At 43.7% G+C, this 72089-nt stretch overlaps 1 long non-coding RNA gene across 1 annotated transcript; it reads right to left on the bottom strand.

Annotated features, from left to right (window-relative positions):
• Positions 1-28020: 28020 nt before the first annotated feature.
• Positions 28021-58281, bottom strand: LOC117518910. The gene is made up of 5 exons (XR_004563115.1): positions 58157-58281; positions 32915-33102; positions 31572-31672; positions 30197-30201; positions 28021-28032 (listed from the first exon to the last, which is right to left on the bottom strand). It is a non-coding gene; the product is annotated as an uncharacterized LOC117518910 (long non-coding RNA).
• Positions 58282-72089: the final 13808 nt, after the last annotated feature.

Below are 72089 nucleotides of genomic sequence, written 5' to 3'. Positions count from 1 at the left end.
GGGAACTCTTGGCCGTGAAGGAAGCACTGGAGGAGCGGAGACACTGGTTGGAAGGTATGTCAATCCCTTTTGTTGTACGGACTGATCATAAAAACCTAGCCTATATTCAAAGTGCTAAGAGACTCAACTCCAGACAGGCCAGGTGGTCTTTGTTTTTTGGTCGATTCAACTTCACTCTCACTTACAGACCTGGTTCCAAAAACGTTAAATCCGATGCCCTGTCTCGCCAGTTTGCTCCTGAGGACTACTCCCCTTCTCCGGACTGCATCCTCCCCAGGCACATGATCTTAGGTGCCCTCACTTGGGACATTGAGCGAGTCATCTGGGAAGCTCAAAAGACTCATCCCGACCCTGGAGGAGGACCTCCCGGCCGCCTTTTTGTGCCTCCCTCAGCCAGATCAGATGTCCTGCAGTTTGTTCACTCTTCCAAATTCTCTTGTCATCCCGGCATTCGTAGGACCATACACTTAGTTCAGCAGCATTTCTGGTGGCCCTCACTCCAAGCAGACACCCGGGAGTTTGTCAATGCCTGCACGATCTGCGCTAGAAATAAATCATCCCACCAACAGCCATCTGGTCTTCTTCATCCACTTCCCACACCTGGCCGACCATGGTCCCACATCTGCCTAGATTTTGTCACCGGATTGCCTCCCTCAAGCGGAAACAGGGTCATACTCACCATTCTGGACCGGTTTTCTAAGGCAGCACACTTTTTGGCCCTGCCCAAGTTACATTCATCATTGGAAACTGCAAACCTCCTGGTCCACCATGTGTTCCGGCTGCATGGCATTCCCCTGGACATCGTGTCAGACCGAGGACCCCAGTTTACGTCACAAGTCTGGAAGGCCTTCTATGCTGCTTTGGGGGCTTCGGTCAGTCTTTCGTCCGGGTTTCATCCCCAGACCAACGGGCAGGCAGAGCGGGCCAACCAGGAATTAGAATCCGCCCTTCGCTGTGTCGCTTTCTCTCATCCTTCTTCCTGGAGTGCTCACCTGCCATGGATTGAATATGCACATAATTCTCAGGTGAGCTCAGCCACCAGCTTCTCACCCCTTTGAGTGCTCTGTGGGTTACCAACCACCTCTGTTTCCTGCTCAGGAATTGACTCTCTTTATGCCTTCAGTCCAGGCCCATTTGCAGCGGTGCCGCAGAGTTTGGTGGACTTCCCGCTCTGCCCTTCTCCGGACGAGAGAGAGGACTGCTCGCCATGCAGACCGGCATCGTGCCCCAGCCCCCCCACTACCGGCCTGGGCAAGAAGTATGGTTGTCTGCCAAGGATATGCCTCTTAAGGCAGCAGCCAAGAAGCTGGCTCCTCGTTATCTGGGTCCATTCGTTGTGGATAAAGTTGTCAACCCTGTTGCTGTTAAGCTAAAATTGCCTCATTCCCTCAGGATCCATTCAGTCTTTCATGTGTCTCGTCTCAAACCAGTTTGTTCCAGCACCTTGTGCCCACTGGCCGTTCCCCCACCTCCCGCCCGGACTGTGGGCCACATCCTTGACGTGCGTCGATGGGGCCGGGGCTTCCAGTATCTGGTGGACTGGGAGGGGTATGGTCCGGAGGAGCGTTCCTGGGTCTCACAGGGCCTTATTTTGGATCCCTCCCTCATCTCTGCCTTCTATTGGACTCATCCCGGCAGGCCTGGTAGGTCGCCTAGAGGCTCCCATTGGGGGGGGGGGTTCCTGTTGTGCTGCCTTGGGTTGCTGCTGTTTCTGCCTCACTCCCCCTCCCTTCCTGTGTCTGCTGGAGCCACTTGTGGAGCTGACTGGATTCACCTGCTCACACTCACTAACCACCTGTACAAATACCTCATCTCTCCATGCTCTCAGACGCCGGAAACTCAAAAAAAAAAAAAAAAAAAAAGATTACAAATTTGGCCAAACAAATTGGGGAAAATGTCTCAGTCAGCCTTAACACTATGCACCAGTCTAGTACCAACCAGACTCAGTCTCCTACTAGAAGTCAGTCATCCAGTGATGCTGGTCTGTCACAGTTGAAAGTTGTTGTGCAGTCAGATGTTAAAGCTCCACCTTACTTCAGGGGTGATCATACTGATGTGTTCTCTGTTCATGAATGGGAGGACATGATGAGATGTTACCTGAATAGGCTGAAATGTGACACTCATGCTGAAATGTTTGACATGATAATGTCGAGACTTACAGGCAAAGCTAGGGATGTGGTGAAGGTGTCGCTCCACAGCCGTCCTGAACTGAGTTCAGCTGAGTTCAGTGTTTGATATATTGAAATCTAACTTCAGTGAGCTGTCATGCTCTAACTTGTCCATGAAAGATTTTTGCAGCACTGTTCCCCCTGCTGGTGAGAGTGTTATGGACTATTGGATCCGCCTTAACAAGTCCATTGATGCTGCTGATGAGTGTCTCTGGAGGCGAGGTAAATCTGTGGAGGACCCCAGTGCTGAGGTGGTCTTGATGTTCATTAATCATTGTCCTGATCCCAGGCTTGCCATGTCATTCCAACTGAAGGCATCTGAGCAGTGGGCTGCAGCTGAGGTTCAGGAGCGTCTGGATGCTCACATGAGAAATATGAGAAAGTCAGCAGCCCTGTAACCCACAGGTTTCTGAGCCCTTTGCATGCAAGGTCTGTGGCTCCAGGGACCACTCTACCCATGCACACTGTAGGCTTTACAGATTGTGCCTCAACTGTTTCAGTCCTGGTCACGTAAGAAGTCAGTGCCCATGGGTCTCTCTTTCCCCAGCCATGCCACCACCTTCTCCCGCCAATGCTGATTTAAACTAACCTGCCTGTGTAGTGAGAGGGGTAACATGGGCGGTGCTGGTGACACCCTCACTGTGGATAATGACTTGCATTCGATCTGTGTGAACAGTTGTAGTAAATTTCCTGATGACAAAACAGTTATTGTTGTGGGTTCACATAAAGTAGAAGGAGCTAGTGACTGGTTTTATGCTCCAGTGTCTGTTGGGGGTCAGTCTAGTTTGAGAGGGATACTTGATTCAGGGAGCATGTCATGCACTCTCAGTGTAGAGGCAGAGTCCAAGCTTAGAGCAGCTGGTGCTCTTCCTGGTCCTCAGCCTGTGCCTGACATGGTGGTCCTTGTTGGCTGCGGTGGCCTAACAACACAACCCAGTTGTATCTGTGACCTGGAAATTGAGGTTTATGGGTCCAAATTCACTGTACCGACTTTGCTTTTCCAGAGAGACGAGTTCATCATTGGCAGCAATGTCATTAGGCTGATAATACAGAGGATGAAGTCTGATGATAAATACTGGGAGCTTATCCACTCCAACACTTCAGACCCTGAGTGTGAGCAATACCTTCAGTTGCTCAGCTGCATTACTCGTTGGTCTGGTCCAGAACTGCCTCACAAAGTTGGTATTGTCAAGCTGCAGCAGGCAGTCACTCTTGCACCACAGATGGAGTATCTGGTGTGGGGAAAGTTACCCAGTAGTGCTCCTGTGTCACCTGGGAGCACTATCATTGTGGAGCCTACCTGTTCCCATTCAGCTCCTAAAAACATAATTGTTGGCAGGGTTGTAGCACCCATGTGGAGAGATCGTTGGGTCCCGATGAAGGTCCTTAACCAAACAATGAGACCCGTAACACTGCGCCGCAATGCAAAAGTGGCAGATGTGTTTGCTTGTGTGGCGGTGGAGGACCTCCCCCTTTCCCAGGGTATGAGTAGGCCACAGACCTGTCAGTCAACGGACCCTAACCCCAAATCAGATGCCACCTCTATCCCCTTTCAGCAGCTTAAGGACTGTGGATTGGCAGACATCAACCTTGAGGGCTGTGAGGTGTCAGATGAATGGAAAGAGCGGATAGCTGAACTTGTGCTTACTTACCAGGATGTCTTTTCTAAAGACAAGCTGGACTGCGGGGAAGCAAAGAAGTTTGTCCACCGAATTCACCTCATTGATGAGCGCCCCTTCAGGCTGCCCTATCGCCGTGTCCCTCCAGCACACAATCAGAAACTAAGAGAGGTGCTGTCTGAGATGGAGTTGAAGGGCATTATCAGTAAGTCAGTCAGTGAATATGCTTCTCCACTGGTCCTTGTCTGGAAGAAGTCAGGAGAATTGAGGATCCGCACTGACTTTCGCTGGCTTAATGCCAAGACCATCAAGGATGCCCATCCACTGCCTCACCAGGCCGACTGTCTTGCTGCCCTTGGTGGTAATGCCTTTTTCAGCACCATGGATCTCACATCGGGGTTCTACAACATCCCCCTCTCTGAGTCTGACAGGCGGTACATGGCCTTTATGACACCCTTAGGCCTGTACGAGTACAACAGACTTCCCCAGGGCTTATGCAACAGTCCCGCATCATTCATGCGAATGATGATCAGTGTGTTCGGTGACTTGAACGTCTTCAGCCTCCTCTGTTATCTGGACCACCTACTCATCATTGCTCCATCTGAGGAGGAAGCCCTGAAACGGCTGGAGGTGGTCTTCTTGTGTCTCAGAGCCAACAACCTGAAGCTGGCACAGAATAAGTGCTACTTCTTATGCCGATCTGTGAGGTTTCTTGTCCACACGGTGGACAGTAGTGGTGTCTCAGTTGACGAGGAGAAAGTGAAGGCCATCTCTGCTTTCAGGAGGGAGGACCTCATGAATGATGATGACCGCACCCCATCTCAGTGGAGAGTCAAGTCCTTCCTTGGGATGGTGCTGTATTATCAGCACTTCATTCCTGGCTGTTCTTCCATCACAAAGCCACTCTACACCTTGACTGCAGGGCAGAAGAGGCGGGCCAAAGACTCCTTTGGTCAAAGGCGGGCTAGCACCTTCCGAGAACTGACTCCTCAAGATTGGACTCCCGCCTTTGAGAAAGCATTTGAAGATTTGAAAAGCGCAATCCTGAACAGTGTGGTGTTGGCACACCCAGACTTTGATAGGCCTTTCATTCTCTCCACCGATGCTTCCCTTGATGGTCTGGGTGCTGCTTTGTCACAGGTGCCTGCTGGTGAGGAGAAGGCAAGATCTATCGCTTTTGCAAGTACAACTCTCAGTCGCAGTCAAGCCAACTATCCTGCTCACAGACTGGAATTTTTGGCTCTGAAGTGGGCGGTTTGCGATATGTTTAGCCACTGGCTCAAGGGTCACAGGTTCACTGTTTGGTCTGACAACAATCTCCTCACATACATCTTAAAGCCAAAACTTGACACTTGTGAGCAGCGGTGGATCTCCAAGCTGGCTCCATATTCCTTTGAGATCAAACACATTCCTGGCAGGCTGAATGTGGTGGCAGATGCCCTCAGCAGAGACCCATTTGTGAAGCCTTTGAGGCAGCGGCTGCTGAGCGAACCTTACTCTGAGCTGCTAGACCAGGTGTGTGATGTCAGTGATGGGTGTGTGCAGGATGCCTTCCGCCTCACCTGCCAGCCACAGTCACTGATGGGTCCCTCTCACTCTTCTGCTCCCAGGCAACGTGCGGCCTCCATGGCTGACCACCTTACCACCCTGAGACTTCCTGGCCAAGACATGCTGCCCTCCTTGCTGAGCTTCAGTCACACCAACAGCAGGACCCAGTTATTTCAAGAGTCACTCACTATGTTGACAGGAAACAGAGACCTTCCAGGCATGAACGCTGCAATGAGACTCCGCCAACTCTGAGATTGCTGAAGCAATGAGATAAGTTAACACTGCTGAACGGCATCCTGTATAGGGCCACAAAGGATCCCTTGACCAAACAGGCGAGGTTCCAGTTTGTTGTGCCTGGTTCCCTGAAGGCAGATGCATTGTCAGGTGTTCACGACAATGCCGGTCATCAAGGCCAGCCCCGCACACTTTCTCTGGCCCACCAGCATTTCTACTGGTATGACATGGAAAAAGATGTCCGCAATCATGTGAATCACTGCCACAGATGTATTCTCAGCAAGATTCCAGAGCCTTCTGCAAGAGCTCCACTGGAGAGCATTACGATCTCTGCACCTCTTGAGCTCGTGTGCATTGACTTTTGGTCAGCTGAGGACAACTGCAACAAGCCTGTGGATGTCCTTGTGATCACTGATCACTTCACAAAGATGACACATGCTTTTCCCTGCCAGGACCAAACTGCCAAGAGGGTGGCCAAGAGACTGTGGGACAAGTTCTTCTGCATTCATGGCTTCCCTCAGCGCCTCCATTCTGATCAGGGAGCAAAATATGAGAGTGAATTGATTTCTGAGCTCTTAAAGTTGTCAGGAGTTGAGAAGTCCCACACCTCACCTTACCATCCTATGGGGAACGGCGGCACGGAGAGGTTTAACTGCACCTTGGGCAACATGTTGAGATCACTTTCCCTTCGTTCCAAACAGAAGTGGCCACAAATGATCCAGACCATGACCTTTGTATACAATTGCACGGTTCATGAGACCACCGGGTTCACGCCCTTCTACTTGATGTTTGGCAGAGTCCCTAGGTTGCCAGTTGACCTTCTCTTCAAAAACGTACTCCATGATGTGACTGTATGTGACTATGATGCCTATGTGAAATCACATTTGGAGGACCTGCACTGTGCCATGGCACTGGCTCACAAAAACTGCATAGCTGAACAGAGACATCAGTGTGAGCAGTACAACAAACAGGTCAAAGGTCAGCCTCTGTCTCTTGGTGACCAGGTGCTGCTGGCAAACAAGGGCTTCAAGGGAAAACGTAAGCTCTCTGAAAAGTGGCTGCCTGTTGTACATACTGTGGTTGCCTCCAAACCTGCCTTGTATATCTATCGGAACAGGGATCCAGAGGGAAATGAACGGGTAGTTCACAGGAACCTGCTGCTTCAGGTCAACTTCCTTCCGCTGGAAGAAGCCTTGGATGATGGTGCTCCCATGTCTGTGCCCACCCCCAGCATGACCAATGCCCCCCCTGAATCTGACTGGCATGAGACAGATGTGTCTGGTTTAGACACTGCAGCTGCAATGGCTGAGCCATCGCTTGCTGATACGCTTTCAGAAGTTGATGACTGGGATGATGGCTGCACTGCTTCATGGGTCCGTAAGCAGTCCTCCATTAATGAGCCTCCTACTTCTGGCTGTCTGACTCCTCCCTCTGTAGCAGCCTCACCTGCTTTTGGTACCCCTGGCATTGCCCTGGACCCCCCCAATGGCTTTTCCAGCTCTCCTGCCGCAACCACCGCCTGCCGATCCACCGCAAGCACCCGATGCAGATGGTCAATGTATCACGTGGTTGGGCAGAGTCATTAGACCGGTGTACCTTTTAATTGACTCCATGGCACAACTTGAGTCCATTCTAGGGTTCCAGCCGGGCCCCTGTCATGTTCTTCATGTGTGAGACGTGTGAATCAGGGTGGCATGTTATGTAAAACTGCTCTTTGTTATTGTGGTTACATGTTGCTATACTGTGCCCTTTTCTTTCTTTACTCACCCACCTCATCGGCCTGTGTGTGTGGTGTATACGGCACCTCATCTTGTCTGTAGAGTACTGTGAGTTCTTGCTAGGCGCCAAGCAATTCTCACGTTCTCTTATCCTTTCAATAGGAAGCTCATATTGCTGGTTCATGTCATTTGGTTATTTTCTTGATGGCCAGGTTGCTTATGTGGATTGTTATGTTACCCAGAATGTGTGTAATTCTAGGAGGGGTGAGAGTAACAGGGTCAATTATACAGCAGCAATGTGTGTATGTAAAATGTTTTACATTAGTTATTGGTATAATTACACAAAATCTGTGTAACCTTTATTTTATTTTTATTCATGTATTTTAGTTAATACCTGACAGGTTGGGCCTCCAGGTCAGTATGTGGAACTTTAGTATGCACCTGTCCCCTTACGTTCACATTTTAATGTGACACCGCCCTCTATAAGTAGCGTTTTTGCGCCTTTCCTCTCTCCTTTTGTTACTGATGTCCGAGGGAGAGGTAAGTCATCTAGCAGTCGGGAGGGAATTTCTGTTTTAGCCTTGGTTAATTGCATTTTTTAAAGTTTATTGGCTAGTTTAGGTTTGTTATAAAGTACCTACGATATGCTGAAACATATATCTGTGTCATTTAATTTGTGTAGGGGCTGAGGATTTTTATTTTTTATTTCACTGTTTGTCAGAAATTAAATGGAGACGACCTCCAAAGATACCCACGTCTGAGACTCTTCTTCAAACACAACACAGAGTCAGTCACAACCGGTCACATACATACGCATATACATAGACAAGATTGGGAGCATGCACAGATGTTACACTTTGCTTCACCCACAACACCATGGAACTGCCCTGGGTCCTGGATGGAAACCCCCCAGGCAGACTGCCAGTCCATCCCCATATCGCTAAAATAACCATCTACCCACTGCAGCCAGGTGAAACGTGGGCATGTCCTTGGTCTTCTCCAGCTATTGGAGTCCTTGATAGATATAGTGTAGAATCATTTCTAATTTTGCGGGGGTTTTTATTCGTTTTTTTTGTTTTTTTTTGGTAAAAGAAAAAACTCACTTGATTTTGAAAGAAGATATAATAACCTTTAAAAAAATTAAGGTGCGAAGGGTCCAAAATCTAAGATGGTGTCCAAAATGGTCTCCGTTAAGCAATAATGCAATATCTTTGCTAATACACAAGATATAATTACAAAGTATCTAAATATAGGTTTTCTGACACAAGGAAACCAATGGGATCAAATTATGTAATTATATCACAATTAACAGGATATAAAAGGGTTGAGTTCTTCTAAAAACTGTTGAGGTCTAAGGTTCTAAAAACATTCTGGACTCACACACCATTCCAACTCATTACAGAAACTGCATTTACCACCCTTGAAAAATGACAGCTCACTATTTTATAAACATGACCCAATCTAGAGCCCGTGGCTCTGTAAGAAGCATTTCAAGGTCCTGGAGCAACCTAGCCATTTTCCAGACCTGAATTCCATAGGAAATCTTTGGAGGGAGCTGAAACTCCAAACCTGAAAGATCTGGAGAAGATTTGTATGGAGGAGTGGACCAACATAACTGCTGCAGTGTGCAAACTTGGTCGAGAACTACAGGAAATGTCTGACCTCTGGAACTGTAAACAAAGCTCGGGACTCCGGCGAGGGCGGTCACATCTCCTCCTCTCTCCTCTAGCTCTGCTCCAACCTTCAAAGTCCCTACTTCGCCAGACTGTGAATTCTTCAAGCTATATTGGATTAACCATGGAACTGATCAGCTGGTCTCAGCATGCTATTGACATCATTTTTTCAACAAGGAAATCAGGGCTGGGGGACCCTGTGTGCCCAGATGGAATCTACCCAGAGGCTATGTTCTCGACGCCTGGGAGAAATGGTGTGTCACATGTTTGGTACCACTCTCTGTGGAGGACGTCAAAGACATTTATATTTGGTTTTATTGTAGGAGGGCTGGTACTTATTGGTTTATGTGCTGCCCTGACCTACCAGAGAATTTGCAAGATGGCTGCCAGCAGAACCATGACCCCTCACCTGTCTGTCATGATTAATGAGTTGGGCAAGGCGATACAGTCTCAAACTGCATTAACCCTTGAACTCTTGGTTGTTCATGAGAGCTGCAAATGTGTTTTCTCTGCTCAGCCCTAAACATGGCAGGCTTATCAGCCTCTGAAGATCAAAATGCCCCGTTGTTTTCCTCCAGAACAATTTCTACGGCCTTGGGGAACCATTCGGCTGCCTTCTCATCAGTAGTGGGCACAGATAACCAAAAAATTAACTTTGATAACAGATAATCAGATAACTCAAAAGTTATCTTTGATAAAGTTAAAACGATTAACCACCCAAAAATGTATAGGAAGTTACAGATAACCGATAACTTCCAGTATCGTCTCCAGTACACTTCCAACTACTAACAAGCTGATTTTGAGTTTTAACACCACAATCGCTTCTGGAAGCATCAAAGGCGATGACAGACCCAAACAATGAATCAGCACTTCTGTCTTTGAGCATCCTGCCCCCTGCTGGAAGCTCCAGGTTACTACATGGCTTCCAGCACAAATGCAGCTGAGAGGAGCCACAAAGCTCAATTTTCTACTCAATCACAATGCTGCCGTCAGGCGGAGGTCTTGGAAAATAAAGTAGTGCTGACTTATGTTTTGGTGTATAAATAAAATGAATACTGATAGAATAACTCCATTAATGTCAATTCTGTCATTTGTACAAAGTTAAGATATAACATATCTTTTAATGTTGAATAATGCACTAATTCTGAAGTTTTGTAACAAACACAGACAGACGGCATTCTGGGTAAAATGTGCCGCTGCTAACACTGATTGGTTGACTCATTCATTCTATGTAAACCAACATGTTAATGTGGCGTGTGTCATGTGTTGGTGTTTATAGACAAATGTGCTTTTGTAAAATATGCCATTTTTTATTTGTAAAAAAAAGGCATTTTCAAAAAAAAAAAAGCCAAGTTGTAATTAGATAACTGATATAACCGGTGTCAAAATAAATAGAACACTGCCATCATCTACTGGTGCCAATGCGAGTTTTGGCCCTTTTTCAGCTGATTTTTCATTCAGGTTAATCGCGCGTCCTGCATCGTTTAGTATACATGGAGTAAGGTGCTGCGTTTAACATCTCACGACCAACTCCTGATCGGCGATCGTATGGTCAGATGAAAATCAAACCTGTTTGATATTCTGGTTGGCTGTCGTGAGGGTATCCCGCTGCTGAAGAGCTACAAGCATCCAACCTCTCGCACTGTGCCTGTGCAAACACCGCAGACCTGTCTTGTAATGTTTTTTGTTGTTGTTGTTTTGTTTTGTTTTTAAACTTTGATGTCTCCCATCAACAGTTCTTGTAAATTAAGTTTGAAAAAAAAAAAGCTTCTGTTTACATTTTGCTTCTGGAAACACGAGTCCCACGTGTGGTTTTTGAACGTACAATGTGTATGAGAACATAAATCGTGCACGCTGAACTTTTACACCATGCTGTTCGTACAGTTTGAACACATAATGTTATGGCATGGTGGAGGCTGGGAGGAGAAAACAGGACCTGACAATATCACAATGCACACAGACCAGGATGGGAGGACCGGCAGGAGTTCACACGCACACCATCCCAGAACAAAGGAAGGAGGGATAACACATACACATATATACACAGAAAGAAGGAAGAGGAGACTAAGAACCAAAGTGTGGGATGAACGGCCGTGGAAACCACGCATGACTGCATTCACACACTGACGTACACATCCACACAGACGAGGGCGACCGGTAATGCTGTGATGTTAACCAGGAGGGGGGCATGCCAGAACACACACACGTGCATGCAGTAGTGCACACCTCTACACAAGACACCAACTCCTTATCTAAATGACACGCTCACGGATACACACAGGCGTTCACAGACAGGAGAGATTAACAGATACAGAAAACTACTACTGACTCACATAACAAGACCGGACAGATAGAGAAAGACCTTGGACACAGAGAACTAATACAACACAAAACTTGGACACTGACCAACCAGAAGACAGGATAGATGGACAAAGACAAAATACAAGACCCCCAAAACAACCCGATTGGATCCTAACACATACAAACTATCCCTTTTACATTAAATCTTCTTCAGACAAGTCACGGGATGGATACATGAACATTTCCAAGACCTTGATTATGTCTTGTACTTTATTTACATCAGTTATGAACAAATATAAACAGTATGGCAGTCTATTATGGCGAGACGTTCACCAAAAATGGACCAGGAGAGTGATAAGAGCCTGGAATCACATTGTAGCCAGAGACTACATTAACACTATACCATCACACACACAACAATAATGAACCTGATAAAAAAAAAAAACACCCACCAGTGGTGACCAATCAACAGGAGGCAGCCCCTGCAGCGGGGCCGAAGCTATACCCTAGAGATTTACATTTCCAAGTTTATTCTGCCCTTTTAAGCAGAATGCTAATGATTTGCTTTGGAAATAACCGACTGAACGTAAACAGGAAGTTGGTGTGATGTGTAAACACATCACGCAGCTGATGTGAAAATAAAAAATAAAATACATGTCACCCAGACTTGAGACACACTTATTTTCCCTTTCATGTGGCAGCATACTGGTATAGTATGTTACTATGCTTTTTCCTCTTTTAATTCATTTTATTAGTAAACACAGCGGGCTGCGGCCTCAACTTTATCTAAATTCTGGGTCTTTTAGTGAAGTTTAGGGCTAGTGGCCGGCGATCACCTTAGTATTTTGTTTTTCTTGTTGTTTAATGCTGAATAATTATACTGTATTTGTTGTCTTACTGATGCCTGATTCTGTTTTTTCTCTCTGTTTAAGGTGCAGCTCCATCCAGAGATGGGTGTGGTATTTGTGCTGGAGACCCTCCTGTCCTGTGCACCAACAGCATTTCCTGTATATTCATTTTGTGAATTGTTCTGTAATTTATGTCTGTATCATGGCCCAAACAGAGGGTCACCCCTTTGAGTCTGGTCTGCTTGAGGTTTCTTCCTCAGAGGGAGTTTTTCTTACCACTGCTGCTCTGGGGGTTGGTAAGGTTAGACCTTACTTGCGTGATGCACCTTGAGACAACTCTGTTGTGATTTGGCGCTATATAAATGAAAATAAATTGATATTGAAATATAAGGAAGGGCATGGACGTATTAAAAAAAATCACATACGATATAAAAACATTGCATTGCATTAAATCGATCTCACCAATTGGATAGTACAAATATGATCCGTCTGTTCCTCTGTAGATGACCCATGGTCACAGATGTACAGTCATGAAATGACACGAATGAAAAGCAGTTCACTTGTCTCATGTCCACATCTGTTGCCGCGCGTCCAGCCGGCCCGTGCTCCGCAGGACAGACACCGCATCATGTGGAACAGAGATCACGTGACAGTCAGATCGCCCATTGTGACAGTCCGTTTCAACCTGGGGCAGCCTGTCAATGTGCACACCGGGCATGCACTTACTCACTGCAGCCTGTCGCCACAGCGATATATGTTTTTATTTATGTCCACGTGATGACAGCAAGCAGATGCACGTGCATCACAGTGGACAGTTCTTAGTCCATGTCTGTCCAAACACAGTACGCTGGGGGGGTCCTGCTGGCTGTGTTGGAGCAGTCTCATGTGCTTCCTGGCTCAGGGGTTTGGTCCTGCCCCTTGTCTGGGGTTCAGATCCCCCCTCATTGGGCTCAGTGGTCCCTGCCCAGGCTTTGGGTGCTGGCTCCTTGGCTTTTGTCCCTGCCTCCACTTGCTCCTCCCTTTGGGGGCCGTGGCCGGGGTGATGTAGTTCTGGGGCGCCCCCTTTGGTGGGCTTACACCGGCGCCCTGTGTACTTCCCCTGGAGTTGCTTCCTGTGTCTGTGTGGGGGAGGGGGTTGGTGGCAGTGCGTTCTGGCATTGCCTGGTCCGTTCCCCTGGTGGTTTTTTGGGCTGCCCCGGTGGCTCTGGTGGGTGCCCTTCCTGGCCCCTGATCTCTTCTACTGCCCTGTTTCTCCTTGTTTCTCCTGGGGCTCTGCATCCTGGACCCATTTCTGTCTGTTGTGTGCAGTCAGCCATATGACTTCTAACGTACCAGAGTGGTCCACGTCATATGGTAAGGTTCTGTTCTTTTGTCTTGGCCCAAAACACCAGCCACAGTAGTGATCGGATATTTAGCTGTGATCTGGGTCTCTGTGTGCGGATGGTTCGGTGTTTGTTGCCGTCACCACAATTTGGTTTTGGGTGCTCTCAAGGGGATCAAGACTCTGCTGTCCTAGATTAGGGTATGGATGCTCACTAATTAGACAACAGACTGTTGATGTCACTGTTTGTTCATGTGTGGTTGTTTGTCCTGGTATGTTGTGTTGTTGGGGCCCCGTCTCCTCTGTGTCTCACTTCACAGTTATTGCCTTCACCATTTGTCTTTCGTTCTTGTCTGTCTTTGTGTTGTTTTGGTGGTCGGCCCTTCCTGATAGAAGTTGTCGGTTGGCTTTGAGTAGGATGTTGTACGCTGATTGGGAAGGGCGGATGGGGGTCACACACGCACACCACATTCACTCATGCACTACATACCTTCTGTCTTGCAAGAATAAATTGCATATATGTATATTAATGTACATAAATGGCTCTGCCAGTGTGGCTTCTTTTACCATTACTATATATGCAGATGGGGGGTGGACAATAGCGCAGAAACACACATAATAAAATTTTGAACTAAGACAAAAATTATGATGCACAAAAACAAAAATACGTAAGTAGTTTTAAATGAATTAAGTAGTTTTAAATGAATTCAACACACTGGAAGGAAGTTATTGAGGGCTGCCCCACTTTGCAGAACAGACATACAGTAGCGTTCAGAATAATATTAGTGCTATGCAGTGGTGGGCACAGATAACCAAAAAATTAAATTCGATAACAGATAATCAGATAATTGAAAAGTTATCTTTGATAAAGATAAACTGATAAGCCACCCAAAAATGTATCGGAAGTTACAGATAATCGATAACCAATAAATTCCAGTATTGTCTCTGGTACATTTGCAATTACTAAGAAGCTGAAATTGACTTAACACGATCACTTTTGAAAGCATCAAAAGCGACAAAAGACCTAAAGAATGAGCCAGTATTTCCATGTTTGACCATGCTGCCCCCTGTAGGAAGCTACACAGAAGAATCCTGAGAGCGCCCACAAAATCAGCTCTCTACTAATCATAATGCTCCGGTCAGGTGGAGGTCTTGAAAAATAAAGTCATACTAACTTATGGTTTTGTGAAAATACTGATAGAATAACTCCATTAATGTCAATTCTGTCATTTGTACAAAGTTAAAATATAACATACATCTTTTAATGTTGAATAAGGCACTAATTCTTAGGTTTTGTAACAAACATAGACCACAAAGCATTCTGGGTAAAAGTGTCTCTGCTAAACACTGATTGGTTCAGTCATTCATTATGTAAACCAACACGTTAATGTGACGTGTGTTGGTTTAAAGATAAATGTGCTTTTGTAAAATATTCCATTTTTATTTGTAAAAACAGGCATTTTTACGGAGCCCTGGAAGTGTCATCGCAAAATGTTTTGCATGTGGAGAGAATGTTTGATGATGTGCGCACGTTTTATGATGTTGTAAAACGTGCACTCAATATTAGTAAGTAAGTAAGTAAATTTATTTATATAGTGCCTTTCACAGACATAAGTCACAAAGCACTTCATAGGTTAAAATGCAATAATAAAAACATAGATAATACAAAGGACAAGGTTAACAATTGGTCAGTTCTGAAAAGCCTTATCTTGACACATAAATGTTGGCTTTACAATGTTCGTGTTTTGGCCATTTTCAGATAATTTTTCATTCGTGCGAGAATTTTTTGGACCGAGTTTCAGGTTAATCGCGCGTCCTGCATCGTGTAGTGGAGTAACAAGCTTTAACATCTCACGACCACCTCCTGCTGCTGAAGAGCTACAAGTATCCAACCGCAGAGCTGTCTTGTAATGTTTTTTTGTTGTTTTGTTTTTAAACTTAATTTGTAAAAAAAAAAAAAAAAAGAAAAAAAAAAGCCATTTGCAAAGCCAAAAAGTTGATTTGACCACCATCTGATATAACCGGGTCAAAATAAATAGAACACTGCCATCTACTGGTACCCAGATGCTTAGCACTTGGGGCGAATACTGCCATGAACACTACTGGCCAGTAGATGGCAGTAGCGGCCTTGAAAACTTGCCAAACAAAATTCCAGATAATCCGTCTGCTACATTTAAGATGCGTGGAATTTAACAAACGCAAATACAATAACGTCTATAAACCCAGAGAATATATTCACGCGAGTTTTAGGCACTAGAGTTTAATGCTGTTGTCCGTGGAGCCTGAACAGAGTGTCTGAAATGCATTTGTCCTGTCGTGAACGTCTGAGATTACCCTATGCTACCCATAATGCATTGCTGCCGCGCACAGCATGTGCTCACAAAACCTTAACCTTTCTACTGTTTTTTACTAATAGCTCAATTTCATAGCCTTAAGAGTGTGCATATCATGAATGCTTGGTCTTGTTTCGATTTGTGAGAATCTACTGAATCTACTGGTACCTTGTTTCCCATGTAACAATAAGAAATATACTCAAAACCTGGATTAATCTTTTTAGTCACATAGCACTACTACTATTCTGAACACTACTGTATAACAGATCATTTCAGTGGGTACATTGCAACTGTGTGGAAGAGCGTTAACCAATTTACTTGTGTGACACGTTGGTGCATGGTGTACCTTTAAGGTGAATGTGGGCGGTGCCAACGGGGCCTTTAAAGCACGGAGGGCACGCTCATAGAGATATACCACCTGGAGTGGGCTTGTGGTGGCGGCATGCTGCGGGTTCTGTGCCGATTTGTTTGGGCACGTTTGCATCGGACTCTGAGGGTTCCAGTTGTGCATACAGGTCAGTTTTGTGCTTTTCTGTAGCCTCGGTTGATATTGGCGTCATTTAACTGCATGTGTCCTGGGTTCAGGGCAGCAGCCTGGCTGGGGTGTGTGTGTGTTTGATTCCTGGTTGTTGGGAATGCATGCTGTTGGGCATGCATCATGGGCTCGGCACTCTCCTGTGGTAAGTTCATTCACTGTCTTGCTGGCTTTGCGTGCTGTGCCACAGCTAATGTGGGCTTTTTCCTCCTCCTGCTGTCTGCGGGTCCGTGCGCCTATACTGGCAGGTAAGATTTCAACTACACAGGCTGAGTTAATATGGTTGTTTTTTAATTATCCCCGTGTCTCTTATTTAGGCACAAGAAACCACGGTGTGCGGAGTGTACGTTTGAGTCGCCACCTCCTATTAAAGGGCCGTTGCTTCGTCCACATTTCTTTGGCCGTCAACAGCTGTGTACATTGCTTTGCAGAGGGCGCCCTCTGCTGGTGCTGTTGGCGCACTACATGGGATTGATTTCACTTGCTGTGATTAATATGGCGGGGTGAGAGGTTTATTCCTCCTCGGCCGAGTTTTGCCTAATTTCATGCATGTTTGGTTGCTTTTTTTGTTGGTTTGTTGTTTATGTTTTGGTTTGCAGTGGGTTTTTTTGTATTTAATTTGTTTTGTCTGAGATGGACCCTTGCTCACCCAATATAAAATCTGGTTGAAGGTGAATAATTTAACTCGGTTAAGTGCAATATAAGATCTGGTTGAAAACCGGACAGTGTAATTCTGTGTAATATAATGTGAAAAGCAGTGCCATGAAATGTGTGATTTCTTTTTTATTTTTTTTTATTTTATTAATCGACCTTGTGATAAACATCTGTTTCCCATACCTTGCGCAGCCTTTTGTTACAAATTGGGTTTCGATTGGTCCCATGGCCGTATCCCTGGGTGGCGTTATCGGTCCTTCTTTTTAAAATTGAAATTAAGCAAACGAATAACCCTAGCCCAGAGAGAGACTCCACTTTGCCACTCTTGCATCTCCTAAAATGATGACAATACAATCAATATGACTTGAGGCTGAATGGTTATTAATTAGACGATTCCATCCACTATTACTGACATTGTCAGTCTCCTGGTTGGGCACATTCTTTCAAAAATAATGGTACTGCCTGGTTACAGTTGATACCACTGTTCACATTTGGTTAGGCCAATTTCTACTCTGCCAGTCGTGTCCAAAATAACTAAGAAACAGGTTGCCCAACTAATTAATTCAACTCAAAGCAAAGTCATATGCACAGTAAAGAAACATGTTTCCCTGCACAATGAAATTCTTACTTTGCCTCCCTACACTGAATGCCAAAAAGAAAAGAAAAACAATATCAATAAAATAAATCTAACTATAAATCTCGGGATAAAATATGTACATGAAAGAGAAATAAGTAATATACATAAATGTGCGGTGCACTACATACGCTAATTCTAAACATATGCAAAATATTCTGTGCAGTGAAAGAAAATGATCATGATTAGGAAATCTCAACTCAGCTATGTCAATAGTGCTCTTTCTTTAAAGTGGGGGGAGGGGGGGGGCTCTCAGAACAGCTGTTTAACAGCCTGATAGCCACAGGGGAAAAAAAAAAAAAAAGAGTTCTTGAATCTGGTGGTCTTGCATCTCACACTCGTGTATCTCCAGCCTGATGGGAGAAGTGAGAACAGAACATGCTGGGGGTGTGCAGAGTCTCTGATCATGGAGGCAGCTCTCCTGTGGACTCTGCTGTGGTAGATGCTCTGCAGAGAAGGCTGTGGTGTCCTGATGATCTTAGATGCAGTTCTTACCACTCTCTGCAGGGGTTTGTGGTCCTTCACAGTTGAGCTGCCGTACCACACAGTGATGCAGGTGGTGAGGACGGACTCAATAATGCAGCTGTAGAAGTTGCAGAGGATCTTGGGAGACATGCCTAATTTCCTCAGCCTCCTCAGAAAGTACAGCCGCTGCTGAGCTTTCTCCACCACCTGTGTGGTGTTCAGTGTCCAGGTGAGGTCATCACTGATGTGGACCCCCAAATATTTATAGCTGCTCACCCTCTCCACTTCAAGGTCTCTGATAAACAGTGGCTGATGAGGTCCCCTCTTCTTCCTCATGTCCACCATCATCTCCTTGGTCTTGTCTGTGTTGAGAGTGAGGTTGTTGTCCCCACACCATGTCATCAGATTGTCCACCTCCCTCCTGTAAGCTGCTTCGTCACCACCAGTGATACATCCTGTCACCGCAGTGTCGTGAGCAAACTTCAGGATGGTGTTGTCAGGGCAGGAGGCAACACAGTCATGGGTGAACAGGGTGTAGAGAACAGGGCTAAGGACAAAGCCCTGTGGGGTTCCAATGTTGGTGGTGATACTGGCTGAAGTCCTGTTCCCAATCCTGACAGACTGAGGACTGCCGGCCAGGAAATCCAGGAGCCAGTCACAAAGGGTGGGGTGAAGTCCAAGTACTGGCAATCTGTGAGTGAGTTTGTGGGAGACAACCGTGTTAAAAGCAGAACTGTAGTCACTAAAGAGTATCCTGACGTAGGAGTCTTTACTTTCCGAGTGAGAGAGGGAAATGTGAAGAGCGGCTGTGATGGCATCGGAGGTGGACCTATTGTGCCTGTAAGCATACTGCAAGGGATCAGTAGGATCCGGATTAATTATGTAGCATCTTGATAGCGATCATTCTTTCATACATGCTCTGCATTTTGATTTTTGTACTCTTCACTCCACTGAGATGACTGTGTCCTTATGGATTACATTAAAGGATGTTAAGAAAAATCGGGGCAGTTTTTATTGACCTCAAGAGGTCACACCACATTGTAGCTCACCAAGTCCTATTATCTCGGTTGACTCAATGGTAACGGGTTAAGGTCATACTTAATTCTACTTTGGCCTTTAATAGCGAGGTGGTGAACTTCTTAATATTCTGTATAACTTTAAGCATATCAGGCACAGACTAATGCTGTGTTCACACCGGGCGCGACGTGAGCGACAGCAGCGACAGGCTGCCATGTAACCCCTATGGGACGACGCGTTTTGGCGCCAAGTCACGCAGCGCGACGCGATGGACATAAATTAAGTGACGCGAGTGAAGCGTTTTTGAGCGATTGGCGCGTTTGTGGCACGATATTGCGTTGCGTAACATTGCGTTGCCCTCCTCCCCAAGTTGAAAAATCGGAACTTTTACGTCTTGTCGCACCGCGATGACCAATCAGGGACTGAATATGTAGTGACGTGGAGATGCCTGGAGTTTGACTGAAGATGTGAACATGTCCTGTATCTGGTAGCAGCCTGTGAGCAGGACTTATGTCTCTTTTGTCTTTTATTTCACAATTATGACAGAGTTTTTGGAGCGAGCAGCAGCCCCACAGCAGCGGAGCAGAGTTTCTTTCTCTTTTTATTTTACGTGCGAGCGCGAGCGAATCATCCATGGAGATTATTTTACTTATTAACTACACAGATGTATAATAAAACAAATGGTGACTGGTTTCTAAACACAATTATGACAGAGTTTTTTGGGGAAGAGCGAGGAGCAGCCCCGCAGCAAGCAGCGGAGTTTCTTTTTTTTTTAAATTGTTTACATGTGCACGCGTGAACGGGACAGGAGGTCCTCAAACTGGGTCCTGCAGAGGCGGAAGGACCACTGAATGCGGCCATCATCCAGATGCAGCTCCTGCAGCAAATAATGATACTCCCTGTATTGGAAGCTTTCCACAACAACTCGCTCCGTGTGATCAAGGTCCGTCATGTTAACTTGACTGACAACCGGAGCCGGCGAGCGGAATGGAAGCTCCTCCTATTTGATGATACAATACCGCACACAATACAATACCGCAGTACCGCAGTGATATTGTACTGCGGTACTGCGGTATTGTATTACTGATACAATACTGTGGTATTGTATCACTTCCTGTTCCAGAGCACAGCGGTGTTTTGCTGTATCTGTTAGCTGTTTAATCTGCGCAGTTAGATTGATCTAGTTAACTAGATAACGATTTGTTTCACAGTGTAATCTTCACGTGCCTTAACTAAAGCACTCCCTCTGCTGAATCACCTCTAAATTATTTACACATTATTCACTTTGTGTGTTTTTAGGAATCCGCTAGCTTAACGCAGCTACTAGCTCTTAGCCGGTTTAGCATGGTGGCTTCTCCTGTCTCTCCCGCACTTTTCTGCTCTGGGTGTGAAATGTTTAGTTATTCCTCGGCCTCCTTTAGCAGTAATGGTACTTGTAATAAGTGTAGCTTATTCGTAGCTTTGGAGGCCAGGCTGGGCAATTTGGAGACTCGGCTCCGCACCGTGGAAAATTCTACAGCTAGCCAGGCCCCTGTAGTCGGTGCGGACCAAGGTAGCTTAGCCGCTGTTAGTTTCCCTCTGGCAGATCCCGAGCAGCCGGGAAAGCAGGCCGACTGGGTGACTGTGAGGAGGAAGCATAGCCCTAAACAGAAGCCCCGTGTACACCGCCAACCCGTTCACATTTCTAACCGTTTTTCCCCACTCGACGACACACCCGCCGTGGAACAAACTCTGGTTATAGGCGACTCTGTTTTGAGAAATGTGAAGTTAGCGACACCAGCAACCATAGTCAATTGTCTTCCGGGGGCCAGAGCAGGCGACACTGAAGGAAATTTGAAACTGCTGGCTAAGGCTAAGCGTAAATTTGGTAAGATTGTAATTCACGTCGGCAGTAATGACACCCGGTTACGCCAATCGGAGGTCACTAAAATTAACATTGAATCGGTGTGTAACTTTGCAAAAACAATGTCGGACTCTGTAGTTTTCTCTGGGCCCCTCCCCATGTCACTCCCCGGACCGGGAGTGACATGTTTAGCCGCTTGTTCTCCTTGAATTGCTGGCTGTCTGAGTGGTGTCCAAAAAATGAGGTGGGCTTCATAGATAATTGACAAAGCTTCTGGGGAAAACCTGGTCTTGTTAGGAGAGACGGCATCCATCCCACTTTGGATGGAGCAGCTCTCATTTCTAGAAATCTGGCCAATTTTCTTAAATCCTCCAAACTGTGACTATCCAGGGTTGGGACCAGGAAGCAGAGTTGTAGTCTTACACACCTCTCTGCAGCTTCTCTCCCCCTGCCATCCCCTCATTACCCCAGCCTGCTCCCAGACCACCAATAACCAGTAAAAATCTATTTAAGCATAAAAATTCAAAAAGAAAAAATAATATAGCACCTTCAACTGCACCACAGACTAAAACAGTTAAATGTGGTCTATTAAACATTAGGTCTCTCTCTTCTAAGTCCCTGTTAGTAAATGATATAATAATTGATCAACATATTGATTTATTCTGCCTTACAGAAACCTGGTTACAGCAGGATGAATATGTTAGTTTAAATGAGTCAACACCCCCGAGTCACACTAACTGCCAGAATGCTCGTAGCACGGGCCGAGGCGGAGGATTAGCAGCAATCTTCCACTCCAGCTTAGTAATTAATCAAAAACCCAGACAGAGTTTTAATTCATTTGAAAGCTTGACTCTTAGACTTGTCCATCCAAACTGGAAGTCCCAAAAACCAGTTTCATTTGTTGTTATCTATCGTCCACCTGGTCGTTACTGTGAGTTTCTCTGTGAATTTTCAGAACTTTTGTCTGACTTAGTGCTTAGCTCAGATAAGATAATTATAGTGGGCGATTTTAACATCCACACAGATGCTGAGAATGACAGCCTCAACACTGCATTTAATCTATTATTAGACTCAATTGGCTTTGCTCAAAATGTAAATGAGTCCACCCACCACTTTAATCATATCTTAGATCTTGTTCTGACTTATGGTATGGAAATTGAAGACTTAACAGTATTCCCTGAAAACTCCCTTCTGTCTGATCATTTCTTAATAACATTTACATTTACTCTGATGGACTACCCAGCAGTAGGGAATAAGTTTCATTACACTAGAAGTCTTTCAGAAAGCGCTGTAACTAGGTTTAAGGATATAATTCCTTCTTTATGTTCTCTAATGCCATATACCAACACAGTGCAGAGTAGCTACCTAAACTCTGTAAGTGAGATAGAGTATCTCGTCAATAGTTTTGCATCCTCTTTGAAGACAACTTTGGATGCTGTAGCTCCTCTGAAAAAGAGAGCTTTAAATCAGAAGTGCCTGACTCCATGGTATAACTCTCAAACTCGCAGCTTAAAACAGATAACCCGTAAGTTGGAGAGGAAATGGCGTCTCACTAATTTACAAGATCTTCACTTAGCCTGGAAAAAAGAGTCTGTTGCTCTATAAAAAAGCCCTCTGTAAAGCTAGGACATCTTACTACTCATCACTAATTGAAGAAAATAAGAACACCAGGTTTCTTTTCAGCACTGTAGCCAGGCTGACAAAGAGTCAGAGCTCTATTGAGCAAAGTATTCCTTTAACTTTAACTACTTCATGACTTTCTTTGCTAATAAAATTTTAACTATTAGAGAAAAAATTACTCATAACCATCCCAAAGACGTATCGTTATCTTTGGCTGCTTTCAGTGATGCCAGTATTTGGTTAGACTCTTTCTCTCAGATTGTTCTGTCTGAGTTATTTTCATTAGTTACTTCATCCAAACCATCAACATGTCTATTAGACCGCATTCCTACCAGGCTGCTCAAGGAAGCCCTACCATTAATTAATGCGTCGATCTTAAATATGATCAATCTATCTTTATTAGTTGGCTATGTACCACAGGCTTTTAAGGTGGCAGTAATTAAACCATTACTTAAAAAGCCATCACTTGACCCAGCTATCTTAGCTAATTATAGGCCAATCTCCAACCTTCCTTTTCTCTCAAAAATTCTTGAAAGGGTAGTTGTAAAACAGCTAACTGATCATCTGCAGAGGAATGGTCTATTTGAAGAGTTTCAGTCAGGTTTTAGAATTCATCATAGTACAGAAACAGCATTAGTGAAGGTTACAAATGATCTTCTTATGGCCTCAGACAGTGGACTCATCTCTGTGCTTGTTCTGTTAGACCTCAGTGCTGCTTTTGATACTGTTGACCATAAAATTTTATTACAGAGATTAGAGCATGCCATAGGTATTAAAGGCACTGCGCTGCGGTGGTTTGAATCATATTTATCTAATAGATTACAATTTGTTCATGTAAATGGGGAATCTTCTTCACAGACTAAGGTTAATTATGGAGTTCCACAAGGTTCTGTGCTAGGACCAATTTTATTCACTTTATACATGCTTCCCTTAGGCAGTATTATTAGACAGCATTGCTTAAATTTTCATTGTTACGCAGATGATACCCAGCTTTATCTATCCATGAAGCCAGAGGACACACACCAATTAGCTAAACTGCAGGATTGTCTTACAGACATAAAGACATGGATGACCTCTAATTTCCTGCTTTTAAACTCAGATAAAACTGAAGTTATTGTACTTGGCCCCACAAATCTTAGAAACACGGCGTCTAACCAGATCCTTACTCTGGATGGCATTACCCTGACCTCTAGTAATACTGTGAGAAATCTTGGAGTCATTTTTGATCAGGATATGTCATTCAAAGCGCATATTAAACAAATATGTAAGACTGCTTTTTTGCATTTACGCAATATCTCTAAAATTAGAAAGGTCTTGTCTCAGAGTGATGCTGAAAAACTAATTCATGCATTTATTTCCTCTAGGCTGAACTATTGTAATTCATTATTATCAGGTTGTCCTAAAAGTTCCCTGAAAAGCCTTCAGTTAATTCAAAATGCTGCAGCTAGAGTACTGACAGGGACTAGAAGGAGAGAGCATATCTCACCCATATTGGCCTCTCTTCATTGGCTTCCTGTTAATTCTAGAATAGAATTTAAAATTCTTCTTCTTACTTATAAGGTTTTGAATAATCAGGTCCCATCTTATCTTAGGGACCTCATAGTACCATATCACCCCAATAGAGCGGTTCGCTCTCAGACTGCAGGCTTACTTGTAGTTCCTAGGGTTTGTAAGAGTAGAATGGGAGGCAGAGCCTTCAGCTTTCAGGCTCCTCTCCTGTGGAACCAGCTCCCAATTCAGATTAGGGAGACAGACACCCTCTCTACTTTTAAGATTAGGCTTAAAACTTTCCTTTTTGCTAAAGCTTATAGTTAGGGCTGGATCAGGTGACCCTGAACCATCCCTTAGTTATGCTGCTATAGACTTAGACTGCTGGGGGGTTCCCATGATGCACTGTTTCTTTCTCTTTTTGCTCTGTATGCACCACTCTGCATTTAATCATTAGTGATTGATCTCTGCTCCCCTCCACAGCATGTCTTTTTCCTGGTTCTCTCCTTCAGCCCCAACCAGTCCCAGCAGAAGACTGCCCCTCCCTGAGCCTGGTTCTGCTGGAGGTTTCTTCCTGTTAAAAGGGAGTTTTTCCTTCCCACTGTCGCCAAGTGCTTGCTCACAGGGGGTCGTTTTGACCGTTGGGGTTTTTACGTAATTATTGTATGGCTTTGCCTTACAATATAAAGCGCCTTGGGGCAACTGTTTGTTGTGATTTGGCGCTATATAAATAAAACTGATTGATTGATTGATATCTAGTGTTACGTTCCTTTGTCTGTCTACCCTTCTGCAGCGTCAGCACCCTAAGATAGGTGGCAATGTTGGGAGCTCTGGCCCCAGGAATACATTTAACATCAGCCGGCGTCTGTAACCTGACTTTGCGGGTGATAGAATCCCCTATCACTAAAGCTTGGCGTTTCAGCCTGGAAATAGGACCGGAAGTCACCTGTGGCCTCAAAGAACTCACATCAAGCACATCTAAGGGAGAAAACTGGTTCCCAGTTCCCAGTGGTGAGTATGATAGGGGTACCACAACCAGGCACCAAGCCCTGCATGACTTCCTCTGCCTAACCACAGTCCGGACAGCCGTCCTCCACAGCCAGCATTTCTAGGCTGATGCTAATGGGCACACTAGCTGGCCCAACACTAACCTCGCCTGGAGTGCCCATAACATCTATCTCCACTGAGCTAAGAAGGTCTTCTAGCGTATGGACACGGCTCTCTCTCCAATGAGTTTTGGAGCTGCACTCAAATCTCGTTGCAATGCAAATTATAATGACAATAAAGGCGATTCTGATTCTGATTCTCTAAAAGAGCCAACCTATCTGCCAGCATCACGCAGGATTTATATACAGCCAAGCAAGTGCGAGCTAACTGCTAACGAATAGGCTAACCACTCCTAAGGATCACACAGGAGTAAAATAATGAGCTAAAATTCACAGCAGTTACACTTAAAAACTAACAGAAGCAGGGTTGTAGCTAGGGCTATTTTATTGCTGGGTAAATTATGTGATTGCGGCTCATAGCCCCCGAACCTATAGGGTTTTATACCACTAAAACATTCTTGGCAAGCCTTATTTGAACTTATTTTTGGTGGTTTTAGATGCACTGAATGCAAGAATAATAAACAAAAAATATATTTATGTTGTAATATTTGTAAGATCCAAATTATTTTTGCATGTTTTTGTGAAAGTCTAAGTTAATAAATTAAATAACATTGAAAATGTTAAATACACATTAATATTTACTGGACATAGCATTTACTCTCTTCAGCACCAATAGCATTTCTTGTATATTCGTCCGTGAATTGTTCTGTAATTTATGTCTGTATCATGGCCCAAGCAGAGGGTCACCCCTTTGAGTCTGGTCTGCTTGAGGTTTTTTCCTCAGAGGGAGTTTTTTCTTACCACTGTTGCTCTGGGGGTTAGTAAGGTTAGACCTTACCTGTGTGAAGCGCTTTGAGGCAACTCTGTTGTGATTTGGCGCTATATAAATGAAAATAAATTGAAATTGAAATTGAAAAATTAAAAAATGATGGTTTTTATTCCAGTGAAGCAGGCAGTTTTTCTGTCATCCTGACAGTTTTTTTTTTTCCAAGAATTTGAGTGGGATTGCATTACTTTTTCTTTTAAAACAATATAAGCTTGCACTCGACCGAGACCGAGACGGACGCACTTTTCTCCTCTCCCTCCCTCCTTATCTTTCCTGCTTCTGTGGCGTGTTGTCTGTGAGGTTGCAGCTTTGCTCTTCTGGAAACGACAAATATGGATCTGTTAAAGTGGTCTCTGAACGCAATTGACACTATTTTTTCTACAAGACATTCGGGAGCGGAGGACCCGACCTGTCCTGCTGGGACGCATGTGATGGGTTACGTGATGGACTCGTGGAGGAGATGGCAGGTCATGTGCCTTTACATGCTTTCTGTGGAGGACGTCGAAGATGTGTACATATTCGGCTTGGTGGTGACCGGCTTTCTGATGTGTGGTGCAGGCACTCTGCTGGTTTACCGGAAAATCAAGAAAGTGGAAGCAGCTTTGATTGGTCGTTCCAGGCTGCCCTATATGATTGATTCGATTGGGAAGGCAGTGGCTGCACAGTCGGCGGGGGTTAACCGCACGTTGGAAGACATCTCGAGCAAGATCGCAGCCCTGGAAACCCGCTATGACCGTCTGTGAAGACCACATTCTACATTCAGATGCATTGAGAGCCACTCTGTTCTCAGAACTGTGGAATCTTTCAGGTGTCTGTTAATCTGGCTATTCATTTGGCTTCCCCAAATACAGCTGCACTTCAAGGTTGCTGTGATAAAAAAACCTCCTCAGAAGATCAACACTTAAGCCTCGCTCCCTGGTCTTCCCCCCTCCCCTCAGCTTCTCCAGCCCTGACGTGAACTGTGTTAGAACTGTCCAGGACTTCTCAGACTGCGCAGGGCTGTTCCCTCCCCCCTCCAGACTGTCGGACAAGGCTGTTGACGGCGCCGAACAGGCTGCCTTCCGGAGTGTTCTGATAAACTGGTCCTTTCAAATCTCGGTTGTCGTCCTGTGTCCTTGTTTTGTCTCTGTAATTATTGTTTTTTGTGCTGATGGGATTTTTTTTTCCTCATTGCCGCTGTGTAATGCAGCGGCTATGAGGGTTTTTTTTTTCTTCTCCTTTTCCCTCGTGTTTTGCTTTCATATATATGTTTTATGTACCGGGCCGGCCTATGTGTTGTGTGTTGTGTGTTGTTTGTTATGGGTCGGTGTTGGTTTGCTCAGCCCTGCTGTTGACCAAGGCAGGGATGTACATCTGGAGCTGGTCCCCGGGCGCCTAATGGCAACTTCTGCTCCTACTGGCAAATAGGATGGGTTAAATGCAGTAGCCACATTTCATTGTGCAGGGAAGATGTTCTTCTGTTCTGTGCATATGACAATAAAATTTCTTTGAATCTTTGAATAACACCTACTTGCCTTATTTGAACAAGAACTGGACTGATTTGGCAATGATCTGGTGGAACCTTACGTGCCGGCCCAGGCTTTGCGGTCGCAGGATGCGGGACTTCTTTGTCTTCCCAGGGTGAAGAAGTAGTCTGTGGGTCAAAGAGCTTTTTCTCATCATGCACCCACCCTGTGGAACTGTCTTCCTGTGACTGTGAGGCAGTCAGAGTCTATGGACATTTTTAAGTCAAGACTGAAAACCCATTTCTATTCTCTTATTTATGAATAGTTTTTATTTTTGATCTCTTTTATTCTTTTACTTCTGTTTTTATTTATGTATTTGAATTTTTGATTCATTTTTATTTATTTAATTTTTATATTGAATTGTTCTGTGTGAGGTGCCTTGAGATGGCTTTTGTTGTGATTTGGCACATTATAAGATGATTAAATTAAACTGATTAAATTTGTCAAACCTGCTGTTTTAAATGAAAAACTGAATAAATTTCACTTTCCTTTCACTGATGCTGTGCCTCTCTCCCTTTTACAGCCTTTCAGCTGTAAAATAAACCAAATTTCTGAATGTATCATACAGAAGGACCTCTGGATTGTCTATTTTTCATGGCGACTTTTTTTTTCCTTCAGCACAGAGCAGAGTCGTCGTTTCCAGCTGCTCCTGTTCATAGCTCTCTGATCTCTGTTGGTTGTGATTTGATATGAAAAAAATGACAAATATTAGTTTAATTATTGGTTTAAAATTGCAAAACTATGACTCTATAAGCTTGAAATACGATTGAATTGGTACATTTTCAGCAACATTTCAGTTCATTTTTCAGATTTTCTGTGCTGGGCGGCACAGGCAATCAGATGCAGAGAGTGTGGACGTTTGCAGTACGGGGCGGGGCCACAGGGCACCGCCCACTGAGGCTGGAACCCTGAAGAGAAGTATTAAGCCGTGTTCACACCGGACGCGATCTGACGCTACAAATTCACGTGGGTTGCCAGGCGACGGACGCGCCTCCTTCGCCTGGTGTGTCGCTCTGCTTGGGTGGACTTTCGCTGCGAAAATTCGCCCCGGTGCGTCATCAAATAGGAGGAGCTTCCATTCCGCTCGCCGGCTCCGGTTGTCAGTCAAGTTAACATGATGGACCTTGATCACACGGAGCGAGTTGTTGTGAAAAGCTCCCAATACAGAGAGTATCATTATTTGCTGCAGGAGCTGTGTCTGGATGACGGCTGCTTTCAGCGGTCCTTCCACCTCTGCGGGACCCAGTTTGAGGACCAACTGTCCTGTTCATGTGCGCACATGTAAATAATAAAAAAAAAGAAAGAAACTCCGCTGCTTGCTGTAGCTCGCTCTTCCCCCAAAAAACTCTGTCATAATTGTGTTTAGAAACCAGTCACCATTTGCTTTATTATACAGGTGTGTAGTTAATAAGTAAAATAATCTCCAGGACGATTCGCGCTCACGTAAAATAAAAATAAAAAGAAACTCCGCTCCCCGCTGCTGTGGTGCTGCTGTTCGCTCCAAAAACTCTGTCATGATTGTGAAATAAAGGACAAAAGAGACATAAGTCCTGCTCACAGGCTGCTACCAGAGACAGGACATAGGGTTGCCAACCGTCCCTTGAAAAATGGAATCGTCCCTTATTTGGAAATAAAAGTGTGCGTTCCGTATTGACCTGAAACGGGACGCAGTTTGTCCCATATTTCTGTGAGAATCAAAAAGTCTGTAAAATGTCAATGGAATTGACTGGCGCTTTATATGGAAACTTACGGTAAATTTGATCCCAGCCTCTCTCCTGCTTTTCACCAATGAGCTGACAGACACGAGTTGACAATACAGAATCACTCTTATCTCACTGGTCGAGGGACATCTGCTCGCAAGAAGATACCGACGTCATGAGCCGACGACGGTCGCTGGACGACAATAACAAAGCAGCATGGCTGATATCTAATCGATACAGACACCGACACTGCAGATATGCCTACGGACAGCAATGTCTGTAACGTCGTTACTCCTCCTAAAAAAACAAAAAACAAAAAACAAAACAAAAAAGAATGCAAAAATACAGGGGCGAATGAGAAAAGGAAAATGGCTGGGTGGAAAAGGTGCGCGACAACAGCTATAAGTATTGTAAGTATTGTTTACTTTTCAAACTTTATTTTTTGCACTTTTTATTACACTAAATATGTAAATGTGCACTGTTACATTGTTTTGGATGATGCAAATTTTCTGTTGTTTTGTTGTTAAGCACTACAGAGAGATTTTTATTTTATGCTTTGAAGCAGGACAGAATGCTCATTTTGAAATTGTGAGTGAAAATTTATTTTGCACTAAAAATAAATTGCTAAATAATAATTTCCACGTGTTCATATCAGAACAAATGCATGTATGCATCTACTTAAATTCAGGGTCAAGTCAACAGTCAAATGGTTAAAAATCATTTCACACAGATGCTGGGAAGGGTGAAGGCAATGGTCGGTCGGCCCTGGCGGTGAGGTGTCCCTTATTTATTTTTCAGAGAGTTGGCAACCCTAACAGGACATGTTCACATCTTCAGTCAAACTCCAGACATCTCCACGTCACTACATATTCAGTCCCTGATTGGTCATCGCGACGAGACGAAAAAGTTCAGATTTCTGAACTTGGGGAGGAGGGCAACACGACGTGACGCGACGCAATATCGCGCCACAAACGCGCAAAATGCTCAAAATCACTTCACTCGCATCCATTGCGTCGCGCTGCGTGGTTTGGCACCAAAACGCGTCCTTACATAGGGATTACATGGCAACCTGTGGCTGCAGTCGCTCGTGTCACGCCCGGTCGACCTAGCTAACGCAAGCTAACCACTAGCAAAAATGCTGGCAACTCCTAAGATTTCCACAAGAGGAAAATAATGAGCTAAAATTCACAGCAGTTACACTGAAAAACTAACAAATATTTCACGGATAAAAACTGTAATGAAAGTAACCGGGGGGGTGTCGACCTAGCTAACACAATCTAAGCGCTAGCTAAAGCTAAGTGCTAGTGATTTACAACAGGATGACTGTAAGTTAAATAAGATTCACAATAGATGCACAAAACCAAAAGAAGGGTTAAACAGAAAAAAGAAATGAATACAGCTGTCTAGAGATTAGAAATGTGTCACAACAGCAAAGTTGCCATAAGGACATATTCTGAAAATAAAGTGATGAAACTTTGATTTGTCGGTGTGTGTTAGTTCCAAAGCCTCAGTCTGGTGGTCACTAAGGCCACTGCCGCTTATTTATTAAATAATCACAAATACATCATTTATCAGAACATAAGTAAACTCACATTTTCATTTTGTTGTTTTGAATCTCTTCATCTCATCATTTTTCTGATTGTGCTCATTTTGGCACCAGGAGAAATGTAATGTCCTCGAGTTGTGGGATAAACATGTTCAGAAGCTTTAATTAAAATTCTGACTTTTAATCCTGGTCACATTAAATAGTTGAAGGAGTGCTATGAATTACTACAGAAAGCTGTAAATGTTAGACTAATGGTTTGTCACTTATATTACTTAACCAAGTTCATTTTTTGCTGAAAAATGTTATGATTTAATTGTGTGACTTACTTAAATGAAGAGTTTCACATTCACTGTATGACGTCAGAACAAAACCCTATACTCAACTTTGATGCTTCTATTGTTTGACAGAAATCCTTTCGTTGTCAAAGGAAAGTTTCTCATAATGACCAAATATGGTCATGCCAGAAGGGGGCAGGGTCAGTACAGGGAGAAAATATTACTCAAAGGTCAAGGCTGGAAATGCCATCATATGGACCAGGAAGTAAGCAGGACAGGAAATGTCCAAATGTAGTAACAAGCCTGGAAGTAAGCGGAGTCAGAAGTACCAAATATGGTCTGTGGGATGGTGGGTCAGGGTCAGGTTTAGGGTCAGGGTTAGGGTTAGGGTCAGGGTTAGGGTTAGGGTCAGGGTTACGCTGGACCAGAAGTGTCATACACACAGACAGAAAAGGAGACTTCAGGGGTGGGTCGGGCTCAGTGCTGACTGGCTGTGATGTCATCCAAACTTTGATAGGTGTCTTGGTCTGTTCTCTGCCTTGTTTCAAGAGGTGGACAATCAGTACATAATAACAATGCTGAAGGACAACCGACCGATACCTTTGCTGATGAACAGCATTCAACAGGGACACGACACGCTGTTGGCACTGATTAATGGACAGAAGAACCTCAGCTTCAAGCTTCTGCCAGCAGTCCTGAAAGTACATTTCAGAACATATTTATTGAGTAAACACAAAATTACTGATAATCAGTAATAACATCTTCCTTATTTACTAAATCTTATATGTTTCTTTCATGTAGTATTATTTTATGGCAGATAATATATAAATAAAACCTGATCTTTCAATGAAAATATTCTTTCCGCTGCACGCAAACATTCATTATCTGTTTTATATGACACCTAAATAGATCTGTCTAATTTTAAGTTTAATATAAATATGATGCAGGTCTTTCTTCTGGGAAGAGGAAGAATCAGAATCACCTTTATTCACCAAGGATCTTTAAAGAATACAAGGAATTTGGCTCCAGCTTGAACCGTACTCTCTCTGTACGAGCATACACTAAACACTAAATAATTCACAATAAAAGTCTGCAAATAAAAAAATAACGTGCAATAAAAATGTGTGCAAATGAGAAACAGACAAACAGATTGAAGTTGTACATGAGGTATATGAATGAGTGAGTTTTTTGTCAGGTAAAGTTGTTCATCAGTCTGATGACCTGTGGACAGAAACTGTTCCTGTGTCTGGTTGTTCTGACGTACAGAGCTCTGTAACGTCAACCAGAGGGGAGGAGTTTAAACAGGGTGTGTCCAGGGTGGGAGGGATGTGCAGAGATGTTACCAGCTGGCTTCCTGGTCCTGGACCAGTATAAGTCCTGGATGGAGGGCAGGCTGGCTCCGATTATTTTTTCTGCAGACCTGACAGCTGGTTGAAGTGTGTGCCTGTCATGTTTGGAGGCAGAAGTGGGACAGAGATGGCTCTGTGTCCACCTAGCATTCAACTCTGACCCTCCTTCAGCACCTCAAGCCGCTCTGAGGACCTCAGCGGTGCATAGAACTACACATCTGCTTTGCTATATCCAATGAAAAATCACAATAGGAACTCGTTCATGTCATCATCTGACAGCATCTTACAGCTGCTAAAGATGTCCCCACAAACCACACTACTGGATTTCACTTCCTTGTGTCATGGACACATTTTTTACGAAGAGCTAATGACGTTCAATAGAGCAATGGAACAAGAATGTAGAGTACACAATACAATACATTCATACATACAATACTACAAATAATAAATGTCACATGATATACAATCCACCAATCAAACCACAAGGATCTATTTAGGTGTCAAATTCACTATGACTCATGTCTAGTTTTGTTAAAACCTATGGTACTTTTGGAATACATTATGTTGTTGAAAAGATCGAATACTGACCGTAAAGTGTTGTTCCAGCTGAGTTTGGAAGGTTTTGAAGGCAGCTGTGATGTCAGATGTCAGTTCTATCTTTGACTCCGCCCCAGAGTCTCTGCCATCACTCATAGGCTCCTTTCCCTCAAGTTTAGACTCCACCCATTCATTCAATGATGTGTCTCCTTTGACAGGGGGCTCCTTCTCGTCAGGGTCTGTTCACATTGTGAGATAAAACAGAATTTTTGAAATTTGCCATAAAGAAATCTGATAGAATTGATGGGCTCACATTGGAAACATGATCCCACAGGTCAAGATATTCACATTTTGTTTATCCCCCCCCCCCCCCCCCTTCACAAAATGCACCATGTTCCTCAATGCTTTGGAACATAAATACTGAACGTTAAGATATTCAAATTTTTTTGAGATACAACCCCAATTCCAATGAAGTTGGGACGTTGTGTAAAATGTAAATAAAAACAGAATACAATGATTTGCAAATCTTATTCAACCTATATTCAATTGAATACACCACAAAGACAAGATATTTAAGCTCAGTGGGTAGAGCGAGCTGTCTTATGAGCAAATGGTTGGCGGTTTGAATCTGGCTCCCAACCAGTCAAAAATCTGCATGTTGTCGTTGTGTCCTTCAGCAAGACACATAACCCACCTTGCCTGTGTAAGAATGAGGGGGTGGCTGGAGGGGCCACAGGAGCAGAACAGCAGCCATGCCTCCGACAGTTTGACCCAGGGCAGCTGTGGCTGTACTAGTAGTTTACCACCATCAATGTGTGAATGAATAATGCAACTTGAAAAGTGCTCTATAAAATCAAGTCATTATGATTATATGTTCCAACACACACACACTAAAAAAAGACTGCAAAATGTTCACATGTATGCAAACTGTGACACATGCTTAGGAACATACTGGAGAGAGTTAAAATGCGAGTGGAAGCATTACACATCCACTGCAGAAAAAATTTAAAGAACCATTTTGAAAACACAGCAGATCTCAACGGGGAAAAACATCATGCTGGATATCTTTCCTGATGTGGACTGGATAATGAGTTAGGAACAAAAGGATGTCACATCATTTGATGGAAATGAAAACTGTCAACCTACAGAGGGCTGAATAGACCATTTCCTGCACAATCTGGTCCAGGAGCTAAGTAATGCCCTGCTCAAAGTAATCTAAAACATCTTGTGCTGTAAAAGGACACTTACAGGTGGTTGTCCATGAATAAGTGTTGCCCCCGTGTTGAAGAAGAACTTTGAGTTATGCTTGTTTTCGTTGATCAAATCAGAGTAGTAAGTCCGCTTTGTAGCCAGTAGTGCATGATTATAGTCTAAGATAGCATCACGCCACCAAGGTGGAATACTTCTAATTTTGAACTACGCCATTTCCGTTCTAGACCTCTTGCTTTATGCTTGAGGTCACGCAGATAATCAGTGAACCAAGTTTTTTCTATTCTATTCTAACTAGGTGGCTGGAACAATTTTGAAGACAGCAAGGCTTTAGCTTTACTGAAAACTGGCCTTCATTCTGGGGCCACTGTGGCTTGCTGATACCGGATGGCCTCCACCCTACTGGGGAAGGCGTCACCATCTTGTCTGCGAACATAGATAGAGCTCTACAGGGAGGTTAACATTAGGAATTTACAGCAGGCCACGGAGCAGGTGATTAGAGACCCAGCAAGGCTTATGTCAAAGGTGGATGTGGAATCCATTAGCTTAGCAGGGAAATTAGTGCAGAAAATCCACTATGGTGATAGTGCAGTTTATCTGCCAGAGAGGGAAATTCAACAAGTTGAGACTGTGGCCTGCTTCCTTAGATGTGTCCATAAAAATCATAGAGGGATATGCTTTGCAAACATAGTACCTATTACTACATTGGATGATGGTGAAATTGAGGATGGCCAAATGGTTGTTCCAGCAATAGTAAAGATTTTGTGTCTGCTACTTACAACGCACGTGGAATGTCTCAAACCTAAACCTACTTCTAGGCATCTTATATATGCTACTCTGGAACCACCCCTAAACCCAAACAGTTCAACTGTCAACCCCACTGAGGTCCTTAGTCTGGGTGTCATTAACATAAGTTCACTATCCTGAAAATCATTGTTGGCCAAAGAGGGGAGGTGATGGTCAAGTGGTTAAGGTGTTTGGCTTGAGACCAGAAGATCCTTGGTTCAAATCTGCGCCTGACTAGAAAATCACTAAGGGCCCTTGGGCAAGGTCTTTAATCCCCTATTGCTCCCGGTGTGTAGTGACAGCACCCTGACATCTGGGTGAATGTGAGGCATAAATGTAAAGTGCTTTGAGCGTCTGATGCAGATGGAAAAGTGCTATGTAATTGTAGTCCATTGACTATTTACCATTTATTTGGACATGGTTGAGTTTGTAGTCTGACTCTTTGAGGCTGTGGATAGGTGTCTTTTATACAGATACCAAATTCCAACAGGTGCCATTAATACAGAATACAGGTAACAGGTGGAGGACAGAAGAGCTTCTTAAAGAAGAAGGTGCAGGTCTGTGAGAGCCAGAAATCTTGCTTGGTTGTGGGTGACCAAATACTTATTTTCCACCATGGTTTACAATTAAATTCTTTAAAACTCCTACAATGTGATTTCCTGGATTTTTTTTTTTCTCATTTTGTCTCTCATAGTTGAAGTGTACCTATGATGAAAATTACAGACCTCTCTCATCTTTGTAAGTAGGAGAACTTGCACAATCAGAGACTGACTAAATACTTTTGTACCTCACTGTAGCACCACCTGGGCACATATTGTGGGGCTTTTGGATTGCCTTTCAATACTATGCAGATGATACTCAGTTATACATGCCGATAACTGCTGGTAATCTCATCCACATAAAATCCTTAGAAGATTGCCTTGCATCAGTGAGAAGCTGGATGTCCAGAAACTTCCTACTTTAAACTCTGAAAAGACTGAAATGATGGTTCTTGGTCCATTGAGACATCGGCATCAATTTGACCAGTTAAAGCTTAGCCTAGGCTCGTGTGTCATACATCACACTGACAAAGTGAGGAACCTTGGGGTAATTTTTGATCCTTCGTTGTCCTTTGACCTCCACATTAGAAATATTTCGAGGACTGCTTTCTTCCACCTGCGAAATATAGCGAAGATTCGTCCCATCCTGTCAATGGCTGATGCTGAGACCCTGATCCATGTGTTTGTCTCTTCTACATTGGACTACTGCAATGTTCTATTTTCTGGTTTACCGCAGTCCAGCATTAGGGCTCTCCAACTGGTTCAAAATGCTGCAGCCAGACTTTTGACACGAAGCAGAAAGTTTGACCACATTACACCCATTTTGGTGTCTCTTCACGGGCTTCCTGTCCCAGTGACATCAGATTTTAAGGTTCTGCTACTGGCCTATAAAACTGTTCAGGGACTGGCACCTCCTTCTCTAGCTGACCTAATTAAACCCTATGTACTGACCCGGGCTTTACATTCTCAGGGTGCAGGACTACTTTGTGTCCCTAGGGTGAATAAGAAGTCTGTGGGTCACAGAGCTTTCTCTTATCGTGCCCCTGTTCTGTGGAATGATCTCCCTGCGTCAATAAAACAGTCAGATTCTGTGGAGACTAGAGCACCAGGGTCTAGTATTGAAGCATTCACCGACTGTTTTACTCTTTTAATTCATTTTTATTAGTAAACGGAGTGTGCCGTGGCCTCAACTTTATCTAAATTCAGGGCCTTTTAGTGAAGTTTAGGGCTAGTAACTGGATTATCATCACATTTAGACAAAGTTCTACCTGGTATACTGGCATTTTTTCATTTCATTTAACCTTTACTTAAGCAGATAAGAAAAAACCCACTGAGATCAAGACCTCTTTCGAAGGGCGGACACACGCCAACAAGGCAAAGCAATAAAAAAACAATAATAAAAACAACAGATCCACCATAAAATACAACACAAGCATCTAACCTATGGACACAATAACTATTTTAAATAACAATGCAAGCTCAAGCACAATAAAACTCATGGTCTAAGATAGGGGTGGGAGAAAAAAAAAATCGATTAACATAAGCTTCTCAATTTTTTTGTTTTACAATTTTGAAATCAATTTTTAACAAAAATATTGATTTTGATTTTTTTTTTTATATGAATGCTTCATTTCAGATCGAGGTAGTGTTACTGTACAAAACACAGTGAGCACGACTGGTCAAGTATGACGTCAACCATGCAAGGGCACTCCCAGTAATCCCAAAATGATTTTCCAGCCTATCAAGTAGAATATGATGATGCACGGTATCAAACGCAGCACTGAGATCTAACAGCACCAGAACCGTAGTGGTGTCCGAATCCACTGCAAGCAGAAGATCATTCACCACTTTAGTGAGAGCCGTCTCTGTGGAATGATATTTTCTAAAAGCAGACTGCAGTGGCTCAAAGAGATTATTCTCAGTAAGATGGTCTACAAGCTGCCGTGACACCACTTTTTCCAGAATTTTAAAGCAAAATGATAGATTTGATATCAGCCGACAGTTTTTCAATACACTAGCGTCAAGATTAGATTTCTTAAGTAATGATTTAATCACTGCAGATTTGAAACAATTAGGAACAGATCCAGAAGTTAAAGAAAGATTAATCATTTCCAGCACAGTCGGCCCAAGAGTGGGCCACAGGTCCTTAAACAGTTTTGTTGGTATAGGATCAAATAAACAGGTTGTGCTTTTTGTTGACCTTATGAGTTTCGTCAGTATGCCTAGTGAGATACTATCAAATTCTGTTTGATACTGAATTATTGCTATGAAAACCTCAAAGAAGAGAATACCCCCAGGGTCTGCGAGAGCGGGGGCGGAAGATGACCCACCACAGAGGGATAACGCGGTGACCGACCAAGGAACGGAACAGATAATGAATAGATCAATCAGCACCGCAACAGATGGACCATCAACGCTGGCAGGACAAAAACTGCAGAACTGCATTTGTGGCTGGACAAAATTAACAACAGCGAGGGCCCTAAAAATCCATCAAGGCTTAAATAAATGCCTCAGCAAGCTCAGCAAGGGGTCTCACATTGACCAATACTTCTTAAGAAGACGGCCAAATCAGTCGAGTGAAGCCTGGAGGCAGGAGAACCCCCACAGTCCTCAGGGTATCAGCACCTCAGCTGAAGCTCAGCATCACATAGACCCTCCAGCAGTCTCCAGTCTGGAGACTAGCCAGGAACAGCCAGCAGCAGCCTCCAGTTTAGAGTCCAGCCATCTACAGCCAACACCAGTCCCCAACCTGGAGTTGGGCCTGCAATACCTAGCAACGGTTTCCAGCTCAGAGCCCATACAGCCAACACCAGCTCCGAGCTCAGCACCTAGCCATCCGCTGCCAGCAACAGAAAGGAAGATGGAAGGAAGGAAACCTCAGATCCTGTGGCCCAAATCCAGCCAGAAGAAAGAGTGGGAGACCATCGACTTAGACCTCATCCTCCTATTAGAACAACAGAAGGGTCCTGTCGAAAGAAAATTGCAAAACATGGGATCCATCATATACAGCTATGGGGCTGAGAGGTTTGGGATAAAAGAGAAAACCCGAAGGCAGCAAAAAGGCCCTCTAAGTCAGCCAAAGTCCAGGAGGCAGCGGGAAATCGACAGGTTTGTGAAGGAAAGAAGGCAACTGAGAAAGCAGTGGAAGAGGGCTACAGAGAAGGAAAGTCGGACTAGATGATCTGCAGGCGGAAATAAAGCAGCGATTGATGAAGCTGCGAAGATCAGAGCACCTCAGGCGACAACGTAAGTGGAAAGAACGGACAAGGACCCGCTTCTACAGCAATCCCTATAGCTTTGTTAAAGGCCTTTTTGAGCAAGAAAAGAGTGGGAGCCTCAAAGTGCCCATAAAAGACCTGGAAGAGCATTTGAAGAAGACCTACTCTGATGATCAGAGGCATGAGCCAGTCGCTATCCCGAATGACATGCCACCAATTCATGCTCCTGAGCATCAAATGGATGTAAGGCCTCCCACATGGAGCGAGGTGGAGAAGACAGTGAAGCAGGCAAGATCAGCATCAGCACCAGGGCCCAATGGTATTCCATATAGGTTTTATAAGAACACCTTGAGTGTCCTTAGATACCTCTGGAAACTGATGACGGTGGCTTGGCAGAAGGGAGTGATACCAAAAGCATGGAGAAGATCGGGAGGTATACTAATCCCCAAAGAAAATGAGTCATCAACCATCAGCCAGTTTCGTCAGATCAGCCTGCTGAATGTAGAAGGAAAGCTCTTCTTCAGTGTCCTGGCCCAAAGGCTCTCGACTTTCTTGCTGAGAAACAACTTTGTCGATACATCAGTGCAGAAGGCCGGCATTCAGGGCTTCTCAGGATGTCTGGAGCACGGCAATATCATCTGGCACCAGATACAAACTGCCAAAAAGGAACGGAGAGACCTGCACGTGGTTTTCTTAGACCTTGCGAACGCCTTTGGGTCAGTCCCTCACAAGATCTTGTGGACGGCCTTCAACTATTTTGGCGTACCAAATCAGATCACAGAGTTGGTCAAGAGCTACTTTCAGGATCTCCAGTTCTGAGTAACATCTGAGAACAGCACCACTGCTTGGCAGAATCTGGAGGTAGGCGTCATGGCAGGCTGTACAATTTCTCCTCTGGCATTCGTCATGGCAATGGAGCTGATCATACAGGCATCTCGTTGGGTAGTGGGACGAGAGAGGACCAATAATGGCCTGCGTCTTCCACCAATCAGAGCCTACATGGATGATATGACCATCATCACAACAACAAAACCATGCACTAGGCGCCTGCTTCAGAAACTCCAAGAAAACATCCAGTGGGCAAGAATGGAGTTTAAGCCAAGCAAGTCATGCAGCATCTCCATTGTCAAAGGCCAACTGACAGGTGAGCAGTTCTACATCAGTGATGAGCTAATTCCAACAATCTTGGAAAAGCCCATCAAGAGCCTTGGACGATGGTACAACGCAGACCTTAAAGACACCTGGCAGCTTGAGCAACTACGGCAGGATACAGCTAACGGCCTTGGGCAAATCAACAACACTGCACTACCGGGAAAACTGAAGCTCTGGTGTTACCAGTTTGGGCTGTTTCCAAGACTCTTGTGGCCATTGACCATGTATGAGGTTTCGGTTAGCCATGCCAGTCGACTGGAGAGACTAGTGAACTCTTATGTGTGAAAGTGGCTTGGGCTTCCCAAATGCCTCAGCAGTGTTGGTCTCTACAGCGACGGAGCTCTGTCATTGTCAATTTCTAGTCTGGCTAAAGAGTTCAAGTGTGCCAAGGTGAGGCTGAACATGTCCCTCACTGACTCCCGGGACCCGGTGGTGAGAGGCATCGCTCTTACCCTAGCAACAGGGAGGAAGTGGACTCCAGCCACAGCAGTACTGCAGGCTAAATTTGCTCTTTTCCATCATGATGTAGTGGGCTATGTCCAACAAGGCAGAGGAGGCTTTGGCCTTGGAGCTATAAGATGTCTGTGGCAAAAGGCATCTGCAACGAAACGTTGATCCATGGTGATAGAGGAGGTGCGCTGACAGGAGGAAGCAGCCAGATGCTCCATAGCCATAGCACAAGCTAAACAGGGTCGCTGGACGAGGTGGGAGGGTGCAGAGAAGAGGAAACTCACATGGAGCGACCTCTGGGACATGGAAGCTAATAGGCTGAGCTTTATCATCCGAGCTACATATATATGATGTGCTGCCCTCTCCCACAAATCTGCAGCTATGGCTTGGAAAGGATCCATCTTGCCCCCTGTGCACAACCCCTGCAACACTCAGGCACATTGTGGTTGGCTGTAGGACCAGCCTCACTCATGGCAGATACACGTGGAGACACAATCAGGTCCTCAGATCTCTAGCCGATAAAATCGAGTGTAAAAGGGTATCCATCAATGCCCAACCTGTCAACAACCAGGATGTGAGCCGACAACCTCTATCGTTTGTCCGGGAGGGGGACAAACCAAGAGTTAGCCCCTAAAAACCCAGATTTGACCCCAATGAGTGCAGCCAGGGACTGGCAGATGCGAGTCGATCTAGATCAGAAGCTCATTTTTCCCCTGGAGATCGCAACAACCACTCTGCGACCAGATCTTGTCCTCTGGTCTAATTCCTGCCGGCTCGCCTACATCATAGAACTCACAGTTCCTTGGGAGGACGCTTTCGAAGAAGCGTACGAGTGTAAGAAGCTGAGCTACTCCAACTTAGCAGCCGAGGCAGAGGACAGAGGATGGAAAATAAGGGTGCGCCCGGTGGAGGTGGGGTGTAGAGGCTTCCTAGCCAGAACTGTAAAGCTCCTTAGGGAGCTCGGAATCAGGGGCCAGAAGCACAGACAAGCCATCAAGGAGCTGGCCAACACTGCAGAGAGGACGAGTCATTGGCTGTGGTTGAAAAAGAGTGACCCCACCTGGGCTGCTAAGGCAAACATGTAACAAGAGGACACACACCCGGGGTTGATCAACCTGTGGTGGGCCTGCCTAAGCAGAGGGTGTCTTGTGATAAATGGCCGAAACACCCTGTGATGCTGAGGCACACAACTGATGATGTGTCCCGCTGGGAAAGCCTTTTAGCAGCCATTCACCAAGAAGTCCTGAAGTAAAAGCGGTGCAAACATCAGGGATTACAACATCTAGTCCTTATAATGAATCTATAAATCTAAGTAATACCTCAGTAATAGCGCTCACCTCACTAGTAGGGTGTAGTGGTTGGGGCATACGGGGATATGTTTAACCTAATGTCTTCTATTTTCTTCTCAAAGATCCAGGAAATCTTGTGCTGTAAAAGGAGAGCGACTGGTGGTTGTCCATGAATAAGTGTTGCCACCGTGTCAAACAAGAACTTTGAATTATGCTTGTTTTTGTTGATCAAATCAGAGTAATAGGTTCGCTTTGTAGCCAGCAGTGCATGCTTAGTCTAAGATAGCATCACACCACGCAAGGTGGAATACTTCAAATTTTGAACTAAGCCATTTCCATTCTAGACCTCTAGCCTTATACTTGAAGTCACGCAGGTGATCACTGAACCAAAGTGACTGTGTTTTGGGGGGCATGGTTTTAGCAAAGGTGGCACAATCATGTCGAGTGTAGTTTTGAGCACTGAGTTTAAACTATTCACAAGACTGTCTACTGATTGGGTATTTGCCAAATTTGAAGCTAAGACATCAGGCAGTCTAGCTTCGAGTTCAGTCTTAGTTGAGGAGTTGATGCATCGCCGTACTGATATATAAGGTTGTTGTTCCACTAAACACGGCAGCAAAACTGTAAACTTAATAAATGAGTGATTAGAGACCACTGATGTAAGAAGCATGATGTCAATATTCATGACAGCAATACCATGTGTGAGAACCAAATCAAGGGTATTTCCACTAATGTACGTCGAAGCCCGAATACATTGCCGAAATCCTGATGCAGCCACAATTGTCATAAATGGTTTGCAGAGGGGATCAGAAGGCTTTTTTATATCAACGTTAAAGTCACCAATGATTAGAATGTTATCTGTGCTAGTTGACAAGTTAGAGAATGAACGCACCAAATTCATCTAAGAATTCAAAATATGCGCCAGGAGGCCTATATACAGTGACAAAGTAATATGGCTGATTTTTATTCTTTTGACCTTGGCAATGCGTAATATCCTGAGCAGAGTGAAGATCAGATGCTGGAACGAGTTATATAAGATGAGATAATCTTTACTGATCTCACAGAGGAGAAATTCACGTTACGTCAGCTCTTAAAAAACACACAAGATGGGTGCAAGTAGAGGAAAACGTTCATCAAACAGCGTGTGCAAGGATAAGCAATAATAATAATACTTGTAACATTACAAGACATAAGAAAATGAGGTAGAAAAAAAATTATATATATACATACATACATACGTACACAGACATATACATACATACATGCATACACATATGCACACACATACCTATACACCTACACATATACATATATATAAACATGATTGGGATTGAAAAGGAGATAGGAGCATCTTATTTACAATATGTGAAGTGGAGTTTAGGTGTGGTAAGGTGAAATTAGTGCAGGGATTTGTAAACGAGTTATTGCACATGATTTGTGGACATAATATTGCACGATTTGTGGACATATTATTGCATGTGGTTATTTCACAGTGTTATTGTACAGTCTGACAGCGGCAGTGAGGAACGACCTGCGGTATCGTTCCTTCTTGCACTGAGGGTGCCTCAGTCTGTCGCTGAACGAGCTGCTCAGCTCCACTACAGTCCAATGCAGGGGGTGAGGAGTTGTTCATGATGGATTTGAACTTGGTGAACACCCTCCTCTCAGCCACTTCCTCCAGAGAGTCCAGAGGACAGCCCAGGACACAGCTGGACTTCCTGACCAGCTTGTTCAGTCTCTTTCGCTCCCACTCTGTGCAGCCCGGGGCCCAACAGACGACAGCATAGAGGAGAGCAGCGGCTACATCTCAGTCTCCTCAGGAGGTGGAGGCAACTCTGGCCTTTTTTGTACAGGGCGTCGGTGTGAAGAGTCCAGTCCAGTGTGCTGTTGAGGTGAACACCCAGGTATTTGAAACTGTCCACAGTCTTTATGTCTTTCCCCTGGATGTTCACCGGTGGGTGAGGTGGTGGTTTCCTCCTGAAGTCGATCACCATCTCCTTCATCTTACTGGTGATGAGACACAAGTGGTTGCGCTCACACCAGTCCACAAATTCTGTGATGACCGACTGGTACTCCAGCTCGTTCCCCTCAGACCCAAAATGGCGGTGTCATCAGAGAACTTCTGGAGATGGAAGCTGTCCGTGTTGTAGGTGAAGTCCGGGGTGTAGAGGGTGAAGAGGAAAGGCGAGAGGGGACCCCGGTGCTGCACCTTACCACCTCAGACTGACAGCCGCGCAGCCACACGTAATGCAGATGGTCAGTGAGGTAGTAGATGGTCCAAGCGGCGAGGTGTCCATCCACACCTGCGTCCTCCTGCTTCCCCCGCAGCAGCATCGGACTGTTGGTGTTGAAAGCGCTGGAGAAATCAGAGAACCTGACTCTCACAGCGCTCCAGGTGGGTGAGCACTCGCTGCAGTAGGTACATGACAGCGTCATCTACCCCGATGTTGGGCCTGTAGGCGAACTGCAGTGGGTCCAGGATGTCGGTCACCAAGGTGCGGGGGTGAGACAGGACGAGCTGTTCCATGGTCTTCATGAGGTGGGAGGTCAGGGCAAATGGTCTGTAGTGGGCTGGTTCCTTGGCATGCGGTGTTTTGGGAACCGGGCCCACACAGTAGGTCTTCCACAGGGTGGGGACCATGCCCAGGCTGAGGCTCATGTTGAAGATGTGAGCTGAGGACCTCACAGAGCTCATCTGCACAGGTCCTCAGCAGCCTCGGGGAGATCCCATCAGGTCCTGCTGCTTTCCTCTGCTTCAGCCGCAGGAGCTGGCCTCTCACCTCGGTTGGAGTTACAGTGAGGGAGGAGGGAGGGGGAAGATGAGGTGTGAGCCGAGGTGGGCTGGTGCTGAATACAATCCTGGGGGAGGAGGGACAAGGTCCAGGGTGCAGTGGAGGTGATCGGGGGGGTAGAAGGTGGGGGGGTCGAGGGGGACTGGAGGGCTAGCGCTGGAGAAATGTGGAGAGCCGGGAGCAGGCAGGGGGGGTAGGTTGGAGGAGCCAAAACGATTAAAGTAGCTGTTTAGCTCCTCTGTGAACGAGAATCTCCATCTGCAGTTCTGTGGCACCCTGCCCCAAATCGGAGATGGGCTCTGAGGCATCTCCACATATCTCTGATGTTGTTCCGGGCCAGCTGCTCCTCCATCTTCCCTCCATACACCTTCTTGGCTGCACAGATCTTCCACTGGAGTTCCTGTTGGACTCTACGCTGCTCCTCTCTGTCTCCCGAGTTGAAAGCCCTCTTCTTCTGGTTCATCAGGAACTTCAGCTTGGGCTCACCCAGGAGTGGTTGTTGGGAAAGCACCGTACCCTCCGGGTGGGCACGGTGCTCTCCACACAGAGGTTCATGTAGTCAGTGACACACTGGGACAGGCTGTTGATTTCTTCACCATAAGAGTTTTGAAACATGCTCCAGTCTGTGGTTCTGAAACAGTCCCTCAGCCGCTCAGTGGCCTCTTCATTCCAGAGTTCACTGACCTTTTTGCACTAGTTCTCTTCTCACCCTGGGTGTGTATTGGGGGAGCAGGTAGATGAGTTTGTGATCTGAGCATCCCAGTGGGGGGAGGGGGGCGTAGGTGTAAGCGTCCTCCACATTAGCGAAAAAAGGTCCAGTATTCTACGAGGTCTGTTAGAAAAGTAACAGACCTTTTTATTTTTTGCAAAAACTATATGGATTTGAATCATGTGTGATTGCATCAGCCAAGCTTGAACCTTCGTGCGCATGCGTGAGTTTTTTCACGCCTGTCGGTTGCGTCATTCGCCTGTGAGCACGCCTTGTGGGAGGAGTGGTCCAGCCCCTTCGTTGGATTTTCATTGTAAGGAAATTGGCTGATCGACTGGTGCTTTGCTTCATCAAAATTTTTTCATAAAGTGTGAGAGATATCCAAGTGGAAACCATTTGGAAAATTCAGATGGCTTTCGGTGAAGATCTTAAGGGGATCACACAGATTAAGGACAATTACAACTGGGTTAAAGATGGCCCACAGCGGCAGATGGCGCGCCGCACACCGAGCGGCGATCGACTGGCTCAAACGACCAGATCATTTCCAAAGTGAAAGCTTTGTTGATCCGGGATGTCATCTGACTACCAGAGAAATGGCAAGACAGCTGGGCATAGCACTTTTTTGGCAAATTCCACTGTTACAGGAGTTTTTGTAATGGAAAGAGGAGCGGAGAAATTCGCGCATCGGGACGGAGGCATCGGGCACAGAACAAAAAACAACACCGTGATGAAGCCTCACAGGACATGTTGTGGCATGTCCAGCTCGTCCACAATTTCTCGGATAGTCACACAACTGAAAAGCCACCAAAAGCCGTCTGAATCTTCCGGGCATGTTAGGGCTTGTCCTGTGAGACCAACACGGAGGTGCTTTCGTCCTGCACCATGAGCAGCTCCGTGGCGAATTTCTCCACTCCTCTTTCCATTACAAAAACTCCTGTAACAGTGGAATGTGCCGAAAAAGTGCTATGTCCAGCTGTCTTACCATTTCTCTGGTAGTCAGACGACGTCCCGGATCAACAAAGTGTTCACTTTGGAAATGATCTGGTCATTTGAGCCTGTCGATCGCCGCTCGGTTCGCGGCGTGCCATCCGCCGCTGTGGGCCGTCTTTAATCCAGTTGTAATTGTCCTTAATCTGTGTGATCCCCATAAGATCTTCACTGAAAGCCATCTGAATTTTCCAAATGGTTTCCACTTGGCTGTCTCTCACACTTTCTGAAAAAATTTTGATGAAGCAAAGCGGCAGTCGATCAGCCAATTTCCTGACAATGAAAATCTGACGAGGGGGCTGGACCACTCTTCCCACAAGGCGTGATCACAGGCGAATGACGCAACCGACAGCGTGAAAAAAACTCACATGCGCACGAAGGTTCAAGCTTGGCTGATGCAATCACACATGATTCAAATCCATATAGTTTTTGCAAAAAATAAAAAGGTCTGTTACTTTTCTAACAGACCTCGTATTGTCCCTGGTTTTACATGTGACGTACTGGGTGAACATGGGGAGGGTGGTGGAGAGGGAGGCATGGTTCAAGTCACCGGTGATGAGGAGAAGGGCACGGGGTGTTGTGTCTGCAGCTGCTTGATCCGCTCACAGGCAGAGACAGTGTCTGCAGAGGGAGGAATATACGCGCAGAGTGTAATCACACTTCCAAACTCCCGTGGGAGATAGTATGGCCTCATGCTCACCACGAGTAACTCCACGTCCGAGGAGCAGATCTGATCTTTGATGTGAATATGAGCTGTGCTGGACCATCTGTCATTCACATAAATGGCGAGCCCCCCCTCCACTCTTTTTTCCGCTCTCCGCCAGCGTACTGTTCGCGCAGATGAGTGTAAAGCTGTCCATGTTAATGACAGAGTCAGGTACATGTTCATCCAACCACGTCTCCGTGAAGCACATGAGACTGCAGCCCTTATACAGCCTCTGGAAACGGGTTAGCGCTGATAGCTCCACGGTCTTGTTGAGACCTTACATTCCCCATGACCACAGATGGAATATAAGTCCTTCTCCGCTTCGTCTGTCTGCCCCTGCAGCCTCTCCGTCTCTTCCGTATGTCTGTAGGTATGTCCAGGTCCTCCGCATAGCGGGGACCCAGCCCACTGTACATAGAGTCTCTTAGTCCAAGCAGCTGATCCCGACTATAAACAATGGGACGTCCGGAGCTGGAAACAAAGGGATTTCCCCGTGCTGCCTCAAAATAGTGCCGAGAGCAGCATAAAAATAATCACAAGAGTTACAAAAGTGGGTTTCCCCTGTGCATACTTGCACAGGGTACCACCCACTGCAAATAAAGACAAATAAGCACTATTAAAAAGTATTAAAAACAGTGAAAGTAGGAAAAGAGGGGGTAGAGCTGAAATAACAGGCAGCTGAGTCGTCAGCGCCATCTTGAAAAAAAAATTTGTGACCCCCAACAGCTAATAAGTTAAACCCAGATTTACGAGATCTATTAGAAAAGTATCCGACCTTATTATTTTTTTCAAAAACCATATGGATTTGAATCACGTGTGATTGCGTCAGACAAGCTTGAACCTTCATGCGCACGCGTGAGTTTTTTCATGCCGTCGGTTGCGTCATTCGCCTGTGAGCAGGCGTTGAGTGAGGAGTGGTCCACCCCTCTCGTCAATTTTTTCATTGTTTAGGAATGGCTCAGAGACTGCCGCTTTGCCTGATCAAAATTTTTTCAGAAACTGTGAGGGGACATCAAAGTGGACACCATTCGAGAAATTCAGATGGTTTTTGGTGAAAATTATATTGGCTTCAAAGAGATTACGGAGTGTTATTGTCGCTTTAAGGATGGCCCAGAGCGACTGGTGGTGCGCCGCGCTCCGAAGCAGCCATCGATAGGCTGAGCGACCATTTAATTTCTAAACGGATGGCTGTATGGATCCGTGACCATCGTGTGCAATTTCTCTGGTTATCACAATCAATCAATCAATTCAATCAATTTTTTTATATAGTGCCAAATCACAACAAACAGTTGCCCCAAGGCACTTTATATTGTAAGGCAAGGCCATACAATAATTATGTAAAACCCCAACGGTCAAAACGACCCCCTGTGAGCAAGCACTTGGCTACAGTGGGAAGGAAAAACTCCCTTTTAACAGGAAGAAACCTCCAGCAGAACCAGGCTCAGGCAGGGGCAGTCTTCTGCTGGGACTGGTTGGGGCTGAGGGAGAGAACCAGGAAAAAGACATGCTGTGGAGGGGAGCAGAGATCGATCACTAATGATTAAATGCAGAGTGGTGCATACAGAGCAAAAAAAGAAAGAAACAGTGCATCATGGGAACCCCCCAGCAGTCTACGTCTATAGCAGCATAACTAAGGGATAGTTCAGGGTCACCTGATCCAGCCCTAACTATAAGCTTTAGCAAAAAGGAAAGTTTTAAGCCTAATCTTAAAAGTAGAGAGGGTGTCTGTCTCCCTGATCTAAATTGGGAGCTGGTTCCACAGGAGAGGAGCCTGAAAGCTGAAGGCTCTGCCTCCCATTCTACTCTTACAAACCCTAGGAACCACAAGCAAGCCTGCAGTCTGAGAACGAAGCGCTCTATTGGGGTGATATGGTACTACGAGGTCCCTAAGATAAGATGGGACCTGATTATTCAAAACCTTATAAGTAAGAAGAAGAATTTTAAATTCTATTCTAGAATTAACAGGAAGCCAATGAAGAGAGGCCAATATGGGTGAGATATGCTCTCTCCTTCTAGTCCCCGTCAGTACTCTAGCTGCAGCATTTTGAATTAACTGAAGGATTTTTAGGGAACTTTTAGGACAACCTGATAATAATGAATTACAATAGTCCAGCCTAGAGGAAATAAATGCATGAATTAGTTTTTCAGCATCACTCTGAGACAAGACCTTTCTGATTTTAGAGATATTGCGTAAATGCAAAAAAGCAGTCCTACATATTTGTTTAATATGCGCTTTGAATGACATATCCTGATCAAAAATGACTCCAAGATTTCTCACAGTATTACTAGAGGTCAGGGTAATGCCATCCAGAGTAAGGATCTGGTTAGACACCATGTTTCTAAGATTTGTGGGGCCAAGTACAATAACTTCAGTTTTATCTGAGTTTAAAAGCAGGAAATTAGAGGTCATCCATGTCTTTATGTCTGTAAGACAATCCTGCAGTTTAGCTAATTGGTGTGTGTCCTCTGGCTTCATGGATAGATAAAGCTGGGTATCATCTGCGTAACAATGAAAATTTAAGCAATACCGTCTAATAATACTGCCTAAGGGAAGCATGTATAAAGTGAATAAAATTGGTCCTAGTACAGAACCTTGTGGAACTCCATAATTAACTTTAGTCTGTGAAGAAGATTCCCCATTTACATGAACAAATTGTAATCTATTAGACAAATATGATTCAAACCACCGCAGCGCAGTGCCTTTAATACCTATGGCATGCTCTAATCTCTGTAATAAAATTTTATGGTCAACAGTATCAAAAGCAGCACTGAGGTCTAACAGAACAAGCACAGAGATGAGTCCACTGTCCGAGGCCATAAGAAGATCATTTGTAACCTTCACTAATGCTGTTTCTGTACTATGATGAATTCTAAAACCTGACTGAAACTCTTCAAATAGACCATTCCTCTGCAGATGATCAGTTAGCTGTTTTACAACTACCCTTTCAAGAATTTTTTGAGAGAAAAGGAAGGTTGGAGATTGGCCTATAATTAGCTAAGATAGCTGGGTCAAGTGATGGCTTTTTAAGTAATGGTTTAATTACTGCCACCTTAAAAGCCTGTGGTACATAGCCAACTAACAAAGATAGATTGATCATATTTAAGATCGAAGCATTAAATAATGGTAGGGCTTCCTTGAGCAGCCTGGTAGGAATGGGGTCTAATAAACATGTTGATGGTTTGGATGAAGTAACTAATGAAAATAACAAGAGCTGGACATCAACCATTTTCCGGCAGATTTCACTTTTAACAAGAGATTTTGTCATGGAAAGCTGAGCGGAGGCTTCGCGCGTCACAATGGATTCGCTACTGGAGCGAGACAAAACCACCTCCGTTTTGGTCTCACAGGACGGCTTTGAGATGGCGTTCAGATAGCTGTCGGTGGTTTTTCCATCGAGTGATTATCCGAGAATTGTGGATGTGCCTGGACATGCCAGAACATGTACCATGAGGCTTCATCACGACGTTGCTTTGCGCCATGCGGCACTGCCGCGACACGCGGAATTCCTCCGCACGTCTGTCTCACTGTGCCGAAAAAGTGCTGATGTCCACGTCTTTTCACAATTCCTGTGCTAGCCAGATGACATCCTGGATAAAACACAGCGTCCAGTTTGGAAATGAACGGCACATTCCACTGTTACAGGAGTTTTTGTCATGGAAAGAGGAGCGGAGGCTTCGCGCGTCACGGCAGTGCCGCATGGCGCAAAGCAACGTCGTGATGAAGCCTCACGGGACATGTTCTGGCATGTCCAGGCACATCCACAATTTCTTGGATAATTACTCAATGGAAAAACCACCGACAGCTGTCTGAACGCCAGAGAGCGGCGCACCACCAGTTGCTCTGGGCCGTCCTTAAAGCGACAGTAACACTCCGTAATCTCTTTGAAGCCCATAAAAGTTTCACCAAAAACCATCTGAATTTCTCGAATGGTGTCCACTTTGATGTCCCTCACAGTTTCTGAAAACATTTTGATCAAGCAAAGCGGCAGTCTGAGCCATTCCTAAACAATGAAAAAAAATCGACAAGAGGGTGGACCACTCCTCACTCAAAGCCTGCTCACAGGCGAATGACGCAACCGACAGGCGTGAAAAAACTCACGCATGCGCACGAAGGTTCAAGCTTGTCTGACGCAATCACACGTGATTCAAATCCATATGGTTTTTGAAAAAAATAATAAGGTCGGATACTTTTCTAATAGACCTCATATAAATAAGAGCAACACTCCTGCCTTGCTTAGCATCATGAGGGATGTGACTAAATATATATGCTGGTGGGCAGGCCTCATTTAAGGGGAGGACAGCTGTAGGTTTAAACCAGGTTTCACATAACCCAATCATATCTAAGTGATGATCCATAAATAGATCATTAATCAGCAATGATTCTGAGGACAGTTGAGACCCAGACTGAGGACTTCAGTGGGGTTGACAGTTGAACTCTTTGGTTTGAGGGGTGGTTCCAGAGTAGCATGTAAAAGATGCCTTGAAGTAGGTTTAGGTTTGAGACATTCCACGCGAGTTGTAGGTAGCACACACAAAATCTTTGATATTGCTGGAACAACCATTGGGCCATCCTCAATTTCAACATCATCCAATGTAGTAATGGGTATTAAGTTTGGAAAGCATATCCCTCTATGATTTTTATGGACACATCTACGGAAGCAGGCCACAGTCTCAACTTGTTGAATTTCCCTCCCTGGCAGATAAACTGCACTATCACCATAGTGGATTTTCTGCACTAATTTCCCCGCTATACTAATGGATTCCACACCCACATTTGTTATAAGCATTGCAGGGTCTCTGCTCATCTGCTCCGTGGCCTGCTGTAAATTCCTAATGTTACCCTCCCTGTAGAACTCTATCTATGTTCGCAGACAAGATGGCAGTGCCTTCCCCAGTAGGGTGGAGGCCGCCCAGCATGAACAAGCCACGGCGGCCCAAGAACAAAGGACAGTTATCAATAAAGCTAAAGCCTTGCTGTCTCCAAAATTGCGCCAGCCACCTATTTAATGATGTCAGCCTGCTAAACGCCTCATCAGTACCTCGGGAGGGGAAGGGAGCAGAGACTATTAATCGATGATGACACATCTTTCTGGCAAGGTCACAAGTCCTCTTTATGTCCAATTTTGTGGCACCTCTAAGTGCTTCATCTTGATATCATTGGTGCCGACATGAATAACTATGTGACTATATCTCATGTCATGTTCCTTAGTCTGTCTTCCCTTCTGCAGCGTCAGCACCCTATGATGGGATGCAATGTCAGGAGCTCTGGCCCCAGGAATACATTAACGTCAGCCTGCGTTTGTAACCTGACTTTGCGGGTGATAGAATCCCCTATCACTAAAGTTCGGCGTTTTGGCCTGGAAACAGCAGTGGAAGCCACTCGTGGGCTCAGAGAATTCACATCAGGCAAGTCCAAGGGGGAGAACAGATTCACAGTTCGCAGTGGTGGGTGTGATCGGGGTACCACAACCAGGCACCAAGCCCTACGGGGCTTCCTCCACCTAGTCCTGGTTCTCTCCCTCAGCCCCAACCAGTCCCAGCAGAAGACTGCCCCTCCCTGAGCCTGGTTCTGCTGGAGGTTTCTTCCTGTTAAAAGGGAGTTTTTCCTTCCCACTGTAGCCAAGTGCTTGCTCACAGGGGGTCGTTTTGACCGTTGGGGTTTTACATAATTATTGTATGGCCTTGCCTTACAATATAAAGCGCCTTGGGGCAACTGTTTGTTGTGATTTGGCGCTATATAAAAAAAATTGACTGATTGATTGATTGATAGTCACAGCCCGAAAGCCGTCCTCCACAGTCGGCATTTCTAGGTTGATACTAATGGGCTCGCTAGCCGGCCCAACACTAACCTCATCTGGAGTGCCCGTAACGTCTAACTCCACTGAGCTAAGAAGCTGTTCTAACTTATGGACCTGGCTCTCTTAGAGAGCCACCTTATCTTCCAACATCATGCAGGATTTACGGAGGGTGTAAAGTAGTGTACTTTCTGCACTAGTAAATTCAAGATTATAGCCAAGCAAGCACGAGCTAACCAATAATGAATAAGCTAACCACTCCTAAGGCTCACACAGACGTAAATAAATGAATTAAAATTCACGGTAGTTACACTAAAAAAGTAGCAGAAATATTACTTCTCAGAACAGTAAAAAAATAATAAATATTGAGAGAATATGGAGAACTTTCTACATGTAAGCGGCAAGGTCAAAAACCAACACTGAATGCCAGTGACCTTCGATCCCTCAGGTGGCACTGCATTAAAAACCAACATCATTGTGTAAAGGGTTTGGATCAGAGTGAAAGAAGGGACAAAGGGTATACAAATCAGAGACATGGAGTGCCTTGCAAAGTACAGACCTTAGTAGACAAATAAATATGACGTCAGTTGGTAGTATGACCAACAAAAAATCAGATTAAACATGGAAACAGATGATAAAATATATGACATAGACACCAATATTGATGAAAGTATATCTGACTTGACTACAACTGGTTCTGAGTATTATACGAAAAACAGTTAAATAGTGAAAAAATTACTGAAGATACCCTGTCACTCATACATATAAACATCTGAAGCTTGTACTATAAAATGTCAAAAATAAAAGATTATTTAAACCAGTTTAAAAATAGATTCAGCATTGTTGCAATCACAGAATCTTGGCTTAAAAATGACCTCATGGCTGATGTTCAAATGGAGGGATATGAGTTATATTTTGTAAATAGAGATAAAAAAGGCGGAGGTATTGCTTTGTACATAAAACAGATCTGACATGTAAAATTGTAGAAGAAATGACAATTATAGATGATGTCATAGAAATTGTGACAGTGGAAATTGTACATGAAACATCTAAAAATATTTTAATCAGTTGTGTATACAGAGCACCAGACTCTTGTGTTGTGAAATTTACAGATAAAATAATAGAATTATTCTGTCAAATCAAAAACAAAACGCTCTATGTGTGGAGACTTTAATATTAATGTAGAAAGCTCCAGTTGCCAAAGAGTAAGTGATTTTGTGAATTCAATGAATAGCTTGGGTTTATTCCCCTTGATAACAAAACCAACCAGAATCACATCGCAAAGTGCAACTGCAATTGACAATATATTCACAAATAGAACAGATGAAATTATTAAGAATGGGATCTTGATGACAGATCTCAGTGATCATTTACCAGTTTTTTCAATATTTAAATATAAAAATAGGTACAAAAAAAAACTGTTATAAACTTTAAAAGAGACAAGTCATTAAAAGCCTTAGAGGCATTAAATTATGATCTTAAAAATCAAAATTGGGAAGAAGTTTATGTCGGTGACGTTAATGTAGCATATAGTTCATTCATGAAAATACTGATGAAATCATATAATAAAAATTGTAAATTAATAAAAACTAGTAAGAAAATAGTAAATAAACCATGGATGAATAAGGGAATAAAAAACGCTTGTGTAAAGAAAAACTATTTATACAGCTGCTTTTTAAAAATGTAAACAAAGGAAACAGAACACAGATACAAAAAATATAAAAACAAACTATTGACAATAATTAGGAAACAAAAAAAAGATTATTATAGTGAACAACTGAATAAGAGTAAAGATAATATAAAGGCAACATGGGGAATTATAAAAAGTGTGATGGAAAGTGACTGAGTGAAATTAACTTTTCCAAATTACCTTGTCAAGGAAAATAAAGAGATATATGACATAAAATAAGTTGTAAATGAGTTTAATGATTATTTTTCAAAGGTGGGATCAAGTCTGGTGGGAAATAAACCAATAGTAGAAGATAAATTAAATACAATTGTAAATACGGTCAATAGTATTTTCCTTGACAATGTGGAAAAAGATGAAATAAGGAATATTGTAAAAAACTGTGTAAGCAAAAGATCAACTGACTATGAAGATTTAGACATGATGACTGTAAAAAGTATAATAGAAACTGTTATTGAACCATTCACTTACAACAGGAATTTTCCCAGACGAAATGAAAACTGCCAAGGTAGTCCCGTTATATAAAAATGGAGACAAACATAACGTTTCAAATTACAGGCCAGTGTCATTGCTTCCACAGTTTTCTAAAATTATGGAAAAGGTTTTTGTGACAAGGTTGGATAAATTCATTGAGAAACATCATATTTTAAATAATGCTCAGTATGGATTTAGAACAAAACATTTGACAGCTATGGCAATTATGGAATTAATAGAGAAAATATCAACAACAATAGATAATAAGGATTATTTTGTAAGTATTTTTATTGACTTGAAAAAAGCTTTTGATGTTATCGATCATTCAAGATTGCTTCACAAGTTACAACAATATGGAATAAGAGGTGTTGCACATCAATGGGTAAAAAGATACTTAGAAAATAGAAAACAGTTTGTTCAGATAAATTATACTAAATCAGTATTGTGTAATATTATGTGTGGAGTACCACAGGGGTCGGTACTTGGACCCAAACTGTTTATTTTGTATATCAATGATTTTGTGAATATATCTAATGTACTTGGTAGCATTTTATTTGCTGACGACACATTATTTTACTCTGGATCAGATATACAGGAAGTAGCACAAGTGATAAATACAGAGTTGGAAAAAGTGAAATATTGGTTTGATATAAACAGATTGTGAATCTTAATAAAACAAAATTCATATTGTTTAATGACAGAGTTAAAAAATAATGTGTCATTAAAAATAGATGGAATGGACATTCAAAGGGTAAAAGAAACGAAATTTTTAGGAGTTATGATTGATGAAGATTTTACATGGAAGTCACACATAAATTACATAAAAGGAAAGATAGCGAAAGCCATTGCTGTTTTGCATAAAGTTAAATATTCATTAAATAGTTATGGATTATTAACACTGTACAACTCATTGATTGTTCCATATTTGACTTACTGTGTAGAAACCTGGGGATCAACATGTACAACTTATACACAATCTTTATTTATTTAGCAGAAAAGAGCTTTAAAAGTGATTGGCAACAGTCGATTTAGAGATCCATCTAATCCATTGTTCATTAAGTATAAGGTACTTAAATTTCATGATTTAGTTTATTTGAAATTACTACAAATAATGTACCAAGCGAATAACAATACCTTACCAATAAACATTCAAAAATATGTTTGAAAAAAGAGTAAGTAGTTTATAATTTGAAGGGCATAGAAGTCTTTAAAAAAACAAGATTCAGAACCAAGATAAAGGAACGGAGTATTGCAGTGAATGGTGTAAAATTATGGAACAACCTCAACAAAGAAATCAAAGAATTATTAGGGTTAGGGTCGCTTAAATTAAAAAAATGTATTAAACTTGATGTATTTCGTAAGTATGAAACTATGAAATAAGTCAGTGGGCTGTGACAAAGCCAAAAATGTAATCTGTTTAGAATGGTTGAAGTTTAAAATGTAATCTATTAGGGATGTAGTCTTTTAAATAATGGTTAAAATTAGGAAAGAAGTCGGTGGCATGTGACAGTCATAGAAACGCAATGATGTCGATTGATGATGCTTTGCATGATTGTATTGTAAAAAAAAGGGGCAGAATATATAAGACTTGTTCTTCCAAACTGCTCCTTTTTGTTCAGTGGTTTGTAATGTTTTGTTAATTTTGCTTTTCTGTTTTTCTTTTAAATGAATGAAATAAATCCTCAATAAATAAATAAATAAATAAAGGATCTTACCGCGTGGGCTCAGTTACACTTCAGAAAACCATTGTCAGTTAACACAGTTTGTCGCTACATCTACAAGTGCAAGTTAAAACTCTACCATGCAAAGTGAAAGCCAAACATCAACAACATCCAGAAACGCCGCCGCCTTCTCTGGGCCCGAGCTCGTTTGAAATGGACAGACGCAAAGTGGAAAAGTGTGCTGTGGTCTGATGAGTCCACATTTCAAATTGTTTTTGGAAATCATGGACATTGTGTCTTCTGGACAAAAGAGGAAAAAGACCATCCAGACTGTTACCAGAGCAAAGTTTAAAAACCAGCATCTGTGATGGTATGGGGGTGTGTTAGTGCCCATGGCATGGACAACTTACACATCTGTGATGGTATGGGGGTGTGTTAGTGCCCATGGGATGGACAACTTACACATCTGTGATGGTATGGGGGTGTGTTAGTGCCCATGGGATGGACAACTTACACATCTGTGATGGTATGGGGGTGTGTTAGTGCCCATGGCATGGACAACTTACACATCTGTGATGGTATGGGGGTGTGTTAGTGCCCATGGGATGGACAACTTACACATCTGTGATGGTATGGGGGTGTGTTAGTGCCCATGGGATGGACAACTTACACATCTGTGATGGTATGGGGGTGTGTTAGTGCCCATGTCATGGATAACTTACACATCTGTGATGGTATGGGGGTGTGTTAGTGCCCATGGCATGGACAACTTACACATCTGTGATGGTATGGGGGTGTGTTAGTGCCCATGTCATGGATAACTTACACATCTGTGATGGTATGGGGGTGTGTTAGTGCCCATGTCATGGATAACTTACACATCTGTGATGGTATGGGGGTGTGTTAGTGCCCATGTCATGGATAACTTACACATCTGTGATGGTATGGGGGTGTGTTAGTGCCCATGGCATGGACAACTTACACATCTGTGATGGTATGGGGGTGTGTTAGTGCCCATGTCATGGATAACTTACACATCTGTGATGGTATGGGGGTGTGTTAGTGCCCATGTCATGGATAACTTACACATCTGCGATGGCACCATCAATGCTGAAAGGTACATCCAGGTTTTGGAGCAACACATGCTGCCATCCAAGCAACATCTTTTTCAGGGACGTCCCTGCTTATTTCAGCAAGACAATGCCAAGCCACATTCTGCACGTGTTACAACAGCGTGGCTTCATAGTAAAAGAGTGCAGGTACTAGACTGGCCTGCCTGCAGTCCAGACCTGTCACCCATTGAAAATGTGTGGCGCATTATGAAGCACAAAATACGACAACAGAGACCTCGTACCTCAAGCAAGAATGGGAAAGAATTCCAACCACAAAGCTTCAACAATTAGTGTCCTCAGTTCCCAAACGCTTATTGAGTGTTGTTAGAAGGAAAGGTGATGTAACACAGTGGGAAACATACCACTGTCCCAGCTTTTCTGAAACATGTTGCAGGCATCCATTTCAAAATGAGCAAATATTTGCACAAAAACAATAAAGTTTATCATTTTGAACATTAAATATCTTGTCTTTGTGGTGGATTCAATTGAATATAGGTTGAAGAGGATTTGAAAATCATTTATTTACATTTTACACAACGTCCAAACGTCACTGGAATTGGGGTTTTAACATCAGTAAACCTTTCCTTGCCAACAAAGGCACCCCAACTGCTGGTTTCTTCATCAACCACGTGTCAAGAAACAGTCTAAACTCCACGAGGTGCTGTGAAAAGTGAACATAATCCACCACCTGGTGAATGAACTCCAGTGAAGGTCCAGCAACACACACCTGTTTTCGCAGATTCAAACTCCACCGTCTCAGGTTGATGCTCAATCTTTTTCTTCTGTGCTGAGATGCCCTCAGCGGGATCTGATATATAACCTTCAGAGAGATTAAATAAATGTTAATTGTGACCAAAGAAGCACCGCCCACCCACCCCTAACACAGTTATATACAGTTATATGTACAAGACTTTTTTTCATGCAAGGTCCAACATAACCCATCTTCAAAACAGGAATTGAAATGTTGTAGTTCAATCTTATGACTACAAAGGGTGGGAAAGTTGACCAGTAGTGAAGCAGACAAACAAAAACCTTTAATTCACAAAAACAGAAACAAATTAAAGAAAAGTAGTGAGATAAATGAAGAACTGGCATTAAGTACACAGTCAGGAGAGTGACCTGATGCCTTCAAGGGACATAGAGGTACTAATGTCCAGTATTTTTCTCAGTTGTCCAGGTGGTTTCCATAGTAGAGAAGTCTGATTCTTCGACCGGACTGGGTTGCTTGACACGAGGACGTTTGACCAGGGTCAGACAGAAGTCAGACTACCAGAGCAAGAATTTTAGCTGAGGAAGCTTCTGCGATTTGAAGCGAAACGTCCTCACGTCAAGCAACCCAGTCCAGTCGAAGATTCAAGCTTCTCTACTAATGTCCAGTATATTACCAATACTATGGGTAAACCCATAAAGCAATTTCTCTGAACTGGTGAAGAACTAGAACTGGTCCCAAATCCCCAGCAGTGATGCCCATGAGCAGCCTCAGTCCAAACTGGTGAGCAAAATACACCTTTTGGATTCAAGCTTTAAGGAGGATTCAGCTCTATTTCTGAATCTCTCACTTTTTGACATTTATTTCAGAAAAGTTTTCTTTTTAATATTCTAAGCTTATTACAAATAAAATCTTTTAATCTTTTACATTTAAATTTTTGATCATTCGGGCCAAGAGCTCGAAATAAGAATTTTTATCTGAAAAATTTATTTCATAAGATTAAATAATACTAATAGGTGACAGGTACCAAGTATTGCTGGAAAGGAAATCAGCATCTCCATAAAGCTTCTTACAGATGGAGCATGAACTGCTCTAACAACCTCCTACGTTGACTTTGGATTTGATAAAACAGTGGATCACACAACCAAATGACATTTTAGAGCCACATCATCACTAACTTTTGGAAACTTAACACTAGACTTCAGGCAACTTGATTCTGTGTATCTATCGCGTCAGATCATGCCACACCAGTCTTCCATAAAATATTCATGTTGGGCGCATTATGTTATTCACACATGTAGATATCAACTACACACACGCAGATAATTTAACACATAATCAGGGTTGTAGCTTGGTGGGCGGCAGCTAGGCGGCACCACCCATTACGGCAATTGTAGCCTGGCTCTCACGTTCAAACTGGATGTCCCCCCCACCAAGGATTTCCAAAAAATGAACTGAAATGTTGCTGAAAAATGTACCAGTTTAATTACATTTCAAGCTTATAGAGTTTACTTTTGTTTATTTTACAGTTTCAACCAATAATAAAAAAAAAGAAAGAAATATATTTCTCATTTTCTTCGTATCCAAGTGCAAACAGCAAAGAGAGAACAGTCAGTTGCTTTCAGCGCTCTGTGAAGCCACAGAGTGCTGAAAGCAGAGATTGGAGCGACTGGACCGGATCACCATGCAGAAAAACTTTGAACTGCACAAATGTACCTATGAGTATATTCACACGTTCCATGTGAAGTGTTTCGTGCTGGTGCAGAGGGGAAAAAAGTAGTTACACTATAAACAACAACCACTGTGATTAATGAGGAGCACTGTGGTTAGACAGGGGCGCTAACACTCTGTATGACTGTGTGCACATAGAGATGCAAATCCAGCATTTTCAGGTTTACCACTCGCCACATGGGAACAGATTTAGGCTTTGTATCACTGTGGTGTTTTACCCACACGTAAATGACGTTTTGGTGGATGAAAATAATGTACTTTGAAAACGGGTCCCAGAGTGGGGGAAAAAAAAAACAACCCCCCCACAGTATTTTACATAGGAAGTCCAGATGATGTTGCAAATTTTCCAATGATGATTTATCTGCTGATTCAGTTAACAGCAACTGCTTCAATGAGAGAGAAATCACACACACACACACACACACACACACACGATAGATCCAAACTGAGGTGTGGAAAATATTTCATATTTAGCTCGTTTTTGGTGCGTAGCTTCTCTCTGTCTCTCCCCCTGTTGTTTTCCAGCTGTAGAAAGTCCAGTGAATGATGGAAAACGCACGCAGACTCACAACAAAGTGCCACATACAGGCCTGACATATGTACTAAAGTTTGTATGCATGTGGACAAGGCCTACGTGATGGAAGAACAGCAGTAGGCCATTAATGACTGTTACCTGGTCAAATGTGACCCGGCTCCAGTGAAAAAAGAAGAAAAATTCCAGGGCCCGATTTCATAATTCTATTGTAAACATAAAATACAAATGGATTAACGCATTTCAACACACAAAGAAATAGATGTTAAACTATTTCTTTATGTAGATGACTCTACTCTGAACATTTCCATCACTACGTCCTAGTGATTCCAGTTTGCATTTTTGTTTTATGTTGTTAGATTGGTCATTTTGTTGACTCTGTGTGAGGTTTCTTCCCTAGTCAAATAAAGGCAGAGAGAGTTGTTAACTTACTGCCATCACTAAAGTGGTCATGGGCTGGGTAAGGCTGAAAGACATTTTGTGTGTCACCCTTTGAGATATACTGTGACCTGGTCACGTACAAATGAACTGAATGTATTGGATAAAATACCTGAATCAAACTGTGAACCCAACAGGACACCATGTACATGTACATACCTCTGTGATAACATAAATGTCAGTTATGGACATAGAGAGGACTTGCGACCTTGCCAGAAAGATGTGTCGGCATAAATTAATAATTATTTATTATTATTTATTTATATTAATAGTCTCCGTTCTCCTCCGAAGGTAATGATGAGACATGTAGCAGGCTGACATCGTTGAAAAGGTGGCTGGAGGAATTTCTTTAAACAATAAGACTTTAGTTTCATTGATAACTGGCCTTTGTTTTGGGGCCACTGTGGCTTGCTGATGCCAGACGGCCTTCACACTACTGGGGAAGGTGCCACCATTTTATCTGTGAACATAGATAGAGCTCTACAGGGAGGATAACATTAGGATTTTACAACAGGCCACATAGCATGGGATTAGAGACCCTGCAAGGCTTATGACTAATGTGGTCTTAGAATGAATTACCTTAGCGGGGAAATTAGTGCAGAAAATCGACTATGGTGATAGTGCAGTTTATGTGGCAGGGAGAGAAATTCGTCCAGTTGAGACTGTGGCCTGTTACCGCAGATGTGTCCATAAAAATCATAGAGGTATATGCTTTGCAAACTTAATAACCATTACTACATTGGGTGATGCTGAAACTGAGGCTGGCCTGCTGGCTATTCCAGCAATATCACATATTTTGTGTCTGCTGCCTACAACCCGTGTGGAATGTCTCAAGCCTAAACCTAATTCCACGCATCTTATATATGCTACTCTGGAACCACTCCTAACTCCAAGCAGTCCTACTGTCAACCCTACTGAGGTCCTTGGTCTGGATCTCATTAACATAAAATCACTGTCCTCAAAATCATGATCTAAGTATGGATCATCACTTAGATATGATTGGGTTATGTGAAACCTGGCTTAAACCTAAAGGCATGGTCGAGGCAACAGGCAGGAGGTCAGGTACACACTATGAGGTAGACAGGAACATGAACGCAGGTACAGAGCTGGAATGAAGGCACCAGGTACGACAAACTGATGAGGGACAAAACCACCCAGTAAGCTTATATAACCCCAAGTGGTAATCAGTAAATCAGGAACAGGTGCGCATGGAAAGCACCAGAAGCAGGGCGTGGCCAGAGAGAGAGAGAGAGAGTAACACCCATCACCAAGAAAGAGAGACAAGAGAAAAAGACAGACAGACCGAAGCAGAAAAATCCCAACAAGAGAATAAACAAACCAAAACCCTGATAACACAAAGCTAACAAAACTCAAACCCTGACATCAACATTCATATAAATAAGCCTTCTGATCCCCTCTGCAAATCATTTATGGAAATTGCGGATGTATTAGGATTCCAGCAATGCATTCAGGATTCAACACACATTAGTAGAAATACCGTGGATCTGGTTCTCGCACGTGGTATTGCTGTCAGGAATATTGACATCATGCCTCGTGCATCAGTGGTCTCTGATCACTCACTTATTAAGTTTACAGTTTCGCTGCCGTGTTTAGTGGAACAACCTTATATATCACTACAGCGATGCATCAACTCCTCAACTAAGACTGAACTCGAAGTTAGACTGCCTGATGTCTTAGCTTCACAATTGACAAATACGCAATCAGTAGACAGACTTGTGGATAGTTTAAACTCAGCTGCACCAATGAGATTTGTTTTTCCTTCCCCTTCTTCTTTCTTTCAGATTTTGGAAATTTCTCTTGAAACAAATACGAGACAGCCCTCACAGTGAATTGGATTTTTCAAACGCATCTGTAACTGGTATTTTTGTGACACTTGGTGACAGTGGGAAGGAAAAACTCCCTTTTAACAGGAAGAAACCTCCAGCAGAACCAGGCTCAGGGAGGGGCAGTCTTCTGCTGGGACTGGTTGGGGCTGAGGGAGAGAACCAGGAAAAAGACATGCTGTGGAAGAGAGCAGAGATCAATCACTAATGATTAAATGCAGAGTGGTGCATACAGAGCAAAAAGAGAAAGAAACACTCAGTGCATCATGGGAACCCCCCAGCAGTCTCACTGGTTCTGTCCTGCCGGTGTAGTGTGCGGCCTGCTAGCTTGACTGCAGCGTCTGGGATCAGCGGGTGAAGACACGTCTCCATGATGAAAATAACACTGCAGTTCTGCACAAAGCTGTTTGTGGCCATTCGTAGCTCCAATTCATCCATTTTGTGGGTGATGGATCTGGCGTTTGAGAGGAAGAGGCTCGGTAATGCTGGCCCGTGAGGTTGTTTACCTAGCCTAGCATTGGAGCCGGACCGACATCCTCGCTTCTGCCTCCTGTCTCTACGCCGCCTTCTTCGCCTGCTGGGCAGTCTGGTAATCCACGGAGAGCCCGGTGTTCTTGCCATGTCCTCCAGGATGTTATGGTACTGGTGGAAGTCGCTCATAACTGAGTTTGTACCTCAGACCGAGGTCGATAAGGTTCTGGCGGCTGAAGCTGTGGGTCGCTTTACAAAACTCGAAGAATATACGCACAAAGAGTAAGAAAAACAAGCACCAAATTGGAGAGCTAAAAGCCACTGCACCCATGCATGCCACTATCTTGCATCTTTTGTCAATCTGACAACGGAGTTCTTACCTGGATACAACATAATTTAATCACCATGTGGAAAACAGAGTCGACCTTTGACTAACTGATAAGTTTGATAAGGAGTATTAGTGATTGTATTGTTAAACCCGTAACTTATATTTGCAGTTTGTGACTTATGCTGGGGAAACTTGCTTCAAAAATGAAAATAGCTACAGGTGATACCACTGTTCAAATCTGGAGACAAACAAATTTTTCAAACTATAGGCCAATTATTTTTTTTTACCACAGTTTAAAAATAATTTATTTTTGTAAAGGGGGTCAGTGGAAAATTATAACCACCGTATTAACTTTAATGGACTTTGTTGGACAAATAAACAAATGGGGAAAAAATTGGGAACAAATTGGGAAAAAGCAATGTGCAGTAAGGCTAATTTTTTTTAAAAAAGAAAACATTTGATACCATGGGCCATACTTCCCCATTAAATCTTCTTCGTCTTTCGGCTGTTCCCATTAGGGGTCGCCACAGCAGATCAATCGTTTCCATCTCACCCTGTCCTCTGTATCTTCCTCTGTCACACCAACCACCTGCATGTCCTCTCTCAGCACATCCATGAACCTCCTCTTTGGTCTCCCTCTTCTCCTCCTGCCTGGTGGATCCATCCTCAGCATCCTTCTCCCTATATACCCTGGGTCCCTCCTCTGCACATGTCCAAACCATCTCAATCTCACCTCTCTGACTTTGTCTCCAAACCGTCCCACCTGAGCTGTCCCTCTGATATCTTCATTCCTAATCTTGTCCATTCTTGTCACTCTCAAAGAGAATCTCAACATCTTCAGCTCTGCCACCTCCAGCTCTGCCTCCTGTCTTTTTGTTAGTGCCACATTCTTCTAAGCCTTCCAACATAGCTGGTCTCACTACTGTCTTGTAAACTTTCCCCTTCACTCTTGCTGATATTCTTCGGTCACAAATCACTCCTGCCACCTTTCTCCACCCACTCCACCCTGCCTGCACTCTCTTCTTCACCTCTCTACCACACTCTCCATTACTTTGAACAGTTGACCCCAAATATTTAAACTCATCTACTTTCACCACTTCTACTCCTTGTAGCTGCACTATTCCACTGGGCTTCCTCCCATTCACACACTTGGACTCAGTCTTGCTTCTACTGACTTTCATTCCCCTTCTCTCCAAAGCATATCTCCACCTCTCCAGACTAGACTCAACTTGCTCTCTACTCTCACTACAGAAAACAATATCATCTGCAAACATCATAGTCCATGGGGACTCCTGTCTGATCTCATCTGTCAACCTGTCCTGCACTAACCTAACATACTTCTCTGTCACTCCAGACTTCCTCATACAATACCACAGCTCTTCTCTTGGCACCCTATCATAAGCTTTTTCTAAGTCCACAAACACACAATGTAACTCTTTCTGTCCTCTGTACTTTTCCAACAGTATTCTCAGAGCAAACATTGCATCTGTAGTGCTCTTTCTCGGCATGAAACCATATTGCTGCTCACAGATCTTCACCTGTTTTCTAAGCCTAGCTTCTACTACTCTTTCCCATAACTTCATGCTGTGGCTGATCAAATTTATGCCTCTGTAGTTACTGCAGCTCTGCACATCACCCTTGTTCTTGAAAATAGGAAACAGCACACTTCGTCTCCACTCCTCAGGCTTCCTCTCACTTTCAAAGATTTTATTAAACAATCTGGTTAGAAACTCTACTGCCATCTCTCCTAGACATTTCCATGCCTCCACTGGAATGTCATCTGGACCAACTGCCTTTCCACTCTTCATCCTCTTCATAGCAGACCTCACTTCTTCCTTACTAATCACTTGTACTTCCTGATTTACTCTCACCACATCATCCAGCCTTTTCTCTCTCTCATTTTTTTATTCATCAGCTCTTCAAAATATTCCCTCCACTTTCTCAGCACACACTCCTCACTTGTCAGCACATTACCATGTGCATCTTTTAACACCCTAACCTGCTGCACATCCTTTCCAGCTCTGTTCCTTTGTCTGGCCAATCGGTACAAGTCCTTTTCTCCTTCCATACTATTCAACTTCTTGTACAGCTCGCAATATGCCTTTTCCTTTGCTTTTGCCACTTCTCTTTTCACCTTACACCGCATCTCCTTGTACTCCTGTCTACTTTCTTCATCTCTCCGACTATCCTAAAACTTTTTCGCCAACCTCTTTCTCCTTATGCTTTCCTGGACCACTTCATTCCACCACCAAGTCTCCTTGTCTTCCTTCCACTGTCCAGATGTCATACCCAGTACTGCCCTAGCTGTCTCCCTCACCACATCTGCAGTACTTTTCCAGTTGTCCAAAATGGCTTCCCCTCCAACCAGTGCTTCTCTCACCTGTTAGCTAAATTTCACACAACAGTCTTCCTCCTTCAGCTTCCACCATCTGATGCTTTGTTGAGCTCTCACCCTCTTCTTCACCTCTAAAGTCATCCTACAAACAACCATCCTATGCTGTCTAACGACTCTCTCCTGCCACCACCTTACAGTCTGATTTATTTTACCTTGCATCTCCTATAAAGAATGTAGTCCACCTGTGTGCACCTTCCTCCACTCTTATACAACCCCTGGCAAAAATTATGGAATCACCGGCCTCGGAGGATGTTCATTCAGTTGTTTAATTTTGTAGAAAAAAAGCAGATCACAGACATGACACAAAACTAAAGTCATTTCAAATGGCAACTTTCTGGCTTTAAGAAACACTATAAGAAATCAAGAAAAAAAGATTGTGGCAGTCAGTAACGGTTACTTTTTTAGACCAAGCAGAGGAAAAAAATATGGAATCACTCAATTCTGAGGAAAAAATTATGGAATCACCCTGTAAATTTTCATCCCCCAAATTAACACCTGCATCAAATCAGATCTGCTCATTGACACTGACCCTAACTGATCATCTGCAGAGGAATGGTCTATTTGAAGAGTTTCAGTCAGGTTTTAGAATTCATCATAGTACAGAAACAGCATTAGTGAAGGTTACAAATGATCTTCTTATGGCCTCGGACAGTGGACTCATCTCTGTGCTTGTTCTGTTAGACCTCAGTGCTGCTTTTGATACTGTTGACCATAAAATTTTATTACAGAGATTAGAGCATGCCATAGGTATTAAAGGCACTGCGCTGCGGTGGTTTGAATCATATTTGTCTAATAGATTACAATTTGTTCATGTAAATGGGGAATCTTCTTCACAGACTAAAGTTAATTATGGAGTTCCACAAGGTTCTGTGCTAGGACCAATTTTATTCACTTTATACATGCTTCCCTTAGGCAGTATTATTAGACGGTATTGCTTAAATTTTCATTGTTACGCAGATGATACCCAGCTTTATCTATCCATGAAGCCAGAGGACACACACCAATTAGCTAAACTGCAGGATTGTCTTACAGACATAAAGACATGGATGACCTCTAATTTCCTGCTTTTAAACTCAGATAAAACTGAAGTTATTGTACTTGGCCCCACAAATCTTAGAAACATGGTGTCTAACCAGATCCTTACTCTGGATGGCATTACCCTGACCTCTAGTAATACTGTGAGAAATCTTGGAGTCATTTTTTATCAGGATATGTCATTCAATGCGCATATTAAACAAATATGTAGGACTGCTTTTTTGCATTTACGCAATATCTCTAAATCAGAAAGGTCTTGTCTCAGAGTGATGCTGAAAAACTAATTCATGCATTTATTTCCTCTAGGCTGGACTATTGTAATTCATTATTATCAGGTTGTCCTAAAAGTTCCCTAAAAAGCCTTCAGTTAATTCAAAATGCTGCAGCTAGAGTACTGACGGGGACTAGAAGGAGAGAGCATATCTCACCCATATTGGCCTCTCTTCATTGGCTTCCTGTTAATTCTAGAATAGAATTTAAAATTCTTCTTCTTACTTATAAGGTTTTGAATAATCAGGTCCCATCTTATCTTAGGGACCTCGTAGTACCATATCACCCCAATAGAGCGCTTCGCTCTCAGACTGCAGGCTTACTTGTAGTTCCTAGGGTTTGTAAGAGTAGAATGGGAGGCAGAGCCTTCAGCTTTCAGGCTCCTCTCCTGTGGAACCAGCTCCCAATTCAGATCAGGGAGACAGACACCCTCTCTACTTTTAAGATTAGGCTTAAAACTTTCCTTTTTGCTAAAGCTTATAGTTAGGGCTGGATCAGGTGACCCTGAACCATCCCTTAGTTATGCTGCTATAGACTTAGACTGCTGGGGGGTTCCCATGATGCACTGTTTCTTTCTCTTTTTGCTCTGTATGCACCACTCTGCATTTAATCATTAGTGATCGATCTCTGCTCCCCTCCACAGCATGTCTTTTTCCTGGTTCTCTCCCTCAGCCCCAACCAGTCCCAGCAGAAGACTGCCCCTCCCTGAGCCTGGTTCTGCTGGAGGTTTCTTCCTGTTAAAAGGGAGTTTTTCCTTCACACTGTAGCCAAGTGCTTGCTCACAGGGGGTCGTTTTGACCGTTGGGGTTTTACATAATTATTGTATGGCCTTGCCTTACAATATAAAGCGCCTTGGGGCAACTGTTTGTTGTGATTTGGCGCTATATAAAAAAATTGATTGATTGATTGATTGACATTGAGCCTATGTGTCTTTTTGCAAGGAATGTTTTTGCAGTTTTTGCTCTATGGCAAGATGCATTATCATCTTGAAAAATGATTTCATCATCCCCAAACATCCTTTCAATTGTCCAAAATATCAACATAAACTTGTGCATTTATTGATGATGTAATGACAGTATGTTGTATGTTACCCTGTGCTCCTCCCTTTTCTTAAAGTAGGTGTTCACCACAGCCATTTCCATCCTTTTTTGCAAAATCAACTACCATCTGTCCTTCCCCATTCCTATCCTTGATACCATATCTACCCATTACTTCCTCATCACCTCTGTTCCCTTCACCAACATGCTCATTGAAGTCCACTTCTATCACCACTCTTTCATGCTTGGGCACACTCTCCACCACCTCATCTAACACACCAGAAATCTTTCTCCTTCACCTTACAACCTACCTGTGGGGCATATGCACTGATGATATTCATCATCACCCCTTCAATTTCCAACTTCACACTCATCACCCTGTCAGACACTCACTTAACCTCCAACACACTTTTAACATACTCTTCCTTTAAAATGACCCCAACACCATTTCTCTTCCTGTCCTCACCACGGTACAACTTGTACCCACCGCCAATGCTCCTGCTCTTCCCTTCTACTTGGTATCTTGCACAAACAATATGTCTACCTTTCTCCTCTCCATCATATCAGCCAGCTCTCTCCCTTTACCAGTCATACTACCAACATTCAAAGTTCCCACTCTCATTTCCACCCTTCTAGTTTTCTTCTTCTCCCGCTGTTTGTGGAAACGTTCTCAATTTCAATTTTCAATTTATTTTCCTTTATATAGCGCCAAATCACAACAGAGTTGCCTCAAGGCGCTTCACACAGGCAAGGTCTAACCTTACCAACTCCCAGAGCAGCAGTGGTAAGAAAAACTCCCTCTGAGGAAGAAACCTCAAGCAGACCAGACTCAAAGGGGTGACCCTCTGCTTGGGCCTTGCTACAAACATAAATTACAAAAATAATTCACCAATTACCAATTACTAATAACATGAATTAAAAGAGTAAAAAGCGTAAAACAAAACTGTACCAGTATGCTAGCCATATGAAAGGTAAAATAAGTGAGTCTTAAGTCTGGACTTGAAAGTCTCTACAGAATCAATAATTTTATAGGTTAGTAGCAGAACCTTAAAATCTGATCTCACTGGGACAGGAAGCCAGTGAAGACACACCAAAATGGGTGTAATGTGGTCAAACGTTCTGCTTCATGTCAAAAGTCTGGCTGCAGCATTCTGAACCAATTGGAGAGCCCTAATGCTCGACTGCGGTAAACCAGAAAATAGAACATTGCAGTAGTAGAATCTAGAAGAGATGAACGCATGGATCAGGGTCTCAGCATCAGCCATAGACAGGATGGGACAAATCTTTGCTATATTTCACAGGTGGAAGAAAGCAGTCCTGGTAATATTTCTAATATGGAGGCCAAAGGACAAAGAAGGATCAAAAATTACACCAAGGTTCCTCACTTTGTCAGTGTGATGTATGACAAACGAGCCTAGGCTGAGTGTTAACTGGTCAAATTGATGCCAATGTCTCACTGGACCAAGAACCATCATTTCAGTCTTTTCAGAGTTTAAAAGTAGGAAGTTTCTAGACATCCAACTTCTCACTGCTGCAAGGCAATCTTCTAAGGATTTTATGTGAACGAGATTACCAGCAGTTATCGGCATATATAACTGAGTATCATCTGCATAGCAGTGAAAGTTAATCCCAAAACACCGCAATATGTGCCCAAAGGGTGCTATATAAAGGGAGAAAAGCAGGGGGCCTAAGACAGACCCCTGAGGAACCCCAAATTTCATGTCACTAAGGTTAGAGGTAGTGTTACTGTACAAAACAGAGAGAACGACTGGTAAAGTATGACGTCAGCCATGCAAGGGCACTCCCAGTAATCCCAAAATGATTTTCCAGCCTATCAAGTAGAATATGATGATCCACTGTATCAAATGCAGCACTGAGATCTAACAGCAACAGAACCGTAGTGGTGTCTGAATCCATTGTAAGCAGAAGATCATTCACCACTTTAGTGAGAGCCGTCTCTGTGGAATGATATTTTCTAAAAGCAGACTGCAGTGGCTCAAAGAGATTATTCTCAGTAAGATAGTCTACGAGCTGCCGTGACACCACTTTTTCCAGAATTTTAGAGCACAATCATAGATTTGATATCAGCCGACAGTTTTTCAATACACTAGGGTCAAGATTAGGTTTCTTAAGTAATGGTTTAATCACTGCAGATTTGAAACATTTAGGAAGAGATCCAGAAGTTAAACAAAGATTAATAATTTCAAGCACAGTTGGCCCAAGAGTGGGCCACAGGTCCTTAAACAGTTTTGTTGGTATAGGATCAAATAAACAGGTTGTGCTTTTTGTTGACATTACGAGTTTTGTCAGCATGTCTAGAGAGATACTATCAAATTCTGTAAATCTAGGTAATATCTCAGTAATGGCGCCCGCCTCAATAGCAGGGTGGGTTAAGGCATGCTGGGATATGTTCAACCTAATATCATCTATTTTCTTAAAGTAATCTAGGAAATTTTGTGCTGTAAAAGGAGAGCGAACTACAGGTGGTTGTCCATGTATAAGTGCTGCCACTGTGTCGAACAAGAACTTTGAGTTATGCTTGTTTTTGTTGATCAAATCAGAGTAATAGGTCCACTTTGTAGCCAGTAATGAATGCTTATAGTCTAAGATAGAATCACGCCACGCAAGGTGGAATACTTCTAATTTTGAACGACGCCATTTCCGTTCTAGACCTCTTGCTTTATGCTTGAGGTCACGCAGGTAATCATTGCAGGTTCTCCTCCTCTTCTTCATCGTCTTCGCCCAGCAGTAGCCCAATTTCCAACGGCACCCTGTTGGGCAACAGCACCGGTGTCGAACGTTGTTAACCTGGGCCGTGACCGATCCGTTATGGAAATTCAATTCTTAGTCTGCATAGTTGGGTTGGCTTGTTTTACGCCGGATGCCCTTCCTGACGCAACCCTCCCCATTTATCCGGGCTTGGGACTGGCACTCAGAATGTACTGGCTGCACACCCCATGTGGCTGAGTTTCACTTCCCCATTAAATAAGTTACGTAATTATGGGATCACTGGTGGCACAGGGTAGCTGTTTGTTGATTGATTTTTCGCTTTTCTAGCACTTTAGAGCCCAAGCCTGCACAGGGAAAGGTACCCCCCTCTACTCCAAGAGCCCATCATTGTGGCACAATGGTTCATTAATGAGCCATTCACTACCCCAAACATATGTTAATGCAGCATGCAGTCCCCAATCTGCATAGACCAACAGGCTGTGTGGAATTAGGGTTACCTGATGTATGTGGGCGTATGTGTGACATTTTGACTATAAAAGCAGACATCTTCAAGTCAAGAAGACAAACATCACAATGGCAGCAAGACTGTCAAGCAAGAAATGCACTCCTCTGGAAGCCTTAAGCCCCTTTCACACCGGGGCTCCTCCCAGTTGCTCCCTATTGCGCCATGATGACGCCGAAAAACCGCGCTGTTTGGAGTTAATTGCCGGTTAATTACTGTGTCGGCTTGTGCCTGATGACGTCTCATTGCGCTGTGAGTTTGGCTGCCAGGTGCTGCCAGTTGCTCCCCCTCACTCTAAACTTTAAATAGCCTCATTTTCTGCCTCTCATCCAGTCTGTTTTCTGAACACAGTACACACGTCGCTGCCCTTGGAAGTAATGAGCTGTTTTTGCTGTCTGTTCTTTCCTTCTTTGACCGCGAGATGCGCATGCACGCGGAGATGTCTGGAGTTCAACTTGATGTTGACATGTCCTGGACTTATGTCCTTTTGTAACTGTGATAAGAGAGTTTGAGGACAGAAAGTAACTAACTGCCTGCAGACAATTTTTTTCTTCTTTCCTCCTTTGACTGCAAGATGCGCGCGCACGCGAATGAACCTTCAAGCAAATGTGGAGATGTCTGGATTTCTATTTGATGTT

Source organism: Thalassophryne amazonica, chromosome 1, assembly GCF_902500255.1.
Source record: "Thalassophryne amazonica chromosome 1, fThaAma1.1, whole genome shotgun sequence".
In the NCBI taxonomy this organism is placed as follows: Eukaryota; Metazoa; Chordata; class Actinopteri; order Batrachoidiformes; family Batrachoididae; genus Thalassophryne; species Thalassophryne amazonica.
The sequence above is the reverse complement of the archived record's forward strand: the minus strand, read 5'-3'. Positions and strand labels throughout refer to the sequence as shown.